Source organism: Mercenaria mercenaria, chromosome 3, assembly GCF_021730395.1.
Source record: "Mercenaria mercenaria strain notata chromosome 3, MADL_Memer_1, whole genome shotgun sequence".
NCBI lineage: Eukaryota > Metazoa > Mollusca > Bivalvia > Venerida > Veneridae > Mercenaria > Mercenaria mercenaria.
Window position 1 is genome coordinate 6178573 of NC_069363.1, and position 58738 is coordinate 6237310.

The following is a 58738-nucleotide window of genomic DNA, read 5'->3' on the forward strand; positions in this document are numbered from 1 at the left end:
CTGCAATATAACCTTCTAAACAAAATGGTGTGAACTTAAAAAAAATGATATACCCTAAGAAATGCAATCAGTACAAAAAAATAAGCAAAACGTGTATCCTGCATGACTATGAACTGTTGCAAACAAAGATGATTTTGTGGGTCAATACCTCAGTGATGGGAGAATAGATTTTGCTCTTTTGACTGAAACTTGGTACTCTGACGAGAAATAACATCAGTTTGACTTCTGACCTGAACTTGAATCAGAATGGATATGAATTAAGTGTAACTTACGAAAAAAAATCAAAAGGTGGTGGTGTTACGATCACTTGTAGAAACACAATCAATATGCAAAGGGTATCTCACAGTACTGTTCGAAACTTTGAATATGGAATTCAAAAGTTTGACCATGCACGTAGTGGGTGTGTATAAAGATCCCCGGCTCTATTGACTGGTAACCAGTTCGTTGTTGAATTCTTTGATTTCTCCGAAAACATTTTACCACATTATGACAATTTACATATAATGAATGTTTTCAATTTGCATATTAACAGTAGCAGCAATGCTGTTACTAACTTCAAGGACTCCCAAGTAGCAATTGGCCTGGAACAACATGTTGATTTCAGTACTCATACAGGAGGACATAGCTAGGATCTAGTCATAACTGAGTCACGTAATGGTGTAAACGTAGAGAAATGGGAGCCTGGGCCACTTTATCTTATCACTGTGTTGTTAATTAGGTTCTTCTAGATGTTAAAAATTACTAGTAGAAGCGTATCATTTAGGCCAGAGTTCTTTGATATTCGTTACTCAGACCCGCCGACCCTATTTTCCGTCATTTTCGAAAAAAATAAAAATTGAAATTTCAAAAAATCCAAAATTATTTTCGGGCGACGATCGATGTTTTGCTGCATTCTGACGACGACGACAACGTCGATATTCGTCAGCGCATTATCCGTCAGTGTCATATAGGTGCAATTTCCGCTCAAATGGAAGCGTCTCCCGTGCGTAAACAAAAACCGATGTAACTCATTGCAGACTTGGAGCGGTCTTCTGCGCATGCCCGGAAGTGATTATCAATTGTAGCGCACGGCAAAAATATGCATATTTTTGCATGTCCTCATGCATTTAGTGTACAATATGCATAAAATACTGACTAAAGGTTAGGGTTAGTATCACCATGGTTACAAAATATATACATTTATGATATTTTCGTTCAAATTTAGTTAATCCGGTATGTACCGGAGTCTGTAATTTATACCGGCGCTCCAAGTCTGCATTGAGTCACAGTCAACAAAAACTTGAGTGAAATTTAAGATTGTTTTTGAACGATTTATGCGCGATGGAAAAGCGGAATATTTGGTTTGTGATCTAGTATATAGACAATAAAACAACGAAAAACAAGTTCTGTAAAGGTTACGGTCAGTAACGGTGTCTCAAAATGTTAGAAAAACATAGATTTACCCGCCGTAAATAACAACGGCAACATTGAATGTGAATTTGACATGCGTTTGGCAGTTATATATTTACATGAGGATGACGTATAGGAGCAACAAAGTGCTGCCAAAGGAGTCATCCGTTTCAGATTTTTTTTGGGGGGCGGGGGGGGGGGGGGGGTAACCAGGAGGGAAAGGGGCCCATGCCTGTGATTTGGAGCAAAAACAGCTCGGTGTTTGGGCAAAGGGGAATAAAAAACCTTATGTAATGTCAGTTTTTGGGGAAAACTGCATAATTTAAAATATATTTTCTGAGGGAAGGACCCTATTATGAAGGGGATAAAACCCTGTGATATGCTTATGAAGACATTATATATTACAAGTTGCCTGATTGGAGGTATTTATCTATATATTCCATTGCATACAAATCCTTTTCAGGGACCTATCTAGCTACTTATGCTTTCAGTCATTTTCTGGCCATCGAATATAAAATAAAGAGTGGCCCGACTTTGAATCACTTGCCCCTGACCACTGTGAGATCGAGCCCCACTCAGGTCATCATGTAAAAAAGATATCCAGCTGGCTGACGAAGGTAGGCCATTCTACCCAGATGCCAATTCTTGCCTAAGATGATGCCCAGAGGAGTACCTGGGGTCTTCCAGCTGGGGTCTTGCAGCACCATTTAAGTCTGGAAAGTCACCATATGACCTATTAAATTGTGTCAGTGTGACTTATAATACAACAAATAAATATTAAAATGTATTAAATAAAGATCTTGGTCAGAAAAGTTTATGAATTAAAAATAAAAGTATGTACATGCTAAAAATGAAACCAGCCGATCAGACCATTGGAAACTGCTATTCAGTCATCAATTTAATACTCGCCGGAGATGTTATGACCAAGGACAAATAGTACCCATACCCAAAGAGTGATTTTGTTAAAGTTTTTGAAATCATCAATTTTATGTTCAAGAGAATAAAAAATTTAAACACAGAATGGTAATTTTCTTTGTATTACATGTTAAATGCGTATTAAAGTAGTATTAAAATCCTTTCAGGCAACACATTTTAAGTGATCACTTATCGTCTGTTGTTTTAGTAATTTTACTGCCTTTTTATTTTTATTTTTTCCCTCCTCCTGTCAACATTTTTCTGCCCAAAATCCGAATAACAAAAAATAAAAAAAAACTCTGGCCTTAGAAGAGAGGTGCTACCACAAGCTGAAACACACCAATTGAATTTTCATCGTAGTACTATCGTGTATAGAACCAGAAATTTCTGATGGCAGTGAAGACTATTGATTGGTCATGAAAATGGCGACAGAGGGTAACTACTCGCTGCGACGAAGACGTTTGTCGATGACCACAGTTTCGTCGGAATGGTGCGACATATTCGTGGACCGGGCGCAAGACCTTTATCTTTACAGACAATGAAGCACTGCATACAAGATTCATCAAAGAAGCCAAGACTCTTCCCCGTTCCCAGGGCCCTTCGTGTATATCTATTTACTATTTTTGAAACTTGATCTGCCTTTAGCACAAAGGGCGATGAGAACTATTATGATCGCTCACCGTCCGTCCGTCCGCCGTCCATCCGTCCGTCCACACTTTTCTTTAAAGAACATCTCCCCTGAAAGCATTGAACGGAAGTTGATGGAACTTGGCCTGGATGTTTCTTGGGTGGTCCTCTTTCGAAGATGTTCAAATATTTCCACATGGTTGCACATAGCAGCAGCCAGAACTAAAAATAGAAGAATTTTCAAAAACGCTTGGCCAATTTTGAAATAATTTCACACAAATGGTCGTTTTGTAACTCTCTACCAAGATTATTCAAATTATTCCGATTCGTCAAGAAAATGGCCACCAGTAGGCATGGTCACTTTTCCCTTTATGTATATATTGGAAACTTTAAAAAAATCTTTTTAGATGAAACTGCCGGGCCGATTCTAAAATAATTTCACACCAATGGTCCTTGTGTAACCCTCTACCAAGAGTATTCAAAGTATTTCGATTAGTCCAAAACATGGCTGCCAGAGGGCGTGGTCATTTTACCCTATATATATATATATGTATATATATACATGTAGTGGAAATTTTAAAAATATTCTTGTAGGCCCTATTTTAAGATAATTTTTCCCAAAAGTTTCTTGAGAAACACTTTACGAAGGTTGTACAGATTATTCCGTTTCGTCAAAAACCAAGGGATGTGGTCACTTTCCCCTATGTATATGTAGTGGAAACTTTACGAACCTCCTTGTTATAAATTGCCATATAACATCATTCCCCTGACGTCTTAACCCACCTCCCTCCACCCCAACACATTTATACACATTACCTGCCTGTATTTATTTAGAAGAAACATTCAAAATATTCTTGTCGGAAAACACTGGCACTGTTTAAAATTAATTTCTGACATTTTCCTTGCAAACTGTTCAAGCAAGCAGCGTTACTCAGGTGAGCAACCTAGGGTCATTCATGGTCGCCTTTTAAAATATAAGTCACGTGTGAAACTGAAACTAGGTCACTAGGTCATTTCTTCTATAACATTATTAGCACTCTAGAAATCACATTTTTGGCTAGATCTTCATGACATTTTGCCAGAATGTTTGTCTGCTGATTTCGAAAACTTTGTCACTAGGTAAATAGGTCAAATCAAAGAATCTGATAACATGTCTTCCTTTCGCAGTCATTGTCTTTATTGCTTGAACAAAATTAAATCATCAGTCCGGGTTGAATGTTGTCATACTAAACAAACATGTTACCTTTCATAACACAGTGTGTCATGACGTACACAATTTTAAATCAGGGCCAGGTGAGCTCTTTACGGTTATTATGACCCTCTTGTTTCTTGTTTAAGTAACAGCGGTCCGCTGGCCCCATATACAATGCCTACTGATATACGCTTCTTATAGCTTCAGGATTATTTCATTCACTTCATTCTAATTTGAGGTATTGAGTGGTTACTGTTTTTGTTTCGTATTTTAGTAAAAGTGACACTGACCCATTGGCCTTATGTGTTTCCAACCTCTGCCTTACTAAGGCCAAGTTTCGTCACAATACAATCAATCTTAACTTCCGTTTCAGCTGTAAAAAGCATTTTCCCCTACATTATTGTTAGACTAAACCATCCCACCTATTTTAAAGCCTGTGGGCCTCCGTGGTCAAGTGGTTAAGGTCGCCGACTTTGAATAACTTGCCACGCCAAGGGTTCGTAGCTTTAGTTTGTTTGTAGAATTGTTTTTTGGTAAGAAGCCATATAACTGGCTTATGGAAGGTCGGTGGTTCTATCCAGATATCCGCCCTACCTGAAATAATTCCCGCAAGGACACCTTCTTCCGCTATGCTATCAAAAGTTAGAAAGTAACCGCATGAGTAATCATATTTAGAAGATCAAAAAAAAATGCTCCGAACAAGGAAGTTAGAGAACTTGAATATAAAATTATATCCCTATCTGTATTTATCTCATTTGAGACTTACAAGGTATTACATTTGACCAAATCATTTGTACATATGCATAAAAATATTAGAACTTCTACTTTGCTAAAAACCACTAGTACTGGTCAATTAAAGTATATACCTGGCCCCAGTTGTTCAAAACTTTAACTGACTGTTAAACTAATCGCCTGTTAAATTTTGATTCAAAATACTAGTCTTGGTGGGAAACACTCGTATGATGTTTTTATTTTACTGTAAAGACGTTTTAGTGTTTAGAATCCTTAAGTCTTACTTCTGTTTTTCTAAGTTTTCTAAAATATTGAAATATTACTTTAAAAGTTAATCGACTGTTAGCTTAATCAACTTTTAAAGTTTCGAACGACTGGGCCCTGTACAGTTATTATTCTAATTAAGTTTGCACATAGTCACAATTAAAAATGCGTTCAACAACATTAAACCTTTACTTAACCTAACTGTCCTAAACTGTTTGTACATAGTCTCAGTTAAAATTAAAGTACTATAATACATTATATATTTACATGACCTAACTATACAAAACAATCTTCCTCCTATCTAAAATGTAAAAAACAGGTTTCGGAAGTTAAAAATACAGATCAGTGTTTGAAAGAAAAAAAAGCATTTTTTCGTTATTATTACAATTGTTTAAATTCATATTTCATATTCACATTTGATGCTTCTTCCAACAGTTTTATACGAAGATGTTGTGTACAGAGGTCACAATGCAATAATGCATAAATTCAAAATAATCAAAACAGGTCCGATCCTTTACTGACACCCCATTGCATATGATTGTTCTAAAGCAAACAGGACTGTGCCGCTTCTTAATTTTGCAAGAGCTTCCCTATAGGACATATTTAGAAGTATCCGATTCAACTTAAAGTTCTTTTCAAAGTTTTGTATATTCTGTATATTTGTTTTCCCATCTACTCTCTTTGCATTCTCACGGTTTACAGTATGATTCCTTTCTTGAACATTGTCTTCCATAATCGTTGGTAAAAAATCTTTTAAACTTCACCTGTTAGTAAAAAGAGATTCAACATTACAAAATCTAGCACAGGAATAATATCTTAACTTTTGACTAAACCTGTATTTTCAGATCTTTCACTTATAATTTGCGACATTATTTGACCACATACACCAGTGAAGTTAAAACTGCTTTCCAGCAATAAAATGTCATAGGCTTCCATCCAATGTCACCACTTACAGCAGCATTTGGAGTGTACCTGCCAACACTGAGGAAATATCTTGATGCCCTATTGCACCGCACTAATATAGGTAAATGTTTCAGTACCCCAAACAAGCGCTGCGTAACTGACAAATATCAATTCCTTTACCAACAACACCTAATTTAAGGGCCAAGTAATTTATGTACAAATTAGATAGAAGAGGTGACAAAGAGCAGTCTTGTTTTAAGCCAGTACTAACTGAAAACCAGTCCGTATTAAAATGATTTAAATTCATAGAGCACAAAACACTGCTTGTTTGCCGGCTTTGGACGAAATCTTGTAAAGACAATGCGTTATTCATTTTGAATTTGCCTACTTTTTTGAACTATCTTCTCAACTGTATCTGATTGATCAGGATTTTTTCCAGTGGTTTCTGTCAGTCCGGTGCTCTCAATGTCACTGCAATGTTTCTTAATTTCACTTTCATTGGCATTGAAATACAGATCTTTAGTTGCTTTTTTACGACTTTCTTGCCCTTTCACTATTGTAAAGAGCAGTATAAAACCCCTGCATTATTAATTTTGTTAAAACATTTCCTCTGTACCAACCGAGTCATTACATATGTCGGCCATTACCAGTTACATTTGTATTTGTACAGTCTTCGTTTGTAAAAGTTCACGTTTGAAAGAAAATCTTAATACACTATAAAAGTATTAGTTCTCTTCTAAAATTCAAAATAATACTAGGTCGCGAAATATAGTGATATATATCTTATGTATCAGCTTTCTTTACACAAACTGTATTTGTATATAAGGAGGTAAAACAGTTGATAGTGCGGTTGGATTACTATAATAAGTTATTGTCAGATCAAAGTAGTGTGATATCTTGCAATATAGCAGCAAAGTTTAATATATATTTGTTGAAATCTTGTTTTGTCATGCTTCTGGGATATAAATGAGTGGTGACACAAGGCATATGTATAAGTTAGATAATACATAAAAGTGTGTTACCGGCTGGTATCATCATGGTGGGGAATCTCAGGGAACGTAATTTGGAACGTAATTTGGGTAGCAAACGAGCCTCGCTCAAACGAGCTTCGTTGAGGTGAATTTGCTCCCAGATTACGATCCTTGAGATTCTCCCATGCAGGATGATACCAGTCGGTAACACACGCGTGTGTATTGTCTAACTGATTTATCATCCGAGGCTCGTTCGCTACCCAAACTACGTTCCCTGAGATTCCGAGCGCATGATGATACCAGCAGGTAACACACTTGTATGTATTATCTAATTTATACTATAAAATATATCAGTCATGATGTATGATAGCACTAATACAGCACTATAACAGAAGTCATACCCACAGGAGTTCGGAGTCGTGATCGTACTTTTCAAAAACCGCACAGGAAAAGTACGATCATGACTCTGAGCTCATGTGGTCATGCCATAAACATAAATTTCTTGACAATCAATAATCAATAAAAAAAAGTCATCATGCTCTTCAGTGTTTGCTTTCTTAATATAGATTGTTAAAATAAAATGCTATAACTATTTCAACAAGTTCATGACAACACACTTTTGAAAATCAGTCGGACATAAACATCGTATACATCTACGTGGTACTTTGAACTGATAACAATATGAAGGCGCATGTATTGTGAGTTAATTAAATGCGAAATATCGATATCACAAGATACGGCGTTAAAATATTTTAAGTATCCAGTGGCATCGAAACTGGTAAATGCACGAATATGTAATGTTTGTAACTTGTTAGAGGATGATAACATTTCGTAATACAATGTAGCATGTATATTGATTTAAGGAAACAATTAATACCACCATACTTTTGGAGACGGCCTAGCATGTATCAATTTATTGAACTTGTAAATTCAGAAAATCTACGCATTGTAAAGAATTTATCTAATTATATCGAAAAAGCATTTACATCAAGAACAAATCTTTTATATAGCAGATAAATATCCATATAGAAAAGGTCATCAAACATTTTGGTACAGCTATTGTGTAATAATAAAATTGACAAGTTAAAACAAAATGTAAGTGGCCGTTTTATTTTTGAAATGTAGGAATAATGCAAGTGCTTGTCACTTTATAGTTGTCGCTATTATTACTACACTGTATTAATATCATTATTTGAATCAAATTAATTGCAAATGTGTTATTACAATGGTTTTGCCAATTTCGGTGAAGATTCCACAAGCCGAATCTTGTAAGGCCCTTTCGCTTTCTTGCTTACAAGAACGGTCATCCGTTGAATACAAATATAGCTTTAGTCATGTATCCATTCATATTATATAAATTATGTATTAAATGGAAAATGATCTTGATATTTCGTTTTCTTTTTGTTTTTAATCAAGATCATTTTACCGTTATATATATCACAATCTCGTACAGTTACATTTAGATAGCCTTTATACGTTAATAAGAAAACATTTAAATCTTTGCTGAATCTCTTTGACTTGTCCGATCGAAGCATAAATATACATGAATTGTCGGAGATGTTGGAATTGTTATATTACACGAATCGTTTGTTTATTGTGTTATGAATCAAATGTTCACTGTTGCCATGTATATATGATGTATATGTACCACATGGGTCTATAACCTTCTGGTTTAATGAAAATAAAACTTGAAACTTGAAAACTTGTCATTGTCTCCACTGGTACTTTTTAATTAAAGGGGGGCTTCCGTGGCTGAGTGTTTAAGGTCGCTGACTTCCAGTCATTTGCCCCTCATCGATGTGGATTCGAACCTCACTCGGGACATTGAATTATTCATGTGAGGAAGTCAGCTGGCTTACGGATGGTCGGTGAATTTACCAAGGTGTCCACTCGTGATAAATAATGCACGGAGGGTCTTCCCCCACCATCAAAGCTTGAAAGTCGCCATATGACCTATAATCGTGTCGGTGCGACGTTAAACTCAACAAAAATAAATAAAAAAAAATGTTTAAAAAAAGGTTGCTATTGGTCCAGGATAGTGGAAGCGGGGTATAATTTAGCGACCGTTAGTGGGCAACTCTAGCTTCTAGTAAGATAGAAATACGGTTGTTAAGTATGCTTCTTCTATATTTAGTACACATAAAACGCATTATTGTAGACGTTATTTACCAGTAAAACATTTCCCATAGGGAACATTAAACATTTTAGAAACAAGATACACCGCAATGCGTTGCTATTGTACCCATCGCCACTGCGTTGGAATCACTTTTTCGATGATTATCTTATATGCCTGCAATAAAAAGTCACCGGTTACTAAGAAATAGTTTATGCTTAACAGTGTCATACTTACGATTTGATGCAAACGTGCTCAGGGGTCGCTTTCTACAACATTTTACCATTTTTGATGGAAATCCTACAAAACCGGTAGTCCCTCGTCAAACTGTACAGAAGTGTTTACATTAATGATAAAGAATTGTACTGAACAAGTGTTTGTGATTGGAAGAGTACACATGTGGGCTCCTGTCTCACTGGTTGTTTATATTCAAACGTGAATAGATATGGGAAAACTCATTAGAAAACTTACCGTAATGTAGTCAGCTGGCCATATTTATCCACCGCTTCTGCGACGAATCCTCCAACGCCGCTTCTGTGAAAGCTATGACCAGTGTGTGACTTGGTCGAATGAATTTCCATTCGGCCAGAATATACATAGAACATATCAGCCAACATTTTATCAGCATTTTGTAAACATTACTTGTCTGTTTCATTTGTTATATCACCACATACACATATTAATGTTCAACTTATCGTAAAACTTATATATACACACCGTGCAAATAATTAAATTGAACTTCGGCCCGCCAGAGGTCGCAACAGGAAGAGAGGGAATACAGTCGTTTATAGGGGGTGATTTTAATATCTATATATTGATTTCTCGTTTTCTTATCGTGTAACTGAAACAGGTATAAATCTATTCTCAATATATAAACAGCTCTATGAGATAAGCTACGGTTATTAAGAGTTCATGTAGTGGATCAGTAGATAGTGAGTCCGTCTAAACTGCATGAGGTAATGTGTAATTTGTTTTGTAAACACTAAGAAGGAAGAAAAGTTATTTTACAGGTTTGTGTCTTTATTTTGCTTTAAACCTGTAATTTTAACCAGATGCAGTACTTCCTTGAAGAGCCGCTATTTAAAAAGTTTACACGGGCACAAGCAAATATGACTTTTGAGAATTCATGTATATGGATTTCAGGAAGCATTGTAATCGAAAACGAAAGTCCTTGATGTCAATAAGACTTTTATGTGGCTATTTTTCTTTTACGTGGCTAAACGAATAATGGCGAGAACAAAAGAGTAGCAACATAAATACCCATATAATATGTCCATACAAGTTATGCGCCAAACAGCTATTAAGAAATTAATTATGTTTAAACAATCAAAATTAAGTACTCTTGTATGTCATCAGCAGTTTGCTTTCTCACGCGGAGAAGGTCTGAGCTTATTTCTTAAGCTACAATACCTTCTTTGATATGAATATATAAAGCTCACAAGTATTCATTTTGCTGTACCTGTGAGAATGATATACTAAGGACAAAATGTCTGACTATTCATACAAATTCCACATTGCATGTTAATAGCAAATAATACATATCTAATTTTATTTCAATAAATTACTCAACGTTACAAGATAATTATGGAGAACAACAATGCAACATATGTGCGGGCAGTAGTACATCAGATCACTGCCCTGACTGTAGTTTGTGAATCATGACTGTGCTTGTAATATTTAAATCACTAGAAAAAAGAGCTTTACTTAAAGTTTCCTAAAACAATATGAAAAATATGCTTCTAATGATCATATACTTTTCGGTTATGCTCTATGTTTTATACCTTGCAATATATATACAGATTTTCTATATGATATACAGACATTATGTATGTGAATAATTAGTTACTGCTTTAGGATATAGTAACTTTAAATGTTTGTACTGTTCGATACTGTTGTGATGTATACCACTATAGGCTTGTTAGCCTAACTGGAACGAAATAAAATGTCTATGTAGGAAGGTCCGTTTGTCTTTCCGTAGCCTACAATCCAAATCAATGACCTGATTTAGTTCATACATTCAACAATCACGGTGGCAAGACCTACAAACTGATCTGTATATAAATGACATTGACCCTCATATTCATTCATGACCTTTACCTTCTAACTTGAACCGTAATAAACAACATTTTGGTCCTTTATCCCACATAATGATAAATGATCCAGTTTAGTTTATACTCACACTCAACAAAATTTGTGGCAAATCAAACTGATCTGTAAAAATACAATAATGACCTTCATCCGTCCGTACGAACGGCCATCTTTGTGGCAACTGACTAAAATGACCTTGACTCTGATATGACCTTCAACCTTAATGAATATCATCTTTGGGCCTACAGCTCACAGGAATGGCCCGATTTAGTTCGTACTCAAACTCAATACACCTTTTGGCAAGACCTACAAACTGACCTGTATATAAACCGTCACCTTCATATAATTTTAACCTTCTGCCTTAAAACCTTAAAACAACATCTTATATTATACATCTGGGGGCATGAGTTTGCGTATTAAAAACGGAGCTCCTTGTTTTGAATGTCACATGTTTCAAGGTGAACATTTTTCTATATTACAGTGTGAGAAATGTATGATGATACAGTTTCGTGAAGAATTTGAACATAAATTCGGCTGTTTAACAAGAAATACTACTCCATCAAGAAATAGGGAAGCGCGTTTCATGTGTACACAGGTGCTCGATTTTTGGACTTCGCACCTGCACCACAGAGTGCAATATCGTACCATGTCATGCACTATAACTCGACCTACCTATAAAGCTGAAAATTCCATAAGTCTCTTGTTTGAAAAAAATACCAAATTAAGTTTTAAGTAACAGGAGAAAGATTCGTGTAATTTTCGTACAATACATCTTTATTTGAATTATCGAGTAGTGATATTTTTAGTAAAAGTGACATTGACCCCATTGGCCTTGTGTGTTTCCAGCCTCTGCCTTACTAAGGCTAAGTTTCCTTGCAATATAATAAATCCTTACATAAAAGCATTTCTCTAAATTCTGGTTAGACTAAATCTTCCCTACTGCTGACTGCTAGTCGCTGATTTTAAACCACTTGGCAGTGTTCGCTGATGGTTTGAACCTTACTTTGGTTGTAAAATTTTTTCATGTAAGGGCAACTGACATATGGAAGGTCGATGGTTCTTCCCAGATGCCCGCCATTACTTAAAATAATTCCCGAAGACCTATTAGAGGCACCGTTGACCTTCCTCCGCTATCAAAAGTTGAAAAGTAACCATATATCCTAATATATATAAATTGTGTCGGCGCGACATTAAACTCAACAAAACAAAACGGTTACACTCTTGTTTGTCTGCTTAGCTATATAGTTTTCATTTAAGAACCTAAGCACTTGCTGTTAACCATAAAGTGAATAATATTTCAATCAGGTCAACTATTCATTTTCACGTTCACCCGCAAACATATTTTAAACTATTATTCATATTTCATATGTAGGATGTTGTTAATCCTTCTCACTTCAGACTCGTAAAAAAGAGCCGTCGATGGAATTGATGTATGCCTACCAAATGTATGTGTTTCATACAGCAATTTTTATATCAACATTTGTTTTATTTATTTTATTTTCAAATACTGGTACAGTTTCCTTACTTATCACCAGTACTTAATATAACTGAATTATCATTAAATGTGCCTTGCATAAGAAAGTGGTATTTTTTATGAAAAGAAAAATGGAAATAATGCAATCATCATTTAAGCAAGAGATATGGTTTGAAGACGCCGTATACGAGTACCTTCTTGATATGAATTTAAACATTATTGAACTATTATCGATTGTTCAAAAGTTATGCACAAAACAAGAAAGGATTAAACAATTCAAAAAGAGAAATAGTTCAAAAAATTATAAGGCTAGTTTTATGGTTCTTTGACTTGTTTTGCCGATCATCAATAACAGACAGATATAGTTAGATTTCTTTTGGAAGATCAAAATAATGCTCCAGACAAGGAAGTTAGAGATATATATATGTTTCCTGAACACTTGTCAGAAACTGTGAACCTCAACGAACACATTACGCTTTATTTACTGAGATGCACTGACTATATAATATAACCACTAAACAAGTATTTTAAGGTGGTGAGGCGTAGGATTAGATATCTTATGAATCTAAAGTGACTTTGCCGACGATTTAACATGGTCCGGCTAGAACTTAAAAATTCATACGCATATTTTATACATATGTTTTATCATAGTTACTAAAAAGATTTTTAGCTTACCTGTGCACAAAGTACTCACGGTGAGCTATTGTGACACCCTGTGTTCCGCGCCCGTCGTCGAGTGTCTCGCACCGTCAACAATTTGACTGTTAATGCTCTAGAGGTCACAATTTTGGCCAAATTTTAATGAATCTTGGCCACAGTGTTACCCTCGGGAACATTTCGGATGATTTCGTTACTGGGTCATCTTGGTTAAAAAAAGTCACTATGTCAATTAATAGGAAAACCTTGTTAACAATATAGAGACTAAATTTGGTTGTCTCTATATGATAAAGGTCAAGTTCAAACTGGGTTACATGAGAGTTTTAAGTAGAGCACTAGGTCAAATCATAGAAGAACTTTGTTTACAAACCAGAGAACACATTTTCAATTTTATCTTCATAAACATTTATTTGACTTTGTGAAATATAGGTCAAGTTCAAAACTGGGTTACATGAAATCTTACAATAGGTCACTAAGTCAAACCATAAAAAATCTTGTTAGCGCTCAAGAGGCTACATATACTTGCTATTCATAAAACTTTGTAAGAATCTTTGTCTCTATGAAATCTAGGTTAAGTTACAAACTGGATTATCCAGCTCAAATACTAGGTCACTTGGTCAAATCACAGAAAGACATTGTTAACACTCAAAAGGTCACATTTCCTACCTGATCATCATGAGACTGGGTCAGAATGTTTGTCTGTTTTAAATGTAAGATATAATTGTAACTGGGTCACGTGGAAAACAACCAGGTCATTAGATCTAATCATAGAAAACTCTTTAATACTTAAGAGGAAACTTTTCCGACTTAATAATATAAAACCTTTGTCAATGTTTGTCTGTATGAAATCTATGTCAAGTTCAAAAGTGCGGTACTTAGGTCAGAAATATTTCAGTAGGTCAAATCATTGAAAAACTTGGATAATCACCTACCTGAGTTACATAAAACATAGCCAAAATGTTTGTCTCTATGAAATCTGGTCCACATTAAATAGTAGCATATCTCCAAGGCCCTCTTGTTTATTTCTTTAAGAGAAATTAATACTTAGTAAACTTATAGCAGCATATTTATGACGTCTTCGCATGATTTGGAATGACAAGTTTTCTTTCAAGAGAAATTCATACATTTTAATGTCAGTCGAAAGCGCATTAGCACCGTTTTCGTCAAACTATGGTTTTTGTTAGTGTACCACTCAAGCAGCACATGGTTTGAAATATGTTTATTTTCAGGGACGACATGACCTTTGTAAAATGACTGATGACATACCGCCGAAAAAGAAAAAGAGATACTCTGAAGACTTTAATATTAATACATCTGACGAGTATCCGTCAATTACTGATCATGTCCAGTTGAGTTCAGCCTCCCTTAACTTAGATAGAGAAAACTTTTCGATCGAACAGCAACAGCTTGCCGTTGCGCTAGTTTTGTCAGGCGCGAAAGTTGAGACAGTAAGCAAAGATATAAATATTCCTCCACCGATCATTATTTCTTGGTTAAACGAAAATAACACTCCTTCAGCGGACGGCAACGAAGACATAAACGAAACTGTCAGTACATCTTCATCAACTCATCCATACTTTGTCGACGATACTAGGAATGATGAAAAAGAGAAGCAAACAGATATTGATATGTGCAATGAAGTGCAAAAAAAGACTGAACCAGAGAGAAAAAAATACTCTATTGAACAGCAACAGATTGCAATTGCACGAGTTTGGACAGGGGCAAAAATTGCAACAGTTAGCAAAGATATGGACATCCCTCCATCGACCATCAGTACTTGGTTAAAAAAAGCTACGCTTCCTTCAGCGGATGGCAACGAAGACATACACGAAACTGTCAGTACATCTTCATCAACTCACCCATACTTTGTCGACGATACCAGGAATGATGAAAAAGAGAAGCAAATTTATATTGATTTGTGCAATGAAGTGCAAAAAAAGACTGAACCAGAGAGAGAAAAATACTCTATTGAACAGCAACAGATTGCAATTGCACGAGTTTGGACAGGGGCAAAAATTGCAACAGTTAGCAAAGATATGGGCATCCCTCCATCGACCATCACTACTTGGGTAAAAAAAGCTAAGCTTCATGCAGCGGATGGCAACGAAAATCGACCAGAAACTTTCATTACTGCAAAACATTCATATCCTATTGTGCTCGATGAAAACAATGGAATGACGGAATTTAAAGCGCTGGTAGAAAATCCTGATGGAAACCTGTGTGCGCTAAAAGACAGTCGTACAGAATCCACAGCTACCGCACCCCTTAATAAAGAAAAGAAAAAAGAAGAATATATGCTGACAGAAAGCATGACTCATACAAATGTCTTAGAATTTAAATATCCAGAGGGATCAAAAAGTACCAATGAAATGGCAAAGAAGCATGTGAATACAAAAAAAGATGTCAGTGCAAATGGTTGCAACAAAAAACGTACAGAACAACAAAAATACAAAGAAATGGAACAAATAATTGTGAATTGCAGTCCTCGAGAAGAGAAAAGATACGTTACTCCTATCCCTTCTCCACCGAACAATTCTATTTGGATAGCAAAAGCTGGGGAGAAGTTGCGAGAACTATACAAGTCACAGGACATGCGACCAAATAAACAATTATGTAACGAAACTGAAAACGATTCAAAGCAATCAAATAAGAATGCAACGAGTAATGAACGGTGTGATGTGTTTCTATCTCCTTGTTCATCGAATAAACTAGAGTGTTCAACTTCTACAGCAGTTCTTGTCGAAACGACTGAAAAATCAGAAAGACAGAAGGTGGATGTCTTTCCTTCTGGTGAAATTAAGAGAAACAAAGAAGAAAAGAAAGCAAGTGATGAAAACTCAGGACTTTGTTCCGTTACTGACAGTATAAAAACTGGGAATACATCGTTGGCTAAAGGTGTAAAACGATTTGGGTACACACCAGAAGTAAAGAAAAAAGCCTTGGAAAGAGTGAAGGGAGGCGAAAAAATTGCATCAGTTGGCAAAGATCTTGATATTCCTGGCTCTACAATATGGGATTGGACAAGAAAAGAGGTAAAGAATGAGTATAAGGTTAGCAATTATGAACCGCAGCATATCAGTTATTAGGTTAAACATCAGGTAAAGATATTGAATATTTAGATATAACAGGATTTTTTGTCTAAGTAATTATTGAGATAAAACGATTTTTAGTTCTACGAACAATTTTTAATTAAGAACACACTTAGAATATTTTAACAGATTTATTAACATTATAAAAATGGCTCATATTCAGTCTGCTCATATTGCTAAATTGTTTTAAGAAAATGACGAGAGAAAATGCTCAGCTTGATGATTGTGTTCCATCTGTAAAATGGAAAAAGTGGCAAGAGATCATGAGCGCAGAAAATTATGGTAAGGGATGGACTGAACGTGATATTGGTTACAGACTTGAAAAACTTTCGCAATATTTTGAAGACAAGTATGGACTCTTTGAACTTGCAGTTTGTAAACCAACAGAAAAGTCTTTAAAAGTGGAAAATATTGTTTATGTTAAAGACGGGAAAATACTTACACTTCTAGAAAGACATTGCAGGTATGGATTTCAGAAGTCAATATTAATCAACAATAAACTTCGAGAGGGTTACAGCATTAAAGCACGGTATTATTGTGTTGCAAGTAAGGAGGAAGCTGTAAAAGAGAAAATGAAGTTATTGCAACATCATGACTACGCTTGGAACGTAAGTAGCGCTTTTGCTAAAGATACAGTCAAACCTGTGATAAAGACCACCTCCGAATAAGTCCACTGCTATAAAACATGCTTATAAACACCACTATTTTCACTTCCCGTTTGATCATAAACTAGATAAATGTACCATAGAGTGGTCTTTACAGACAAGTTAGTCTGTATTATGACTATGTAGACTGTCATTCCGTTCATTTAGCTCTGAAAGTCAATTAGATATCGCGTAAAATTTCTCGATTCAAAAAACGTTATTTTATCAATAACTCATCACGTTGCGCTGCAACTGATAAAACAAAACCGGAACTAAACATTGTTATTTGTCTTTGAAACGTCTTTTCTGTTTACGGATGTTTGGTTTAAAAACGCAGCTATAAGAAAAAGTTCTAAAAAGAAAGCCGTTCAATTGATTTTATTTTTAGCTCGACTGTACGAAGTATAAGGAGAGCTATCCTACACGACCCTGCGTCGGCGTCGGCGTCTTTCCGCGTCCCCACCTAGGTCAAAGTGTTTTTAGCTCACCTGTCACGTAGTGACAGGGTGAGCTTTTGTGATCGTCCGTCTTCAGCCGTCCGTCCGTCCATCAACAATTTCTTGTGAACATTATAGAGACAACATTTTGTGAGCAATTTTGATAAAACTTGTACAAAAGTTGTATTGGCGTGATATATCGGTTCCTTTTAAAAACTGTCTAGATCCCATCATGGGTTCTAGGGTTATTGCCCCTTAAAGGGCCAGAATTTGCTATTTTTGTGCGTCAACAATTTCTTGTCTGCACGATAGTGGTTTCATTTATGATTTTATTTTTACCAAACTTGCACACAACTTGTATCACCATAAGATCTTGGTTCCTTTCTTGAACTGGCCAGATCCCATAATGGGTTCCAGAGTTATGGCCCCTGAAAGGGCCAAAATTAGCTATTTTGACCTTGTCTGCACATTAGCAGCTCTATTTATGATTTGATGTTTACGAAACTTGCACACAACTTGTATCACCATAAGATCGTGTTTCTTTTCTTGAAATGGTTAGATTCCTTTATGGGTTCCAGAGGTTTGGCCCCTGAAAGGGCCAGAATTAGCTATTTTGACCTTGTCTGCGCAATAGCAGCTTCATTTATGATTTGATTTTAACCAAACTTGCACATAACTTGTATCACCATAAGATCTTGGTTCCTTTCTTGAGCTGGCCAGATTCCATCATGAATTCCAGAGTGATGGCCCCTGAAAGGGCCAGCATTAGCTATTTTGACCTTGTCTGCACAATAGCAGCTTCATTTATAATTTGAATGTAATCAAACTTTCACAAAACTTGTGTCACTATAAGATCTTGGTTCCTTTCTTCAACCGGCCAGATTCCTAATAGGTTCTAGAGTTATGGCTCCTGAAAGGGCAAAAATTAGCTGTTTTTACCTTGTCTGCTTAATAGCAACTTCATTTATGATTTGATTTTAACCAAACTTGCACACAACTTGTATCACCACAAGATCTTGGTACTTTTCTTGAACTGGCCAGATTCCATTATGGATTCCAGAGTTATGGCCCCAGAAAGGGCCAGAATTAGCTATTTTGACCTTGTCTGCACAATAGCAGCTTCATTTATGATTTGATTTTAACCAAACTTGCACACAACTTGTATCACCGTAATATCTTGATTCCTTTTGATACGCCCGAAGGGAGGTATTATGTTATCACCTCGGTGTCCGTCTGTCTGTCTGTCTGTTGGTTCCCTTCCGCTCTGTTATTTTCAACCCCTTGAAGGATTTCAAAGAAACCCGACATTAATGTTCACCTCATCAAAACGACATGCAGAGCACATGTTTCGGACGGTCCTCTTCAAGGACAAGGTCACACTTAGGGGTCAAAGGTCATATGACTTTGTTTTGTGTGTATATTGCTCTGCATTTGCATTGCATTGCAGTGCTCTTGTTTTTATTTGGCAGATCCTTCTTTTGTTCACTTACAATAATTATTTTTAATTTCTTCCCTTTTATGTTACTATAAATAGCTTATTTAGTAAATTTTTTATTATTGGCCGAATGAAAAATCGGGACCACTTTTCTGTGGTACAACATGGATGGTATTCCAATTTTTAGGTGTATTTTGACATACCTGCACCTTGTAAGAATATTTTGTCGAGCCCGCTTGTCCAAATGGCTGTTCGGTGTATGTGCGTGCATCTTTGCTTCCGTCCGGATTTGTTTGTCCGGAACATTACTTTGACATGCATGGAACAATCTCGTTTATTTTTGGCATGAATGTTAACCTCAGTGAGACCGAGTGTCATCTGCAAACCGCAGGTTTCTATCTTAAAGGTCAAGGTCACACTTGGAAGTCAAAGGTTAAATTCAATAATGACTTTGTCCGGAGCATTTCTTCTTCATGCATGGAGGGATTTTGATGTAACTTGGCACAAATGTTCACAACCATGTGACGCATGCGCATGAACTAAGTCTAAGGTCAAGGTCACACTTAGAGGTCAAAGGTCAGATACAAGAATGACTTTGTCCGGAGCATTTCATTTTCATGCATGGAGGGATTTTGATGTAACTTGGCATAACTGTTCATCATCATGAAACGGAGTGTCATATGAAAGAACCTAGAATTACTTCGCTTTGTTGTTACTATAAATAGCATATATTGTAACTTTTTTATTACTGGTCTTAGGGGAAAATCAAGATCACTTTTCTGTAGTACAATATGCATGTTACATCAAAGTTTGGTGTATTTTGACCTATCTCTACCGGTAAGGATTTTTGTTTGGACTTAGATTTTTTTAAAGATTTACTTCCCTTTGTTTTTACTATAAATAACTTATATTGTAACTTTTTGCAATCATTTTTCATTTGGCATAAATATTTGCCTCAATGAGACAGGGTGTCATGTGCAACTCCTAGTCCTTTTGACAGCTGGCGGGCTCGACATGTTGCCCGTGGGCATCTAGGTTTTTCTTTTTGGTTAAATTTCTTCTTTTTGTTGTTCTTGTCCTTTGGACTTAGATATTTTTTCTGAGGACTTAGATTTATTTTTAATTTCTTCCCTTTGTTGTTCCTGTCCTGTGGGATTCATCAGTCAAAATTCTGCTCCTTTCCTCCTCTGATGTAATCCTTCGGGCATGAAACTACTGGCCTTATTTGAAAATAATTTTATTTGAAGTAACTTTAAGAAAATTTGAACTATATTTTCTCATAATTCTTTTGATTGATCTTGATTATGATTTTTTGTCCTTCTTGTCCTTAAGTGCAATGATAACAGGTGAGCGATATAGGGCCATTATGGCCCTCTTGTTTTACACTTTCTCGTTTTTCTTCTTATCTCTGTAATTACTTGATGGATTTGATTCAAACTTATAGTCATCTCTCATCATCACCCACATCATCTGACATAAGGGCCATAACTCTGGCACCAATATTTCATGAGTTATCCCCCACTTTACACTTAGATTTTAAGGTTAAAGTTTGGAGCACTTTCACTCTGTCACTGTTATTACTAAATGGATTTGATTCAAACTTAAACTAATTGTTTAAAATCATCACCCACATCAAATGACACAAAGTGCATAGCTCTGACACAGTTTTTTATGATTATTCCCCCTTTTTACCTAGAATTTCAGGTTAAAGTTTTGATGCGTCTACACACTATCAAAGTTATTCATTGATGGATTTGATTAAAGCTGAAAGTAGTTGTTCCACATTATCACTCACATCATATGATACAAGGCCCATAACTCTGGTACTAATATTTAATGAATTATCCCCCTTTTCACTTAGATGTCCAGGTTAAAGTTTTGGTGCCCTTTCACTCTATCTCTGTTATTACTAAATGGATTTGATTCTAACTTAAAATAGTTGTTCAACATCATCACCCTCATCACATGACACAAGGCGCATAACTCTGGTACTAATATATAATGAATTATCCCCCTTTTTACTTAGAATTTCAGGTTAAAGTTTTGATGCACTTTCACTCTATCTCAGATATTACTAAATGGATTTGATTCAAACTTAACATAGTTGTTCAACATCATCGCCCACATCACGTGACACAAGTTGCATAACTCTGGCACAGTTTATTTCATGAATTACCACCTCCCCCCCCCTTTTTTTACTTAGAATTTCAGGTTAAAGTTTTGATGCACTTTCACTCTATCTCAGTTATTACTAAACGGATTTGATTCCAACTTAAAATAGTTGTTCAACATCATCACTCACATCACATGACACAAGGTTCATAAGTCTGGCACCAATATTTCATGAATTATTCCGCCTTTTTACTTACAATTTCAGGTTAAAGTTTTGATGCACTTTCACTCTATCTCAGTTATTGCTAAATGGATTTGATTCAAACTTAAAAAAGTTGTTCAACATCATCACTCACATCATATGATTGCTAATGTTTGCTTAGAATTACACTTGCATATTCTTTTGATACATTTTATCTTTACATTTCTTGTTACTTAATATTTTTGACACAGACTCAAGCTATTGTGCAATATCTTCATCCACCATCGGAGTCATTAAACACTCCAGTGACAGCTCCACTTTCCTCAAATGTGCCTAGTTTCACTATCCAGCATCGAAATAGTCGAGCGCGCTGTCTCCTGTGACAGCTCTTGTTACTATCATTTCTTCAATATGGTATGCAAAAAACAAATTCTTCTATCACTGCTTGTAGGTATAGTTGTGTATATCCGGTTCTCGGGTAACTGTTTTCGCGATGACTCTGCAGAGCCTCGTTATCGCCTAAATAGTTACCCTCAAGGCCGGAAATTCCCATCTCTACCTACAACCAGTGAAAGAATAATAATATCGTATGATATGGTTTCTGAATGATAACTTCTTTTGCAGAAACAATGCAGAGATGATGTTGCTGATTATCGTTTACCAGGAGATTGGGGTCGATGGATACAAGTTATGTCTCCCATTGCGGATTGTGCAGCAGAAAACGAATGGGTTAAAAGGGATTGTGGATACAAATGTACAAATTTAGAGACATGGATGAAAGACGAGTTTGGTGTTTTTGAAATGGCAATTGTAAACCTAAACACAAGGGATACAAGCGTTGTGTTGATGGAATATGGGAAGATACTGACAGCGATAGGAATGTATTGCAGTGATAGTTCTTCAGCCAAATCTGCACAAATAAATGATGTCTTAAATAAAGGGTATAGAGTTCTTGTAAGATGTTGTTATGCAAAGTCTGGGGCGGAAAAAGAAGCACAAGTAGCGGAATCGATTTTGTTGGAAAGATATGTTTATAACTGGCATGTAAGTATTCAATCCGAGTCTGCTATTATTTTGCTTGTCTGCGTTCCATGCACCCAAAGGATCTTCTCACAGGTTCTATTAGCTATCACAACAGCTGTCTGAAAGTGCCGCATGGCGGCACCCAGTGTTAAATTTTTGGTCATTTGGTATCATTTAGATAATTCAGTTTTACTTTAAATGAATTCCGCTTAAGGCGGTGCTTGGGGCAAGAGGGATTTTGTATAGTTCATTACCGCTCATAAACAGACTTAATTAACCAGAATGTGTTAATAGATTGCTTAGATGCTTCCTATACTTTCAAAAGATTTTAAGATTTTATTTATCATTTTTGTCCTTTCATATTTCTATAATTTAGAAATGGTTCCTTATATTAGATGAAGTCTAATTTTAACAGTGCTAAAGACTTCAAATAAAAATCTACAACCGAGCTAATATTTATTGTTCATGATTAGTTTAAGTTAACCCTTATCATGCTGGACACGACTGATTCTGCCTTTGCGACCAGTGTAGATCAAAATCAGCCTGCACATCCGTGCAGTCTGATTATGATCTGCACTGGTCACTATTCAGTCAGTATAGTTTTGGTATGCATTCCTTTTATAAGTTAATGGTTCTGTCTAAATTGAAAGATGGACAAGTTCATTATAATGGTTAAATGCAGGCCGTGTCTGCAATATCAAATTCTTGTTGTTTATGAAAGCAAAGTTCTGGATATGTTATTTTCGAAAGCATAGATGGACTCCAGTATATGTTAAAGCTACCCGTTCTTACTTTACACTTAGCATATAGGTAGGTGGTGATGAGACAATACGCAGAGCGCATGAACTATGCCTGTAGGGCAAATGTCAAGGTTCACAAATGTCAAATTTGTCCTCCATATTTCGTAACAGTATTACAACCCGTTCCGTCGCACACTCAGAAATAAATTCTTCAAATTTTACTTTCTCCCCCTCTGATCTAAACTTCGGGCGTATATTGCCCCCGCTTTGCGTAGCTCTTGTTATACTTTACAGAGACACTGCAATGTTTCACATGCCAATAACTTTAAGACCACGTTTACAAAATAAAAGTTTTAACATTTGTAGAGGACGTCTATTTCACTCAAGAAAGTAAACATGTTTTAAGCTTTAGACTTGCTTAATAAGGTGATGGTCAACGTATTTTATTGTTTTGAATTGCTTACATGTATCATTATTTTTTTCAGAAACAAAGGACAAAACGTGAAAATATCAGGGATGAGCAATTTATGGGAAGCTGGACGGAGTGGAAACTCATAATGGTACCTGGTCAGACAGATGGTTTTATAAGACGGAATGGCAGTAACGTTGGTTTCCGACATAACAACATTGAGGCTTTATTTCAGGACCAGTTTGGGGTTTTCGAACTTCAGATAGCAAGAGGTGACAGCAAGGAAGTCACCTACGTACAACATGGGGAGATATTGACACTGCTTCAAAGATATTGTAGTGACGGATATAAAAGGTCAGGCATGATCAACCGGGCATTGGCAGAAGGCTACAATATATCAGTACGATATCAGTATGTCAACGCTGACAATAGCAAGGAAGTCGCTACAGCACTTCTTCGACAGTTATTGTCTATATACGACTATGCTTGGAACGTAAGTCTTACAAATTGGTTTGTAGACTATTACTAGTCCACTACTAGTCGAGGACTATAGGCCTGTGCCTTTCCGTCCGTCCGTCATTCCGTCCGTTCGTCCGCAATTTCGTGTTCGGTCCATAACTCTGTCATACATCAAGGGATTTTAGTACGACTTGGCAAAAATATTTCTCATGATGAGACGCATCGTAGCAAAAATCGGACTTCTAGCTCAAAGTTCAAGGTCACACTTGAAGGTCAAAGGTCAACAGGTTTTTTAAGCTCGGCGATACAAAGTCTTTCTGCGTTCTCACCTTGGTTCAAGATTTTTTTACACTTTCTCTTTTTTCTCCTTATCTCTGTAATTACTTCATGGATTTGCTTTAAACTTAAAACAGTTATTCCTCAGCATCACCCACATCATATGACTCAACACAAGGGTCAAACCTCTGGTACCAATATTTAATTAATTATCCCTTACTTTCACTTAGAATTTCAGGTTAAAGTTTTGATGCACTTTTACTCTATCTCAGTTATAACTAAATGGATTTGATTTAAACTTAATATATTGTTCCACCTTATCACCCACATCCTATGGCACAAGGTGTATATAACTCTGGTACCATTTTTTCCTGAATTATGGTAAATTTTGATGCATTTTCATTATATCTTAGTTATTTCTAAATGGATTTAATTCAGACTTGAAGTAGTTGTTCATATAATATGATACAAGATGCTTAATATTATTTTAAGAATTATTCCCACTTTTTGCTCAGAATTATATATATTCAGTGTTTTGATACACTTTATCTTTCTCTTATTACTTTTTTTGACACAGACTCGAGCTATTGTGCAATATTTTCATCTGCCATTGGAGTCATTAAAAACTCAATTGACAGCTCCAGCTTCCTCAGATGTGCCCAGTTTCACTATCCAGCATCGAAATATTAAAATGTTAACGTCTGTTTTGTGTCCCAGTCCAGGACTCTGTCATCAATCAATGGATTACAATATTACTTGATATAAATGTCCCCAGTAATCAGACGTGTCATGCGCAACACCCTGAACCCTAGCTTAAATGACAAGGTCAAACTTGGAGATCAAAGGGCAACAGGGTTTTTTTTTCCTACCCGGTCATGCAAAATAGGATTTAAATGTCAGTTGGTACAAATATTCCCCTGGATTAGAGAATGTGTCATGTGCAAAACACGGACCCTTAGTTGACAGGGCAAAGTCACACTTGGAGGTCAAAGGCCAACGTGATAGCATTCCAGCTCGCAGATACCTCACAGTTCTTAGATGTAAATTATCTTATATAGACGCACTTCTAGTGTTGTTGTCTCGTCTTAATTGGCATTATAGTGTACACACGCAAAATATAACGAAATTCTCATGAACCTCTTGAAGGATCTCATCAGACTTGGTCTATTGCATCATTATAAGGTTCTCTCCAGATTCGGTCCAAATGGTGGCATTTGGCTCTTTTCAAGGGCTGCTAGAGCTTAAAATAAAAAAAAAAACATAAAAAAAACATTTAAAGAACTTCTTCTCATGCACCGCTAGACGGATCTTCATCAAACTTGGTCTGTCGCATGATTATAAGGTCATTTCCCAGATTTGTTCAAATGGGGGCACTAGAGCTAAAAAAGAGAAAAAAACACCTTTAAATGACGTCTTCTGAGGAACTGCTCAATGAATCTTCATCAAACTTGGACGATAACATCGATCGTTAATAGTTCTTTCCCCAATTTTATACATATTGAGGCATCACTTGGCCCCTTTTAGGGGCTGCTAGAGCTAAAGTTAGAAATGCCTTTAAATGACTTCTCCTCATGAATGACGCATCGTCATCAAGCCTGGTCTAGAGGATCATTATTAGGTTCTTTTCTCAAATTTAATCAATTGATGGCTCTTTGCCCCTTTTAGGGTATGCTAGAGTTAAAAATATAAATCCCTTTAAAAGACTTCTTCTCATAAACTGCTTTGTTTGTTTGTTTGGGATTAACGCCGTTTTTCAACAGTATTTCAGTCATGTAACGGCGGGCATTTAACCTAACCAGTGTTCCTGGATTCTGTACCAGTACAAACCTTTTAAAAGACTTCTTCTCATGAACCGCCTGATGGATCTTCATCAGTTGGTTTTTAGCATCATCAGAAGGCCCTTTCCCCATTTTATTCAAATATAGGAAATGGGTTCCTTTTAGGGGCCGGTAGGGCTAAAAATTAAGATACATTTTAACGACTACTTCTCATGAACCGCTCAATTGATTTTCATCAAACTTGGTTCATAGCATCATTTATAAGTTCTTCTCCAAACTTTATTCAATTGGAGGCGCTTGCCCCTTTTAGGGGCATTAAAGTTAAAACTAGAAATACCTTTAAATGACTTCTTCTCATGGACCACTTGATGGATCTTCATTGAATTTGATTTGTAGCATTATTATTAGGTCCTTTAATAAATTTATTCAATAAGAGACATTTGGCCCCTTTTAGGGGCTGCAAGAGTAAAAAATGGAAATATCTTTAAATAAATTCTTCTCATTAACTCCTGGTTGAGTCTTCAAACCTTGTCTGGAACACTTTTACAAGGTCTTTTCCCACGTTTGATCAGTTGGGGGCACTTTGCCCCTTTTAAGGCCTACTAGAGCTTAATATAGGAATACCTTTAAATGACTTCTTCTCTTGACCCGCTTGATGGATCTTCATCAAAGCTGGTCTTGGAAATCATTATAAGGTCATATGTCAAATTTGTTCAAATGTGGACACTTGGGCCCTTTAAGGGGCCATTTGAGTTAAAATAGAAATACCTTTAAATTATTTCTTATGATGGTTATACAGTAATATCGGAGAGCATCCTCACCTTGTTGTAATGAAGATCTTGGCTCTATTCAATATGCTTATCGTGAAAAAAAGGGGAATCTAATATGACCCATCTAGATCGTCTGGTATTTAGAATATTTTTTCCACTTCAAAGAGGTTTCCTTCTTAGTCCTATTTATTGTTTTTGCAAGTCTTTGTAATTCCAATTTGATATATTTTGGTCTTCATTTAAAGGAAGGTCATGAAATAGTTTTCATTAACTGTGCCAGTTAAACATACTGAAGCATGTCTTATATTTAAACTAGCAACATCATTTCAATGTCCTTACTTCTGTTACAGAAAACTCGTCGAGAGGACGTTGACGATGAAGATATTGCTGGAAACTGGTCAGATTGGGTCACTATGATGACACCACAGATTCAACAGGGATGGACACAGCGGAACATTGAAGATTCATGCAGAGTATACCACCCAAACAACTTTGCAAAATTATTTGAGGAGAAATATGGTATTTTTGAAATAAAATTGAGATATCATCCCCACTCTGCCACATTTGATGCCGGCGGTGAAAAGTTCCGTGACAAACAAGACACAGTTGTTTACATTGGTAAAGGAAACATACTTACAGAGGTGAAGACACGATGTTGTATCAAGACAAAGCAATCCATGCTTATTGATCAAGCATTGAAGGAAGGAAAATGTATTTCTTTCCGTTACTGTTATACAGAAAATGATACACCAGAGGAAGCGGCTGAGCTACAAAGACAATTATTGGAACGATACGACTACACTTGGATTGTAAGTACCAATTATAACTACTTTGCCTAATTTTATGATGATTATTCAGCGTTATCATGCTCTGTGTTATCAATTACCGACTTTTGCTTGTAAAGTTAAACATGCTACTGCCATGTTGTTGTTTCATTTCTGGACAACAATTATTTAAACTCAATATCAACATTTAATGCAAAAAAGAGCATTCATTTCTTTGTGATTTACTTGCTTTATCGAAATGCTATTAAAACAGAACAGTGTGTATTTCCACATTGACTTTGATAAGATAGAAAAAGTGAAACTCCACAGGTCGCAACACGACAGAAACTGAAAATGTTGCAGGCTCGGTTTGGTTGAGTCTGTTCCTGGACGGTAGTGGAAATGCATGGTAGCGCCTATGCCCTATAGCCCCAGGTTGAGCAGAACTCAACATTCACTCTTGTTACAAGTACAAAAGCAATTTAGAAACTCGTTGAATAAAATTGATAAAATATCGGCAGAGCCTCGCATTTTATAACTTTATTCAACTCGTTAAATAAAATCAATATAAAAAGACATGTATACGACCGTAAATTATGGTTAACGTAATTATTAGACAATCAGCGTACCATAGGGGCAGGTATCTCAAAATATGCATACGGACCTGTACATTTTAGTTGACCATATAACTTTGAACAAATCTGATGCCTTTATGCAGAGTTATAACTGAAAACCGTTTTATTTGATAGAGGTCAAAGCGAGAAGACGTTTATGACAATAACCTGCCAGGAGAATGGTCTAAATGGTCAAAGATAATGAAACCTGGAGAAGTGGAACAAGACTGGGAATGGCGGGATGAAAAATTTATCGGTTTTAAAGTGAAAAACCTTGATGGCATTTTCAGAGATGATTATGGCGTATTTGAATTGGCAGTCGAAAAACCAGACCGAGACACAATTGTCCACGTCGGAAAAGGAAAAGTTTTATCTGAGCTAAAAAAGTACTGCAAAATTAATACAGATGGCTCCTACAATTCAGTTCAAATAAGCGATGCCCTAGCAAAACGCTGCAGTATTTTAGTTCGCTACAGGGACGTTCAGTCAAAGCAGGACGCTGAAGATGTTGAACAATATTTAGTGGACAGATATGAGTATCCTTGGAATCCTTTGTTTGTAAGTAGAACCAGCATCTAAAATTGAAGTAATTAGTGTCGGGTCAATAGTCCGTTTCTTGGAAAGTAAAATCAATGAACATTAAGAAAAACAAATGTTTTACCATACCATTTCAGATATAAATACACAACATGGTCAAGGCCTAACTAAAGTAAAGGAACCAGTGTGGAAGAAATCTGGTCTAGTCGCGTAATGGCTGACAGGTTTTTGAACACTAATTTTTCACTTGGCATGGCCAGAGAGGTCTAAATTAAAGCTGGTTTCTGTTTGAATTTCATTGTGGGAGTATTTTTGATATTTTGGTAGAAAAAATGGGAGAGGTTGTTGTATTTGGTGAAGTGAAACACAGATTTAGTATGAGTAGTACCTCCAGGTCACAACAGTGTGATTTTGATGTGATTTAACATTAAGCAAATGTGACAAGAGAAATCTCTCTTAGGAGATACATGATCCCAACTTTTCTCTTCTTTTTATGCCAGTTGTATCGTAACACTTAAAAACAAATCAAGGATTTGCTCTCTGAAATGGGTCTAGCTATGGTTGGTAGCTCATTATAAATGTCAGTTTTATATAGAATATTTAGGGAATACTATTTATGCTAGTTTAAACTCAAACAAAATCGTTAAATGGCGGATTAGAGTAATCCTTAGTTGCTACACTCTGAAAGCATGTCTCCTTGACTTTGTTGTGATTTTTCTCCAGATTTTGTAGTGACATTTTTTTTCAAGGAGATGGAGACATATAATTGTGTTCTGATGAATCGCAGCTCTAAGAACATTGTTAACAACATTGTTAATTTCAATTATCAAATAAAAGAGACCGACAGTGTAATGTCTATATGCGTTTAACGTACAGTCGAGACTGTTTTAAGAGACCGACTTTGGGAAGCAGCGAAAAAGGTCACATACGACAGGGAGTCTCTTAAAACAGTCTCACTTAACAGGATGACGCTGGTTTCATATATTTTTCCAATTAAAGTGCATGAATATCGGATACTTATATATTGGCCTCTATGGAAAATGATTAAATACTATTTCTTTAATTGCATATTGATAAAATAAAAAAAAAATAAAAAAAATTGCATCATTCGTATGATGTTGATAAAACAAATTTAAGCTCATGATCTGGCAAGAAAAAAAAAGGGAGCAGTAAAGTATAAATGTTCCATTTGAACTATTTACACACTGAGGTTTATGATATTTATTTTTGTGTACTAATTGTTCATTGACATTTATTCGATTATTGACTGCATCTTTAATCTGTGTTTACTTCGTCGTTTCCTGTTAAATACCACCATATTTTTGTTTCACCAGGAATAAAGTTAATTTATTCACCGACTCCGAATTCTTCAGCGACTATCTACTTTCCAGATTTTATTTATACACTGCTTTTCCCTAATCGAGCAATTCGAGTGCCTTAACAGCTGTTCTAATGTCGAAACAGTTCTTTTTTATGTTTTTCATCAGCCATTTTTTGTAAACAAATAAGTTCTCGTCTCAAACAACGTCACGCGAGATAAAGAACGCTTACTCTTATAGTGTAAAATCTTGCGAGGGAGCGTCTCAAAGTCGCTGAAAACGGTCTAAATATCGATTCGGGAGCCTGATTTCACAGTCGCTTGTCGCGAAAGGCAGGGGGTTGCTTAATTCAGACTCTTTTAATAGTAAATTGCGTCCGGAGCATAAAATAGGGTCGCATATGACAGGGAGTCGCTAAATTCAGGGGGTCGTTAAGGCAGTCTCGACTGTATATTAAAGTCACCAAAGTATATTTTACTTATTCTGGCACAAAATTACCTTTAAAAAAAATAAACATTTTTGGCCGCATAAAATATGTCTTATCTAGGTCCAGACACAAAATGCTCTTTCAAAGAATAAACTTTTTTTTGGTCGGATGGAATATGGCTTATCTAGGTCTAGACGGAAATTTCTCTTTAAAAGCATAACATTTTTGGTCACAGGGAAGATGTCTTATCTAGCTATAGAAGACAATATCGACGTGGCGAAATATCGATAAGTGTGGTATCATTTAAAGGTTCTCTTGCTGGCACATACTAATATTTATTAGTAGTATTCCATATGCATTTATTTTAATTGCCATAACTAACACGTACTTTCTAGCGTTAATTTGTTTTGTGTCATTACAGCGGACAAAGAGGGAGGAAGTAGATGACAGCTCTTTGCCCGGTCAAAACTGGTCTGAGTGGGATCAGTTGATGACGCCGCACAGTAACACACCGGGTTGGATAAGGCGTGATCCTGGCAACACAGGGTACCGACTGACAGACGAAAAATTGAAAGACATCGTCATAGATGAAAGAGGTGTATATGAACTGAAGATTGAAAAGCATGGTCGCATCATAGTCGTGTATGCTGGGAAAGCTGAAAATGTATTACAGAGATTAATAGACTATTGCAAAAATGGATCCCACAAACCACAGCGTTTTGATGACGCCTTATTAGGGGGTTATAATATTTGTGTAAGATTCAGACATACTAACAATATTGATGATGCTGAGAAAAAGCTACTGGACAGATACAATTATGCGTGGAATAAATCAAGGAATGATAAGGAAAGGGACATATTTTTGCCATACTATTTTGAGCACAACTGAAAAAGATTTTATGTGATTCCGTCATATATGAGATAGATGTATATGAATGGGTGATTAAAAAGGACAGTCGCATAATAGTCGCGTATGCTGGAAAATTAGAAAATTTGATACAGAGATTAACTGACTATTGCAAAAATAAATCCAACAAAGAGATTCTTTTTACTTACGCCTTATCACGTGGTTACAATATTTGTGTAACATTCAGACCTACAGAGATTGATGATGCTGAAAATAAGCCGATAGACAGGTACAATAATGCTTGGAATAAATCAAGGAACGTTAAGGAACGGGACATTTTATGCCATACGATATGGAGCACAATTCAGAAAAAACTGAAATTCTGTGATCTGGAACAAGTGAACAAATTTCTACAGAAGCATACTGAACTTATCTAAAATCTGGGAGTTAAAACGATATCACTCAAAGGGAGGCAAATGATCATTTTATCGACCACAAACACACAAATACATGTTTTATGATTTTAGAATGCGTTTCTGATATTTTCTTCACGCACATGAGCGCCGTTATATTCGAAGAATGTTTTGTCTGTGATATTATTGTTTACTTAGGGACGCTTTCGGCTTTCTTGAGGATAGTCTATATGCAACAAATCAATACAAATATGGTAACTGTGTTAGTGGGCCCCGATGTCTGACTACCTAGACTTTAGGAAATACCTTGTATAAGGCCGTATAAGACTGCCTGTTTGTATATTTTTATGTGTAGGTTGGCACCGATTCTACCTATTTAGTAACACGCTGTGATATATTTAATCTCTCATTTCGCCACACCGAAAATTTACTAGGGCAAATCTGTTGCCAGGAGACTACATAAATTCTGAATTATACGGTGTTCCGTTAGGGCCAGCGCATACGTCCTAGGAATGCGAAGCGCGAAGGTGCGACAGTACGATGGTGACACTACGATGTTGAAGCACAACAGCACGATGGCAAATCGCGACAGTATTAAACAAAAGACCTCAACTTTTTAATACTGGAACTTCATCGCTTAATTTCATTAGAATAGTAACTGTGTTATTCTCACTAGAATGAAAATGTATAGCGTTTTATTAATCTTTTTTATGCCTCCACATTTATGTTAGGGCATATAGCGTTGCTACTGTCCGTCCGTCCGCACGAACTTTCAAAGATGACTATAAAGGAAGTATTCTTTCTGTGACTATTTTTACTTCAGTTATGGCCCTTTAGTAGTTTTGCTATATAGAGAAAAATCTTGTTTGTCCAACTCCTCTCACACTAATAGCCTGATCTGCTTCATATTTCACAGATGACCATGAAAAAGGAACTTTTGCTTCGACTATATTTTACTGCATTTACTGCCTTTTGATAGTTTTGCTATAGGGAATATAGGGAGAAATCTTGTGTGTCCAACTCCACAAACACTATTGAATGGATATGCTTGAAAGTCTCAAAATGAAGGACCTTAATGAGAAGATGATCATAAATAATGGCCTTTTTTCTAGTATTATGGCATTTTCTTAGTTTCACCAAATATGGCATAGTGAAGAAATTTGATGTGTTCAATTCCTCATGCACTACTTGAAGGAATGGATTCAAAGTTGCTCATGTACACAGCCTTATCTTAATACAATTTGTTTTAAACTTTTAGTCAGACATCCTTCTGAAGATGGTTCATATTAAAAACTTTGTTATTTAAAGGATGGCAAAGTATGTGGGAGCATCCGTGTCCAATGAACACAATTCTAGTTTACTTTATCATACTGCATTTTAAAATCATAATACTGTAATCATTCCACTCGAAATGTGTGACATGAATTTTGTACTTGATTTGCAATGTAACAATATGTTTTTGATTATGTAAAATTGAATATGTATAATACTGTTTCTTACCTTTCAAATATGAACGGCTATGTACAATATTTCTTATCTGAGTCGAATGTTTTTGATTTAATAGCAGATGATATTATATATTTTGAAAACATGTATGATAGCTATTGTAGATTTTTGCTCTCTAGAGACTTCAGTTGTAGATTAGTAAACCTTAAGAAACTTTGTCGAAAATGAATATCTTTTTTATTTAGACTTGATGCCTGAAATAAATAGCAGCCACACGTCCCGGCGAGTCTTTCAAGACTCTTATAAATGAAAATTCCGATTGTCATTTTAAAAAAAGTGTTTCCCATTTTTGACTTTGGATATTAGTGATGCTTTTTGCCTTCACTTGTAATTGGTAGAGTAGTTTATACACAGGAGTATCTTGTTTTATTTTTGAAAGCAAATATTCTTGCTGTACCATTGTATTTATATGTTCATGTTCTAATCTCAGTTTCCAATTGGCTTTACTCCCCTATTAATTTATAATATAACATAAAACAACCTTCTGATGTATTGTGAAGATATTTAACGAAATCAAAGAAATAGATTTTTATGGCTGTAATCGTAAGTGTCTTTTAAGAATATTATCTATTTGTCAAACTATTTTTTTCTAAAAGAAAACATTTCCTCTCATATTTCAAGTGGTGATTATACTACAGTAGTCGATGTTAAATGATGTTATTGTTAGCATGATAATGTATCGAGCATCAAGCATTAAATATTTCTTTGAGAAATATGTATTTTAAGCTGATTTTTTGTATATCCGTCGTTCATTTTTTTCACATCCTATTCCCAAACCGAAGCCGACTTACAATATAAAATTGTTAGTACAGTTACTCTTTTTTTTGCTCAAATCTTCGTGAAATTTCTTTCTACAACAAAGCACAGAGAAGCTTATTTTCAGTGCATCATTTATCTATAATTATACATGTATATTTATAATTTTTGATATATTTGGACCGCATCACGGTCCGAAACTTTGAGCGGCAACTGTTGAATCTTGCGGGAACATGAACTGTAATACTCCTGCATCGAAATGACAATTTGATACTTTGGTTTTACATATAAGTTTTGATTTGCCTTATTTTACAAATTGAATTGGTAAGTACGTAGCTTACCCGTTGCTCTGGATCTCTATGCAAATTAATATCTGATGTCATGTAATAAAACACATATTGAAAGGCCTGCTAGTCGATAGTCAAAACGATTGTCGAATGTTTTCCTGTCCCGAGTTTTTTCTGAATATTTTATTTACTACATATTTACTGAGAGTGATATTTTCATAATAGTTTTTGCGATTGTATTGAATAGATTAAAATCCAATATTTACAGTATATGACAGTGTTTCAAAATATTTCTAAAGAAAAAAAACGTAAAACATGTATGAACCATCTAAAAAGTCAAAGCCTAAGGTCTCTGATTGTTGATTGGCACTGTTACCTTTTTAGCTGACCTGAGCCAAAGGCTCATGGTGAGCTTTTGTGATCGCTCAATGTACGTCGTCCGTCGTGTGTCCGTCAACATTTTTCTAAAAAAATCTTCCTCTTGAAAACCCCTGGGCAGAATTACACCCTCTGATCCTTTGATGGCCCACTTTCAAAATTGTTCAAAGAATTGAATTCCATGCAGAACTCTGATTGCCATGGCAAACGAAAGGAAAATCTTTAAAAATCTTCTTGTCCAAAACCACAGGGCCTAGGGCTTTGATATCTGATATGTAGCATCATCTAGTGGTTCTCTACCAAGATTTTTCAAATTATACCCTTAGGGTCAAATATGGCGCCGCCCTGGAGGGGGTGGGGGCGGGCATATGGTTTATATAGGCGTATATAGGGAAACACTTTGAAAAGCCATTTGGTCTAGGGCTTTGATATTTGGTATTTAGTATCATCTAGTGGTCCTCTACCAAGACTGTTCAAATTATCTCCCAAGGGTCAAATATGGCCCCACCCCGGGGATCCTAAGTTTTACATAGACTGATATAGGAAAAAAATCATCTTCTTGTCTGAAACCACAAGACCTAGGCCTTTGATATTTAGTATGTAGCATTGTCTTGTGGTCCTCTACCTAGATTGTTCGAAGTATTACCCTGGGATGAAAGGAGACCCCGCCCTGGGGTCACTTAGTTATTATATGAGTTATATAGGAAAAAGTACTTAAAATCTTCTTTTCTGAATCTGAAAGGCCTAGGCTTTTAATATTTGGTATGTTGCATTGCCTAGTGGTCCTCTACCAATATAATTCATATTATTACCCTGAGGTGAAAAGAGGCTCCGCCCAGGGATCTCAAGTTTTACACAGTCTTAAAAGGAAAAAAAATAAGAATCTTCTTGCCTGAAACTGCAAGGCTTAGGCTTTTGATATGTGATACGATGCATTGCCTAGTAGTCCTCTAGCAAAATTGTTCAAATTATGCGCCTGGGTTGATAAGAGGCCCCGTACGGGGTCACTTAGTTATTATATGAGTTATATAGGAAAGAATACTTAAAAAATATCTGATCCTATTTCCTAGACTTTTTAATTATAAATACCTGATGACCCCAAGTAATATGAAGTCACTTGACTGTGACTTTGACCTACTGACCTACTTTCTTGTTTTTAAGATAGAACCTTGAAATTTGGACGGCATGCACAGTTTTGCACTACGATCTTAAAACTGACTTTCATTGACCATGAATATGACCTAATGACTTTCCTAATATTTTAGCATCGGCTTGACATTTGAAACATGTAGATCATATTACTCATGTGAGCGATCCAGGGTCATCATGACCCTCTTATTTGAGAGATATTTGAAGTTCTAGTCTGTTTCTTGTTTTGTGGTTTCTTGATTGTTTTTTTTTTCTTTTTGTTAAACGTTGGGTAAAGCCCTGCTCCGCGTCAATTCAAATTCTATTGTGTGTATGCAACCCATGATTACAATAGGTAACAGTTAACGGCCACGCGCCACACTTTAGCACGCAAAACCACAGGTATTTTATATAGAATTTTATATAAAATAGACTCTATTTTGACAGGCGTCACTGTTCATAGTCATGATTTTCATGCTTTTTCAGTTACAATTTTAAGGTTAAACGGTAGGACTGGAGCAGATCTTTAAACTGATTTAAAACACGGTTGTGATGTAATCCTTTGTTAGTTTTGTCCATTATATAGGTTATTGTACCGATACCGTTCTAAACATGGTCAGTTTTTAACGAGAATTTGCAAGAATTCTCTCCCTTAATTGTTGGCTGTGTTAAAGCAATTCCCTTCAAACTGGATTGCCTTCCTTACATTAGCTAAAGTTGTGTCATTCATGACCTAAGTCAATAATTCTTTGTCATAGATTTTGCATTAATCTAATATTTTGCTTTAGGTAATACACGGAAATTAAGCTCGCATGTTACTCCGTAGAAAGCAACAACACATGTAGCCAGTTTTTGATATAAATCATGTTGTTTTATAGATTCATATAGAAATATTATTCATGTGAAGATATAAAACGTTTCTGTAAAAAACCATTATGTTAGCTTATGAAAATGAATATTGCGAAATTCGTGTTGTCATGTAACAGAAAATGAAAACATTCAAATAAATTTCTTTTCTTTTGAAACTTTGAATCCTGCCAAACATTGAAATCTGAAAGTTATTTCATAAACGAGCTTTCCCACAAACACATGTATACATAATAGTTTTCCTCGAGAAAAACGAAACTTGTGTGAAGATACATGTATTCCCATTTTGACTGATTTTTCTTGTCCATATAACGGTACTTTTGTTTTAACTTTCATGCCTAGAAGTTTACTCTTTAAAACATGATAAAATAAAGTAATAAACTATGCATTTGACAGACAATGGCAAAGAAAAACCCGAGCAATTTAACAAATTTAAAAAACATACATGTTACTAAAACACGCACACGCATGTTTTATTAACTGGTCTTGTTCCAAGGTTTTCCATAGAAATCAAAGGAAGAAAGAATCTATTGAATGATGAATCAAGTTTCTGACTTTTTTTCTGATCAGCATAGGTGTATGTGTATCATAGAGATCCTAACTCATTTTTTTAAAACAATTAGCTCTGGTTCATCCTGTCTACTTATTTATAGTGTCTAAGTTACTTGATTATACATAAATCAAATATGCCATTCAGATATGTGTTTGTACATACTATACAATTTAATCATGAAATCAAATTTATCGTGAAAAATAAAGTCTTTAGCTGTAAAGGTGGCTGTTTTTCATGCTTTTCACGAACAAAACCGTGACAAAAATGTAGGTCGAACTAAAGAGATAATCCTGCCGCGCAAACTCATGGAAAGCATGCCAATTTTTTTTTCAAGCTTGGATTTCATTTCTAAAATAGACATGATATTGCGCGTCTGTTAATTTCACCCTTTCTTTGCACATCGTGGAAACTATGCTGTGTCTTTTGTTTAAATAAATGTACACATTCTCTCCCCCTCTCACCAGCTTTCAATGAGCGCCTAACTTGAAAATTACACTATTTCATTAGAAAAGTATTCTTTGAAGTAGTTTTTCTCCTGACGTCAAATGTTTCAATATTCCAAAGATATTTAGCTTTCAGTCGGAAATTATGTAATTTATGTTGACTCGTATTGTTCTCGTAAACAGTTTGGTGAAAAATCAAAGCTCTGTTCTATTCTGTTCTTTTCATTTTTTTTCACTAATTAGACAATTATGAACGTTATTATTTCAAAAGACTATATTGAATCGTACGTCAGTTGTTGGTATATGCAGTTCCGTAAAATAACACGGTTTAAGTTACATCAGGCCCCAATTTCACGAAAAAACTTAGGTAATTACTTAGTTAAGTCTGTTATTTCAAAATTATGCTATTGCTTAATTTATTGTTATTTCATGTAGATTTTTTCTATAACAATGTATTTGTAGCTAAATTATACTATGGTTAGTAGTTTTTGTCTGCAGTACTTATTTCAGTCAAGCAAATATCACATTTCTACTTAAGCACAATATAACGAACTTAAGTATTTTCTTAAGTATATTTCTTATTTTTATACTTCATTTCCTTTAAAATTCAGAATTGCTGTGTTTTAATTTATGAAATAGTCATATACGGTTATGTTAAAGCTGAAAAAGTCAACATTAAAGACACATAAAGAGCAAATACAGGCATATGAAATAACAGACTTAGCAAAGTAATTACTTAAGTTTTTTCGTGAAATTGGGGCCAGAACTTTAAGAAATCCACAAGTTTTTTATTTCTTGATATACTTTGAAGTAAAATGGAAGCAAGAAGCCTTTACCCTATTACACTAAAAAATATATTATTGTATTGTTTATAAGGTAAAGAATACCTACATATGTGATAATAAATTGACATGCTTTGGAAAATATGAATGTATAGCCCTTTTAAATTAAAAAGTAAGTCCCCAGGGATTGAGAAAATCTGACCTGCAGACGCACAACAAAGCGAACTCGTGAAAAAAAGGTAATAACATTGTCATACAGTACACTGTAATCAAATAATGCATGCTTTTGAAAATGCTGTTAAAAATATGTAATAAACAACAATGCATAACCTTACACCATACATATCACATACATATGCGACTTGAATATTTACTGCTATGCAAATGTAGCATTCTTAGCTGACTTTACATTTTTGATACATCAAATATCTGTGTGAGTGTTACTAGATCTATTAAAGCTTCTGATTTGAAACGTAGAACAGTTATTTACTGTCAAAGTCGACACCAGGAGAAACAATACTCTTAAGTCTGAATCTAGACAGAGTTATGCCCCTTTTTAACATAGAATATTTTTAATTAAGTTTTATATAATGACCAATAGCTCTGTACTTTCAAAGCTTCTGACTATTATGCCCCTTTTACTGGCAAAGCTCTGATTCAGAAAAGTCGAGCATGATGTCTTATGTACAGCTCTTTTTCTAACTTTAAACTTCATAACATATTAAATTTGTTGAAACAAAGTCTCAATTAAGGTCTGAAATGGAGATTAACGTGCATTAACATTAGTCTACTAAATGATTGGAAAATTTGAAAATCGAAACTGTTCTGAAAACAACTCATAGTGTAAATTCCTTACCCCACCAACTTTCGTATGCAAATGCTGATCGTTTGGACAGGACAAACAGAAAACAGATAAGTGACATGCATCAATAAGTATTTACCCTTACCAAAATAATGTAGATTGATGTTATCAAATGAATAAGTATGTTTTTCTTCATCCGGTTTTCAATGAAATAATTCGATTTTTATAGCATGTAATTTGGTAAACATTTGGAGAAAATGGCGTAACTGCATAAAGGGGAAATAACTTTAATGCAACTAAATATAAGTGTTATGATTTATTATAGACGATGTGTGCGTAGTATGTATTTATTTTGATTAAAATCCATTTGAGAACAATCTGGGACTGGAATTATAAGCATTTATGCACTTTTACATCCGTAAAAAGTAGCGCACCAAAAAATTTTGGATTGATTTTTTTAAATGGGGCCAGCGCAAGCCAAAAACAAACAAAAAATATTTTTTGTGTTTCTGAAAATATACGAGCGGCAAATCCGATGAACAACTTTTAATTTGGTGAGGCCTAAAGTAAAAGAAATTGAAATGTTTACTGTTTTTCACTATATGTTCAATATAAGCGACGGTGATATTTTTAAAACAAAGTTGGAAGCAAGAAGATGTTCAGTTAGAATAAATATTTTCACATTAAATTGAAGAGAAGAAATTGAAGTTTACTGTCATATTTGGTAAAATATTCACAAACCAAAAGACATATTGGAAATTAATCATTAAAAATAAATTTCCTATATAATCTATTGCTCAAAGTAATATCAACAGGTAAACCAATATTGATTATCGGATAATTTTCAAGGGGGACAACCTACTATGATAAGCCAGTCAAATATAATAAAAGCTGGGGATGCACACGATTATTTTACTATACCTGTCCATTATTAACCTGTAACTGTCCATTCTTAAAATAATGGATACTTTAAGAATGGACAGGTACAAGTTAATAATGGACAGGTATAGTAACAGCCTTGTACGTTGAGAGGGTGTGAGTACATCAACCTATGTAATTCGAAAGTTTTAAAATATAAACTGCAACGTTTTACAGAACTTCTGACTGCAATATAAAAAAACCTGAAGAGGAACGTATGACCTTAACCCAAATCGCCCCACAAATTATCAGTCAAATGAAAATCAAGCAATTTGCCAAAAGTAATTACAGAATGTTAGTTTAAATCTTCAACCGTTAGAAAGTAGTAAAGTCCTCTTTGTGTGTACTCCTAAAGCGCAATAGAAAAGTATCGCAGATATACACCTTGTATGGCATGTCGAAAGGGGGGCATAATTTTGTTAAATTGCAAAAAGGGTTATGGAACCTGTACAATGTATATCAGTTCATGACAGTTGACAATTGTGTAAGTTTCAATCCATTCCCATGAGTGGGTACTGAGATACCAGCTAACATTAATTTAACAAGCAACTGCTTAGTCGAAAAAATGGCATAATTTTGTAAAAAGGTAGAGTTATGGAACCTGAGCCCTGCATGTCAGATCATCACAATGACGTTTCAATCCATTTCCATTAGTAGGTACTGAAGTATTAGCTTACATATAAAACCTTAATAAAAAGTTATACAAAATAGAGTTATGGAACCTGTGCAGTGTAAGTCAATTTATCACAGTGAATAAGTGTGTGAAGTTTCAATCCATTCCAACAAGTGGTTACTGAGATACCAGCTTACATACAAAAACTTAACCAAATCGGGACGCCGACGCGGACGCCGACGCATGGATGAAATAAAAAGTGGAAAACCACAGGTCGCCTAACACGACATAAACGAAAATTTTGCAGGCTCGGTTTGATTGAGCCTGTTTATGGACGGTAGTAGAAGTGCAAGCTCCCGTCCACACCCTCTAGCCCCGGATTGAGCAGAACTCAACATTTACACATGTTATAAGTACCAGAATGTAATTTGGAGACATCCGCAGATGTATTCATATGACGGTGCACATGGAACCTTCAATGATGCACAGAGTGCAATTCCATGAAAAGTGGCGTATGGTCCCCAGATAAAACTAGAAAATGCTTTTGTAAAAAAGCGCATGTCTCCCCCAATGCAATGTCCTATAGGCAAGAAGTCAATAGGGGTTAGGAACGAAAGTCAAAGAGACACTGATGGTTGGCTGCAATAGGGATCATCTACTTGGCATCCAATCATCCCCCTAAATTTCAACACTCTTGGCCTAGTGGTTCTCAAGTCACTGTTCAGGCTTCTGTGACCTTGACCTTTGATCAAGTGACCTCAAAATAAATAGGGATCATCTACTCTGCATGTCCAATCATCCTATTAAGTTTCAACATTGTAGGTCAAGTGGTTCTCAAGTTATTTCCAAAAAATGATTTTACATGAACAGGCCACTGTGACCTTGACCTTTAATAGACTGACCCCAAAATCAATAGGGGTCATCTACTCTGCATGTTCAATCATCCTATGAAGTTTCAACATTCTGGGTCAGGTGGTTCTCAAGTTATTGATCGGAACTGGTTATCAATGTTCAGGCCCCTGTGACCTTGACCTTTAATGGAGTGACCCCAAAAACAATAGGGGTCATTTACTCTGCATGAACAATCATCCTATGAAGTTTCAACATTCTGGGTCGAGAGGTTCTCAAGTTATTGATTGGAAATGGTTTTCAATGTTCAGGCCCCTGTGGCCTTGACCTTTAAGAGAGTGACCCTAAAATCGTTAGGGGTCATCTATTGCGCATGACCAATCATCCTATGAAGTTTCATCATTCTGGGTCAAGTGGTTCTCAAGTTACTGACCGGAAATGGTTTTCAATGTTCAGGCCCCTGTGACCTTGACCTTTCACAGAGTGACCCCAAAATCGTTAAGGGTCATTTACTCTGCATGACCAATCATCCTATGAAGTTTCAACATTCTGGGTCAAGTGGTTCTCAAGTTACTGACCGGAAATGGTTTTCAATGTTCAGGCCCCTGTGACCTTGACCTTTCACAGAGTGACCCCAAAATCGTTAAGGGTAATCTACTCTGCATGACCAATCATCCTATGAAGTTTCAACATTCTGGGTCAAGTGGTTCTCAAGTTACTGACCGGAAATGGTTTTCAATGTTCAGGCCCCTGTGACCTTGACCTTTAATGGAGTGACCCCAAAATCGATAGGGGTCATCTACTCTGCATGTACAATCATCCTATGAAGTTTCAACATTCTGGGTCAAGTGGTTCTCTAGTTATTGATCGGAAATGGTTTTCAATGTTCATGCCCCTGTGACCTTGGCCTTTGACAGAGTGACCCCAAAATCAATAGAGGTCATTTACTCTTCATGACCAATCATCCTATGAAGTTTCAACATTCTGGGTCAAGTGGTTCTCAAGTTACTGACTGGAAATGGTTTTCAATGTTCAGGCCCCTGTGACCTTGACCTTTAATGGAGTGACCCCAAAATCGATAGGGGTCATCTACTTTGCATGTACAATCATCCTATGAAGTTTCAACATTCTGGGTCAAGTGGTTCTCTAGTTATTGATCGGAAATGGTTTTTCATGTTCGGGCCCCTGTGACCTTGACCTTTGACAGAGTGACCCCAAAAACAATAGAGGTCGTCTACTCCAGCAGCCCTACAACCCTGTGAAGTTTGAAGGTTGTAGGTCAAATGGGTCTCCAGTTATTGCTCGGAAATGAAGTGTTACGTACGGACGGACGGACGGACGGAAGGACGGACGGACGGACAGGGCAAAAACAATATGTCTCCTGGGGGAGACATAATAATGGATGTGCCCTAAACGAGAAAACAATGGGCAGAATTAAACAAACTGAAGTCCAATAGCTCCACCTATTCTTTGAATGGTCCAGCTAAAACACAATTTTCCTTTCTTTTTCAAATGCTGCAGACCTATCTTTCTCACGCACTGTTCGTGTAAAATTGGTTAAATTTGTGCCATAACTGACATTTGTTGCAGTCCTACCAAGAAATGTGCAATTTCACCTTTCTACTACTAAGACAAAAAAGAAGAAGAAAAACGTCAAGTTCCCTAAAGTTTTACTGCACGTTTCGGTATTACAAGAAAATGTGGCCGTAATGATCTTAATTAAAGTTGAATACAATTGTCTTGCAATAACGGTAGTATTTATTGTAATAACGAAATATTTTCTCGTAAAAACGAGATATGAGTCAAAACGAGTAAAGATCCCATGTGATACCGGTAATTTTTCTTCTAATAAAATTTATAGAAGATCTCGTAATTACGAGATAAGAACGATTGTTTTCTAATAATGATATAAAATACTATTAGGTTATTTAACATTGTTCTGTACAATACGGAGATATATTTGGACGAGCACCCAGCTGAGAAAACCATATTGGACGAGCCGCTAGGCTCAGCTGGGTACGAGTCCAAATATACCGCGTATTGTACAGTACAATATTGAATGACCTTTTTATTCTATATCTATTTTATCTTACTATAATAATAGTTTAGATTAAAAATGTTTCACTGAATACTGTATTCCTGCCTTTTCTAGTTTTTCCCAGCTTGGTATGAGTGCAAATATACATTATACAGAACAATGTTAGACCTTAAATAACCTCTTTATTCTATATTTATTTCACTTCATACGTAATATACGTAGTTCACTAAATGTTGTTTTTTTCTGCGTATCATTATTAAAAAAAGTATAGGGTGCAACCTCCCTACAACAGCCATTTGGCGATTTGGGTGGTAATAATACTTGGCTGAGATATTATGCCCACAAACATTTTCAGCAAGTTTGGTGAAGATCGGATGAAAACTGTTCGACTTAAAAGAGCGGACAAGGCTAAATTCCCCGTTTTTCGAGTTATTCAAGGATTATAATCAAAGAGTGCCTGGTACAATTTGGCTGGTTATCGAAATTGGCCGAGATGTAATGCCCACAAACATTATCAGCAAGTTTGGTGAAGATCCGACGAAAACTGAATTATAGAGCAGACATGTTTTGGATGCTGACCGCCCGTCCGTTGCCATTCATAATCTTCTCCATTTTGTTTCTTAACCGTTAAATAAAATCTGCTGAGGTAGCTATTCAGACAGTCAGGGCTGATACCAATTTCTAGGTTTCGCCCGGAACGGCTTCTTTAAGCGATTTTTCAAATATTCCAACATCTGATGATCCTTTTTACTGTATTTTAAAGTTTTTATTATTAACGAACTTTTAATACGGGAAAATCGAAGGTTTTTCCGTCTATAGATAATGTGTACATGTATATATGTCAAAGTAAACCTATATACCGTTCAACTTGGGAATATATTCTATACCTTCACCGGTTGTCCTGTCTGTCCCATAATTCCCGGAACTGCTGACGACATTCGACAAAATAAAGATTCTTACGAACAATCATCAGCAGACAAATTATTCTTATTCTGTCGTATTTTAACGAGTCGAAAATTCGCGGTATTAGATGAAATCAGTCATATTCGGGTCTCTATGTAACGTTTTTTTTTTTGTTTTTTTTTTTTTTGATGATTCAAGCATCCCGCTTATAGTTTCCAGTATTGAATAAAAATGTGCACTATAGTAGTGTTTGAAGAACAAAATCATCGCCAGTTTAATTTTTAATGTAGAAAAGCAAGTAATTGCAAAAAAATGCCAATGTAAAACAAATCCAGACACACTGGCGTAACAAAATTTATTTATATACACAATTTTATGACGTTTAATGTCATAGTCCTCTGTGGTCCAGTGGTTAGCATTGCATAGCATGCATGCGCGAGGTCCGGAATTCGAATCCCCGAATATGCCTTATTTTTTTTGGCTATAAGCCCAGTATATTTGTCACAAATTTTGTAGCAGAAATCATTAATGTGTATTGTTTACCAATGTAAACTTTGAACAAAACTTGAGATTCAAATTCAAAGGCAGGGAAGAGCATGTGTTGCTTATCTCCCTTTCACAGCCCTAGACTTTTATGAGTTTGGAAAACTAAATTGGGTTTTGACCAACAGAGTTTGTGTTCTTGATAAAATTCTGGTCAAGATACTTCTTAGAATGAATTTGAAATAAGAATTTCAGTTGTTGTTTGTCATTCTCCCACACAAGAGGTTTACCATAGCTAATTAGTGGGACAAAATTTGTCCTAAAAGATGTCATTTGACAATATAAATGACATTTAAAAGAATCGCAATAGTCTGTGGTTAGGATAACAGGTTTATATAAGTTCAAAAGTTTATTTGTTGGAAGAACATTAGATATCACATTAAAAATTTATATCACTATTTTCTAATATCCAGCCGAGACAAATTTCTATTTAACTGGTTTCTATGATCATAACTAATATGATTAACAACTGATACATGGTATTAGACCTTCCTGGATTAACCGTATAACAGAAATATTTTAGTTATATAATACATTCAGGAATTATGGATTATCATTAATGCAAACATTTGACATTGTGTTAATAACTTAACAGAACATCAAAAACCATACAAAGAATCTGTATACCAGGTATTGCCATTAATCATGTTAACTCAACTTCTTTTATTTTCATGGGGCACTGTTGGTTTATCAAGAGAACTCTAGCAACTAAATTCACACTGGTTTTTTATTAATTGTGATATCCATTTTCTTTTTACAAAGATAAGTTTTAAAGGCATTTTTCTAAGTTTGCTATTAAGTATAAATACTGTCACGTCTGACTTGATGTTGCACCCACATAATCTAAATGCGCTGATACCATGAATGTGACGTTACCTGATTAATATGTATTTACAAAATTTTGTTAGTGTCTGAACTGAAAAGAAATTTTGCTTTCCCCGGGATTCAGACAATTGATTAGAAAAAACGAATTGAAGAAGGATGTTTTGGGGGGCCAACAGCGCGCGGTATAATGGACTAGTGGCCTTGATGCTTTTGGGGATAGATTCTGTGCACCAACGTTTTCCGTCGTCGTCTAGTTTTGAACATTTGAAGAAATGTTTTTGTCTTTTTTATTTATTCCAAACTTTTTAAAAAAATTTGCCTTTGTTCATAATTTACATAACAAAAGGTAAAGAGCAAACCCCCGCTTACTGTCAAAACTGAAAATATAAAAAAGGAAAGAATCAGAAATAAGATTCTGTATATAGGTTTTCCCCCGTCAGTGGGCAGGCCAATTTTTTTTAAAATCAAAATCGAACATTGTTATCCCTTGAAATCGTTTTTGTGTGTTGTAAACAAAAAAAAAAACTCAATTAAATCCAGTTTTCAAGACGCATAATCAACTCTATACATAACCGCCTACTTCTCGTTTTACATGGGAAAATTTTCACGCTTTTTGGGGCTTTATCGTACGTTTGGTGATCACTGCCAAATAGAATGTAAGCCCCCGGGGGTTTAAAAGTGTCCAAATATAAATGTACAAAATCTTTTTTCCCTCCCCTAGTGCTTTTTCTCGGCAGCAACGTCTGATTTTTCCCCACCGCGTTTCTATGTATCACTTTGCATTGTAATGAAATCGCTGTTCCTATGCTGCTAGAAAAAAATGGGGGTAAAAATTTTAAAATGTCACGAAAAGAGAAATTCAAAGAAGCAAAAAGTAGTAAATTCAGGTGTTGATTAACGAACTGTAGTTTTTTATAAAAAATTTAACCCCCCTTTCTTTTTTTTTTTTCAAAATTTTGCGATCTTTTCTTTATGGGAATATAAGTCTCTGAAAATCTGATTGTAGAAAAGTCGAAACCCTTTTATGAAGTGAGTGGTTTTATATAAAATAAAAACCGGGATTTAGTGGTGTTCAGCCTTTAACATGGGACTGTTGAACCCCCAAATTACAGAAAATACAGGTTTTTTGTCGCGCGTGCGTCCAAATACAAAAAATACGGGGTTTTTGTAGCCTGCATCCAAATACCGTAAAATATTGTACGGTCACGTGTTGCAAATAAACGTCGCGATTGGATAGAAAAAATAGGTATAAAAAATATACATAATTTTAAATGTCTTCACCTGGACCGTCTTTTATTAAATTTTGATTTAATAAAACTGCAAACCAGCACAAAAAAAAGCAGGGGATAACATTAATACATAACATAAGGCCAATTTAAATTTTACTTTTTGTAAAGGTCTTAAAAAATTTTTAAAAATATAAAAAAACGGATATTTTCAAAAAATTGAATATCAAAAGGTTTAAAAAAATATAAACTACAATAAAATTTATATAGCCTCAATTTTAAAACCCTCTATTTGACGGGTATTTTCATTTAGCAAGGACACAAATCAATGAATTGTTTTTGCCTCAAAGGGGAAAAAATTTAAAGGACATTTTTAAAAATATACGACAATCTTGATTTTTCGTGAGGCCCGTTTTTTAAAGTAAGAAAGCCTAAAACTATCTATTATGTAAAAGAATGGACAGTTTTCGGATTTTCTCCTTTAATAACGCGCAGCTAATTACCAAATTGTAATGATATAATGGTATATGTCTAGTTTTTTTTTTTGTATTGTCATTTGTCAAAATGGTAAGATATATGATGAAAAAAATCAAAGGGGGTCAGCATTAATTAAAATTTCCATATTATCCATTGAAATTTTTTTCAAATATTTTGAGGGCAAATAAATGTTAAAGGCTCTTTTGCTTTCATAACATAAACAAATAAAACGCAGCAAATTTCATTTTCAATTATTAGATAAAAAGTTCTTAAGAGATCAAGAAACTTTTGATTAAAAACAAACCGGTTATTTAAAGGAAGAAAAAATTTTCGAACATTATTATTAAACATTCATTTTTTATTTTGTTTTGTGAAAAGTGAGAAATGGTTTTTTTCCAGTCATAATACAAAAAAGAGTGCCTTTGGGAAGTAAAAGTCCAAAAGGGTCGCCCATGGAATCGGACACCCCATAATTTTTTTGGGGTTTGAAACTGTACCGCCCCCTTTGCTTTGAGATCATTTCAAGTCGTTTATTTTATAAGCCGGGTTTGTCAATTCCCCGATTACGAGAAAATGTATTGTGTGCTAAACTTACACTATCGGGGTCTTTTTCGAAAAACGTTAAAACAAAAATCGAAATTACAAAATCAGCAGTTCCCTCATAAAACGTAAAAAAGTTTTTTCTTAAATGGCAAAGAATTGCACTGAACAAATGTTGTAAGGGAAAGTAAGGTTGTGGGTCGATCCCTGGCCGGTCTCCAAAAGACGTAAAAATGTACAATAGCTTCCTCGCTAGCGTGGCTTAAGAGGATCGGTACTAGGAGGCCGTCGGTGTCGTTTTGGACTGGATGGCGTATCATGTCATGTGTCTACGGCGTGTTTTCCAGTGAGGCAGCACTATTAATTGGGCTTTGTGCTCATGCTACAAGTAGACCCGTCGTTCATATGACTAAAATAATTTTTTGAGAAAAGCGTTAAACCCGAACCACACACTGTAAATTTTTTGGTTCCTGTCAAAAATGAAACAAATTTTTTGGTATTCTTTGGGGGGGGGAATATTTCCTTAATTAAACTTACATATATTTTTTAGTAGCTTTTTTATGTGATCAGTTACCGCTGACATTTTAAGTAAAAAATTTTTGAACGAGTAAAACTCCACTTTTGTGTTTTTTAAAGGTAAAAACCTGCGTTGGATGACTTAAATTTGGGGAAAGCGGTGCTTGTACAATAATTAAACATTCTGACGGACACTATTAAAACGGAATCAATCGACCTTCAGATTTTCAAAAAATTCAAATGACGCTTGTTTCTTGTGTAATATTGCTTCCTGGTGCACGTGTAAAAAAGGGTTTGACATTCTGCATCGAAGTTAATGTATTAAATTCAGATTTCTACTTTACCCAAAAACATGTCGTCCGCAGTTTCTGCAGTGAACGATTGTAGGGGCGGCTAATTCGGGGCCCCCGGGGCCGAATATAATAATTCGGGGTTTTCTAAGTTTTTGGAATTTAAACAAAAAACTGAGGGGAATGAAATGTTTGTAAAAACCCGTTTAAAAGCTAACAGTCGCACTGATCTTTCGGGGCATGGTGGTCTAGGTTATTTCATTTTCATTTCCACGAATTGATGTCAATATTTGTAAATCACACAAGTTATAAAATCCCATATTCCATGTTCAGTGAATTGGCAACATTTTACTTTACGTATTGTACTTGATAGCAAGGTTAAGCGCATGTCCACAATAATGGGTAAATGCTCTTGGCTCCTTTACTGGGACGATTGTCGCCACTCTTCTCTATAACGCAGAGTCTGTCGGAGACATATTGCTAGTAGGACTGGCCTCTTCTCTTTTTCAGGGATGTTTTTTTACTCTGACCAAAGTATCCTCGATGATTGATGTCGGGATGTAGCTCTTGGGGGGAAACCCCATAAACGTCCAATACAGTTTATGAATTTTAAATCACTATCCACGTGTCTTAGTACTAATACAACCTGTTCACAATTTAAGCATGTGTTGTCTTGCCAACCTTGATGACGAAGAACCCATCTTCCTGAATGTTACACATTACCTTCCGTAAAATCTATAGAACCATCACTTGTAGTATCTCAATCTAAGTCATAGAGGACTTGTATGATTTTTTCTCCAAAAGGGGTTTTTCCCCCGCAATATTTTAAAACGCGATTGTACACACGTAAAGTTACCCCTTTTCTCTCGTGAAGTTAATTGGGGCACGAAAAATTTTCTTTGCTTTTTCCCGTCAAAATTGCGAGGCCCCTTTGGGGACGGGATCGGTCCATGAAAATCAAAAGAGCTGTCGTCGGTGTTTCCTTTTCCCATGAGTTTAAAGGTTTAAAGCATTCGCAATAGTCCCGGTCTTCGGGAGGGAAAATCACCTGTCTTGACGGCTTCCCTTTGGCAACGGATTGCTCATGCTTCTTGAATGTTTGTGTCTTTCTAGTTGTGAACTAGTGGTTTGGTGTTTTCCAATTTCCCCCCTGTCAAGGCGATATACGCAAGAAACAAGAGCCCAAAAATTGCGTCTGAAAGAAACAAATTCTATATTTAAAAACTTAATCCTAAATAGTCTGAAATAAAGCTTAAAAAAAAAATTGCCATAATTTTTTTTTTCTGAAGGTCAACACGCTCAACCTATGGTGACGTTTAAATTTTAAAATTTAAGCCCCGGCGTAAACAGTTTTTAAGTTTTTTTTATATATAGGGAGCATAGTCTTTCAAAACAGATAAACAAAACCCAAATTGGCTGATTTTTTTGATATTTTCCCCCAATGACATGCTTTTTAATGTAGAAACATGCATGGTTATTGTTTTAGTTTAGTAACTACAACGTATATCTGCATGCTCTGGCAATAATAACATGTCCTACAGGACCGTAGCTATATTGAGGCACAGGGAGGCCGTTGAGTGCTATCGTAGTGGGTTTTTTTGTTGTTTTTTTTTGGGTTGTTTTTTTTTTTTTTTTTTTTTTGCATACATAAACTTACATCAACAATATCTTAATATTTGTTGCGACTTCACTTTGAGATGTCAAGTTTTTTTAGATTAAATTGTGAAACGTTGTTGCCCTGATCGGTGTATAATTATTATTTTTTGGACGGCTAACAGTTCGAAAGGTCTCTAGAAAATATCGGTATGAATTTTGAGAATATCTTTAAACATTGTTTTTCACGGTCAAAAAGGAAAAACCCTTGGTGGTAAAAATTTCGGAACAATCTTTTTTACAGTAATGATTACTAGAATTCGACAAGACAAACAAAATAGCCTTTTCTTACCCTTTTGCAACTAAGATATTTTGTTGGTTTTTTTTCCCCAAAAATTTTGAATCGACTTTTCTTAATATGAAATGTCAAATTTACAAGAAATGTAAAAAAATAAATAAAAAATTTTGAAATTTTTTTAAAATGTAAAAACATTATTAAAAAGTTTTATAACGTTTTTTTGCATTATAAATTTGCTTCCGGGAACCTACCCTTCTTGCTTTATGTGATTTTTAAATATTTGTTTAAGCTAAATTCTCCTATCAACACAGTTGTATGTTTTCAAATGATGTAAGAAATTATCAAATGTTGTTGTTGTTAGATTGCTAAAGCTCTGATAAAGGAATTGATAGGGAAAATCATTATGAATAATGAACTATTATGGTCCATTTTTAGAAAATGGAGGAAAGCTCTAAGATCATAATATTGAATTTCTATATTTTATGTTTTAAGATGTTCAGCCGATTAGAAGTGCGTCCCTGTTTTTGAAGGTCTGGCTGCGGGCCTGTCCCGTGCTCTGCGCTTAAAAATAAAGCCAGGCAAAATTATATTTTGGTGACTTTCATAAAATAATATCATCATGCCAAGGCCACTACCGTGGAGTCCGAATTTGTTTATCATTTCTTACATGACTTTTTCGTTTGTTTAGGGGTAACGCCTTTGAACTATTTCGGATATAAAAGATAAGGTAAGGGTAAATTTCCAGAAGCACAAACCCCCCAAAAAAAAGCCCTTTGGCCAGCATTCAAAGTAGGCCCACACAAAAAAAAAGCAATATAAAAGGAAAATTATTTAGACGGGTTTATTAAAAAAATCCAACAAGTACATTTTACATTTAAGCGAAATATAGAAAAAAAATGGGAAGGAAGGGGTAGGGGTAGAAAGGATGTCGCAGGGGAAAGTGGAGCAAGGGTGAATATTCAAAAGGGAATGCTACAACGTAAACCACAGCAACGCAGACACTCATGTACAAACACACGCACGCACGCCCCCGCTGAAAAAAAAATTTAACATTGGGAAAAAATACAGATCATGAAAGTAAACATAAAAATTTTGTAAATCTAGGGTATAAATTTCACCCCTGTACTCAACAATTTTCAGGATTTATAGCACCCCGAGCCCAACATTTAGGACACGACAAAGAAAGCTGTAAGACAAAATTCCACTGCATTATTTTTGTTGCAATAATGTAGAAAATGACTCAAAACACTGGGCGGCCTTTTCTTAAGTTTCGAAAAAATACCAATCCCCAAAATAATAGTTTGATGAAAGACATTTTATTTTTTAAAAGGATTTCTAACGATGTAGTAGATTAAGCTTGATTCAAGCAAAAAAAAAAAAAAAAAACGAAAAAAATATTTTGATAATTATTCACAATATATTTTGTCCAGAAATATATCAAGATACACTCCTTTGTTTCGTCTTTCTGAGCTGATCATAGAAAGAAATACATATGTATGTACACATATTTTTAACATTTTATTATCATCATTATTATTGTTATTATTATTATTATTGTTATGTTTTGTTATTTTTGTTTTATTATTTATTTTTTTTTTTTATTATTTTTTTATTATTTAATTTTTATAAGGGCCCCTTTTTATCTAGAAAATAAACGTTCAAAAGCGCTTACAAACACATATCAAGAATTATATGGATACCAATACAACAGAAAAAAAACGCGGCAATGCCCAAACCAGGTTTTCAACCTTTCATAAAAATAAAAAAGAGTGCCGAAAGTCACAATATACCCCTCACAGCAAATTTCTTTACTCTAGCACTGATTTGCAGATGTAATTTTTAAATTTTTTTGGTTGTAATAATCATTGTAAATTTTTTTGTTTTTCTAAGTCCACAAAAAACTCCTTTCCAGGTAGAATACCTTAAAAACACCTAAAATTTGAAAGTAACAACATTTTGTACCCCAGAAAAGGGGGCTTGGTTTTTTCCCCACGGGCAATTATAAAAAAGTTTTCAATATAAGTTATTAATGTAAAAAAATAAGGGAAATTAATCTTTAAAAAAAAAAAAAAAAAAAAAAAAATATTGTAAGCCCACAGAAATCCTTACCAGGTAGGATTGGTCAAAAAAAAACCTCAAATTGGATGTAACATGCATGTTGTACTACAGAAAGTGGTCTCGATTTTTTCCCCACGTTGTAATGAAAAAATTACAAAATAAGCTATTATAGAACAAAAAAGGGAAGTAATTCTAAAAAAGGGAACTGCGCAAGCATTGTCTCATGATGGGGTATAATTGGCTAAGTTACATCAAAAACCCCCCTATGCATGAAGGAAAAATGCTCCGGGGCAAGTTTTTATTCTTGTACCCTTTTCCCCCTTGACCCTTTACCTTAGACTAGGGACCTGGTTTTTTGGATGACACTTTGTCTCATGATGGGAACAATTTTGCCAACTTTTATCAAAAACCCCCCCATGCATGTAGAAGTATCACCCCAACCCAACCTAACCCAACCCCATTTTTTTTAAAAAGCCTTGCCGATCCCGAAACCCAAAATAATCCCAAGCTACAACTTTATTAAATTTTTAACACCCCGTTTTATCAGATGCTTCTAATTAATTATTGCCCGGGAAACCCCTTTTTTTTTTAAGTAAAAGTGACCTTGGGGCCCTTTACCCAGAAACCCAAAAACAAGCCAGCCCTTTTCTTTTATAAGCTAATACATACCCAAATTTTATTTTAAAAATCTTACCCCAACGAAAGTATTGACCGGAAAAACCCTTTTTCTATTTTAAAATAAAAGTGACCCTTTGGCCTTGTCCAGAAACCCCAAAATCAATTACCTTTTCTTGATATAAGCTACTACATACCAAGTTTATTCAAAAATTTTTTACCGAAAAAAAAGTTATTGACCGGAAACCCCTTTTTTTATTTTAAGTAACAGTGACCTTGACCTTGCCCCCGAAACCCCAAAACAATCCCAGCCTTGTCTTTTTATAAGCTACATAATACCAATTTTATTCAAATATCTTTACGAAAAAAAGTTTTGACCGGAAACACCAGTTGACGCCGCCCCCCCCGCCGCCCCCGCCGCCCCGCCCCCCCGCCCGACCGAATTTACCCCCCCCAAATCTAAAATCAGGTTTTCGTTGAAAACCTGGGTTTTAAAAATATCAATTTAAAAGGAGTGCCCGAATCATGTTTTTACTCTACATATTAATTGTACTAGTATTTTAAAGAAACAATTTAAACGTAAATAACTTCTATTGCAAAGTCATACAACAGCTTGTTTTCCAGTGCAAAGATAGTTTCAATAGACCTTGAAGAAAAAGCATCAAAACTTTTAGCGTCTCTAATGGTAGCGGGCAGAGAATTCCATATCTTCGGTGCAGCTGGTGAAAAACTACGGTCACCGTACCTCACATTTTTGCTTTTTGGAACAACTAGTTGTTTTGAGTTGTTCTTGGATCTCAAGTTTCTTGCTTACTGATAGAGTTCTAGCAAGTCTTTAACATAGATCGGTGATTGGTCATGCAATGCTTTGTATGTGTGAACTAGAATCTTAAAGTCCACTCTGTGAGTAACTGGTATCCAATGCAGTTCTTTTAAGACCGGTGTAATGTGATCATAACGCGATATTCTAGAGTTGAAGTCAATTCAGCAAGGACTTCGGGACACCATACAAGAGCGCATTGCAATATTCAAGGCGTGAAGTGACGAGTGAATTTACTAGCGATTTTTTTCATCTGTATTTAGATATTTCCTGATGTGGCCTATTTGGCGTAGCTGTCCGTATCCTGATCTACAAACTGAGTTAATATGTTTTTCCATGTTCATTTTGGAGTCTAGAAAAGCACCAAGATTCCTTACACATTTAGATGGTTTAATGTTCTCTTCTCCAATTATCACAGAAACTGATTCAATATGATTTCGTTTCTTTGAGCGGTAAATACAATGACTTCAGTTTTATAGGCATTGATTTTCAACATTTTGCTGTTCATCCAAAATACAATTTTCAACACAGCGTAAAGCATCATTCTGAGAGACCGGATTTGTTGGTTTGAAAGATAAATAAAGCTGCCCATCGTCGGCGTAAAAATGGTGATTTAGTCCATGTTTCTTGCATATTGTACCAACTAGTTTAGTGTACATTGTGAAAAATTTTGGTCCGACAACGGACCCCAGTGGGACACTTTATGTCATTTGCACTGGTTTTGACAATTCACTATCTATGGTCACAGTTTGGTAACGGTCGCTCGGATATAAAGTTATCCATTCGAGTGGTTTCCCTGCGATACCAAATTGATCGTGGAGGCGGTGCAATAGCGTCTTGTGGTCTATGGTATCGAAAGCAGCTGACAGGTCAAGTATCACTAACATTGTCACATCATTTTGGTCAAGTGAGTTGAGAATGTCATTTTGAACCTTTAGTAATGCAGTCTCAGTGGAGTGAAATTTTCTGTATGGAGACTAGTGTTCTCCGTGGAGACTGCTCAAAGACAAGTGGGTTTACAAACGAACACCGACTACCTTTTCAAGTATTTTAGACACGTACGGTAAATTAGAGACAGGTCTATAGTTCTTCAGAACATTTGCATCTAGATCTTGACTTTTTAATGAGTGGTCTGATCAACGAACTTCTGAAGGATTTCGGTACATATGCTTTCTCCAAAGAATAATTGATTATTTTAGTGAGCGATGGTAGCAGTTCTTCTAAGCATTGTTTATACATAATTTATTTTAGGTCCATTGTGAAGGAAGTTCTACAACATATATTAATCACTCTCGACACCTCATTCCTGATGGAATCCATCGCCACGAGGGTGTCAGAGAAGAGTCCAGTTTCCCTTTTAATGCTGAGCGCCAAGCAAGGGAACTACTGGTACCATTTTTAACGTCTTTGGTATGACGCGGCCAGTACCCACGACCTCCCGACCTCGAAGCGGACGCTCTATCATTGTGCTATAGAGGCGCTTCTAAGCATTCTTTCAAAAGCCATGTCTGAAGTGGATCTAGCTCACGATTTACTTGCAGATTTTGAAATAACGTTTTCACTTCATCCTGTGAGATGAAGTAAAGTCAACAAGTTTATCTATTTGCGTGTTCGAAATTTCCTTGGCGGTAACCGCACTGGTTTGTAATTATGTTTCTGACCTAATTTTATTTCTTATTCCATCATGCAACTTTATCGATGAAGAAATCGCTGAAATTTTGCGCTAGTTCTTTGGAAGAGGAAGATGTTGGTAGGATGGTCGTCTCTACCAAGAAGATTCTTTGTCACTTTGAATAAAGTTTTCTGATCGCGTCCGCAGGACTCTATCTTTTCAGAATAGAATTGAACACGTGTTTGTTTCAGTAATTTATTCACAGAAGCACAGTGATTTCTGTATATCCCATGATCTACTGTCAGATTTGTTTTTCTCCACTTCGTTTAGTTTTTCATTATACCATGGACATGTCGGTCTAAGCACTACTGTTTTTGTAAGCCAAGGGGCGTGCTGGTCAACGAGTGATACCAAACTGTTGTTTAATGACTCCACGTGCTAGTCAATATCAAGAATTAATGTGTTCTAGTCGAGAATCTCAAAAGATTTTATTTCGTTTTTAAATGATTCAATGTCGATGGATCTCAACTTTCGGAAGGTCACATTTTCCTTATTGGAGCAGGTTTTTCTGCTCAAATATGAAATATCACAGCGAAATGGTCACGTGATATCTTCCCATCAGAATCAGATAGTCCTGGATCTGTAACTTCTATATTTGATACAATATTTTCAGTGTCTCTTGTGATAAGAACATCCAAAGTATGTCCTATAACATGTGTTGGTCCTCAAACATGTTGTTTCATACCAAATGTTTCTAGACAGCTGTTGAACTTGGAAGCGTTATGATCCGTATTTATGTCTAGATGGAAGTTTAAGTCGCCAACAATAACCACACCCAATAAACGACTGTATTTCCCCTCTTCCTCTTGCGAGTGATCAAAACAATAAACAGACACGCAAAAGGTAAGAATCGTCTTCAAAGTCATTACTTACTTTGGCGTTACACTGTATGTGTATTTAAATTAAACGATAAGTCTAACATAAATATGTGTATATGGTGTTGTAATAGATGAAACTGACAGGTAATGTTTAAAAAATGTTGACTGATCACACTCATTGCATAAATATTCACTCGACCAAGTCACGAAACTGATGAATACTACGCCAAATTGATTTGTAATCCAATTATCCATAATGTTTTCTGTAATAAGTATGCCTACTCCATAAATATATGTAAATAAAATGTTTCGTTTCTGTTGCGTTTTTGAATGAAATTAATTTTCATCTAGTCGGTGAAAAAACATTTACTGTATGCCGACTTGCCAATTTTGATATTGATCTGAATGCGTATTTGCGAGTGATATTGTATTCCATCTTGTGAGTACAATAGGCGACTTATGTCCTTAAAAGGCGTAAATGAAATAAAAAATATGCATACAAAATAGTTTCTTTTGATCAGTCGTCGTGTTTATAATGTCATTTAATGTCGAACCCCCGTGCGATGCTTGTACTAATCCATTGGGGGGGTGGGGTGGAGTGTCTGTGACTCGCTATCCTACTTAATTAAATAATTAATTGAATGCTTCAGTGTCGTTTACATGCAAGTATTCAGTGTTGGTTTTACACACATATACTATCATAAAATACGAATTAGAAACTGAATATATACACAGTGTCCCTACTATGTCATGCAAGAAATTAACCGTCGATTCCCTATGGATATCACACAAAGAAATGTTACTTTACGATTTCAAAATATCGATGAGATGCGTCAGTAGAGGACTATAGGTTAATCCCCGTCTGTCTGTCCGTCTGCAACAAAATGATCCTCTGATTTAAAACAAAATACTATTTCACCCGCAAAGATCCTGCGAATGGACGTATAAATAGAAAAATATAACGAAAACATTATCGGAAAGTCGATTAAGTCCTTATTAGTAATTCAGAGTTTACTTCATGGTAAATCAGTCAACAACATTCAAAAGTAGTACAACTATTTTGTCACGAATGGCCTAATGGTTTAACTACCCGATTCCTTTTTCCTCAATAATAACATAAACATGTTATCGTTACAAATATACCGTGTGCGAATAATACAGCCGTCGTGTTTACTACCTGTCAAGATTTACCGCTACTTCTCATGTTCGAAATAGTTTACATTTGATAATGATAACGCACACACGCCGGGAATCTGTCCTTGTGGATTTTGTCGTTTTCATTGCTAGGCCTTGTTCAGTCCACTTCCGTTGTTTTAAAAATGGCGTGAGTTGTACCTCGTCTTTGTTTCAGTATGATCGGCAAATTCCGACATTTATATCGGAAGCTGTATGTTATTTGGTAAGTATAAATGTATGAGAAATGATTATCAAATCACAGCGGGTAGTCGTGGGTAGGCATTAGATATATTACCATATTTATAGCCGATAGAGAGCTAACAGGCTTTTCATTTGATTTGACCTGGTGACTTAGTTTTTGAACCCAGATGACCCAATAACGAACTGGTCCAAGATTTTATTGAGGATAATATTCAGACCAAGTTACATTAAGACTGGACCAAACTGTGATCTCTAGACTGTTAACAACCTTTTCCTTTGATTTGACCTGGTGACCTAGTTTTTGAGCCTAGATGACCCAATATCGAACTCGTCCAAGATGCTATTGAGGGTGACATTCTGACCAAGTTTCATTAAGATTGGACCAAAAGTGTAACATCTCAGTGGTAACAGTCAAATTGCTGACGACGGACGACAACGACGGCCACAGGGTGATCACAAAAGCTCACCTTAAGCACTTCTTGCTCAGGTGAGGTAATAAACCCTCATTTTTCCTCTAATGGCACTTCTGCTTGTAATATGTGGACTTATTTCATTCGCAGAATGTATTTTAAGTAAAATAAGACAAGTTACATGTTAAAGTTCATGTGTTTATGGCAAATACAAAGA

The 58738-nt window shown here is 35.5% G+C and overlaps 1 protein-coding gene across 2 annotated transcripts; it reads left to right on the plus strand.

Moving 5' to 3' along the window:
• Positions 1-9992: 9992 nt before the first annotated feature.
• On the plus strand, positions 9993-37709 carry LOC123525524 (uncharacterized). Of its 2 annotated transcripts, none has more exons than XM_045304635.2 (8): positions 9993-10062; positions 14555-16357; positions 16606-17022; positions 21869-22288; positions 23493-23909; positions 27050-27508; positions 28213-28635; positions 30782-37709. In XM_045304635.2, exons 2-8 carry the CDS (start codon positions 14576-14578, stop codon positions 31247-31249), a joined length of 4386 nt encoding a protein of 1461 aa, XP_045160570.2. In that variant the 5' UTR covers positions 9993-10062; positions 14555-14575; the 3' UTR covers positions 31250-37709. The 2 variants fall into 2 exon arrangements, with proteins under 2 accessions (XP_045160570.2, XP_045160569.2); XM_045304634.2 differs by having other exon boundaries at positions 10024-10116.
• The last annotated feature ends 21029 nt before the right edge of the window (positions 37710-58738 follow it).

Excerpts from the sequence above, each read along its gene's own strand:
- LOC123525524 (XM_045304635.2), top strand. The coding sequence starts at position 14,576 with ATGACTGATGACATACCGCCGAAAAAGAAAAAGAGATACTCTGAAGAC. Across the intron at positions 23,910-27,049 it reads TATACGACTATGCTTGGAAC|AAAACTCGTCGAGAGGACGT; the intron begins GTAAGTCTTACA and ends CTTCTGTTACAG. Across the intron at positions 28,636-30,781 it reads ATCCTTGGAATCCTTTGTTT|CGGACAAAGAGGGAGGAAGT; the intron begins GTAAGTAGAACC and ends GTGTCATTACAG.